The following is a 69,890-nucleotide window of genomic DNA, read 5'->3' as shown; positions in this document are numbered from 1 at the left end:
GTCCTGCGGCCCCGTCTCCAGCTGCCACCAATTTGGCCTCTTCCAAGGGCCTGTAGAAAATGGCTTCCCGTTTCCAATTTGGGAAAATATTGTTCCTGAGCAACTGTTATTGCAAAGGGAGGTAGCATTGCATTTGGAACAACGACAACCCTGCCTTGCATGGTGGTGGCCTTGGGGACTCAGTGTTTCCTGGGTCCACCACCCAGGCCCCGAGGAAATCAATGAGCACTCAGGGAAGAGCAATGCCTCTCTGGGTGTCACTGAGCAAAGGAACAGCAATGGCCCCAACCCAAAGCCCCATCCGCTGCTCCAAAACCTACTGCCTGCCTAGGGGGACGCGACGGTGCCCTGGGGACAGCGTCAGGGCACCGGCACCGTCACCCATGATGGGCATGCCATCACTGCATATGGCCGATACCATCCACGGACACGGCCCTGCGGGCCATTCCGGGAGAGGGTGGTGGCATTTGTCCCCCACTGGGCAGGGCACTGCCGCCACCGAACCTGGAGGCCCCAGATGGAGCCCCCATTTGTGATATGCGCCTTCTCTTGAAAAGTCAAAAACCGGGCAGCCTTGACCATGTGCCCAAGTGGCGGAAGGCGGGGGGGGGGGGGGGGCGCTGACATCAGCTGGTGAGGCGCTGGGACCCCACCGGGGGCCCTCGGTCCAGGCAACGCTGGATGGGCATCCGATTTTTCCACAAACAAGGAGAAATCAGCCGTGACAAGGTACACACTTTGAGACGTCAATTTCCCATCATACTTTCAAAGCGAGTAAATGAGCCGGGGTTAATGAAGTGCCAGCTGGGAGGGTGGCGGGTCCCTAAAGAGCGGGCCCTGGGCGTTTATCGCGGCAGGCCTGCGGCGGTCCCCGGAGCCCAAGCATCGGCTGTGCGCAAATAAACATTAATCAGCTTCTTCAGGGCTAGTTTATTTGCTGAACCAACACGAATTCTGTTGGCAATTTTTTCTAGATCACACTTGACCGAGGCTCTCACGGCCTCTCAAACAACGGCCTGTTAAGTCTATATTCTTTATCTCCATCTCTCATTTTTTTCTGCAATAACCTCATTAAAAGAATTCTGAAACAGATGCCAAGTTGTTGGGTTTTGAATCTCTCTCTCATATTTATAGTGACTAAATTTCTATGGTGGGAAACTAATTTTATGACCAAAAAAAGGAGAGGCTTAATATTTCGTAAGGATGCGATTTGGGGTCTATCACCCAAAAGCCCCTTTTTCCTTCCTGGATGCAGTCTGTAATCCATCACCAGTCAGACTTTCTCTTTTCTAACTTGTTACATAGACGACGCGCCCATTTTTCGCAAATGGAGAAGGTGGTGAATCCATTTATCGTTGGCTCCCAGGCCTGCGGGTGCTCTCCGGGGTACATCTGATCTTAAAGGGCCTACCCGGGGCTTCCCAAGTGTCCCGCGCTCACGGGGGCCTGGGCTCGTTTGCCTGGCCATCAGCATGGGCCCTCTGAACGGGCTGCACCTGATGAAAGGCCGCAGATAACTCACTCAGAAAACATGTGCTCAGTCGTGGGTGGGCATGAACTTCCCGGATCACCGTATTTAAAGATGCACCATTTAAAAAAAATCCTCACCTGAGCATTCGTTTACTGGTCTTAGAGAGGAAGGGAATGAGAGAGAGAGTAAGCAAGAGAAACACTCTGTACACGCCCCAACCCGGGATCGACCCTGCAACCCAGGATGTGCCCTGACCGGGAACCGAACCGTCTCTTGGCCGGGGCAAAGATATATGATTTTTAAAGCATGTCATGGAGCATTAAAAATACTACAATTCCAGTAACAAATGTGTGTCCAGAGGTATAGACGGGGGGCTGCTGTGTGGGCTCCTGGGGGCAGGTGAATATATCCCCAACTTTCCCCTTTTGAATGGGGGTTCCTCTGTCCTGTCTCTTCTTCCTTCCCCCACCCTCCCAGAAAAAAAGTGGGGGTAATAAAGATCACTAAGATATTGAGACCGAGAAGCCGTCATCCCCAGAAGGGTGAGCACCCAGCTGGCCCCCGGGGGCCGGGAGGCAGAATGGGGGAACGCGGACTGATTCCAGTTCCTGCTTTTCCAGCCGGCAGCCCTAATGCATCCACTCATTGTTTCTTGTTGACAATGAAAAATCGTGACCTTTCTGGTTCTGTTCTCATTGAGGGCAGAAGGATGGATCTGCCGAGACAGAAAATAAGACTTACCAAGAATAGGCTCTGCCCCTTGAGAAAGGATCTTTTCCCACAAACAAAGCCCTGAAGGCCTCTCCTGCCCCCGTTCATCACTCATTCATTCCTGTAGCGAACAGTCTGAGCACCACAATGCCCCTGAATCTAAACTACTTGTGTTCTCAGCCCCGGGAGCTTCCTACCCCAGGATCCCTGGAAAAAAAACAAAAAACAAACTTGGCTAGTCCAGGTGGTTTTCTGAGCCTCCACGTTGAAGGTGAAAACTGGATCTCCAAAAAGGTGTCCGATGGAACTTCCAGCCTTATTCTGGGAGGCAGGACAGGCACACCCCTGAATGTGAGGACACGAATTTTCTTCCCATCAGGAACCCCACGTGCCAGAAGAGAGCAAAGGACCCCCGTGGATGGAGAGAGGGGAGGATCAATGCACTATACACCCGTTCACTTCTAAATGAAGGGATGTGTAAGGTAGACTCTACGTGACACACTCAATGAAGAAAGACACGCGTGTGCACTGTGGTCAAAGACAGACAGAGAGAGCCGGGCAGGAGAAAGCGAGAGGCAGGGATGGGGACGGGGATGGGGACGGGAGGGCCAGGGACCCCAGAGGAAGAGAGAAGGGAAGCCGAGTGAGCTGCTTCAGGTCACTCCTAGAACTTGAGTGGGGGTGTCCCCCGGGGAAGCCAGAGCCTCCGTGGAACACAAGCCGAGGCCTGCCTCTCTCTGTAACCGCAGGACGGGGCCCAGCACCGAGGACACGGGAGGCCCTCAGTCACTGCCTGGACAACTGGACAAGGGACAGAAAGAATCTGACTTTCATGAAAAATCTGCTCTGATTTTGTGGCTTAAATCCTCTCAACTCAACCCAATTCTCCTCTCCCCTCTGGTTCTTTAATTTCTTACTTTCCTTTCCTACTTTCCTCTTTCCTCCTCAACTTGAAGTGAAAAGACTGAAAAAAAATTTCCGGTTCTTCTTGGCTTGTGGCAACCAGGGGGAGCCATTGCTCCAGGGAAATCTTGCAGCCACGCAGGAGGCCCCGAGAGCAGAGCAGAGACCAGAGCTTTGCTGCAATGCTTTGCCTGTATTTCCTCACTTCCAAGGAAATCAGATGGGGGGTTTGCCACTGGTCTGACCCCCTTCCTCTGGCTCTCAGCTGGCAGGTGACTTTGGATCAGACAACCATGAGGACGAAGTCCCTCTGAGTTTACACTGAATAACTTAAGAAAAAATAATGTGTGCTGGCTGCTTGGCAGGAGGACCGTCTTCCACGAGCCCCCATATCCTTGGAGAAGTGGGAGATTTGGAGTGAGCATTCAGACCAGCACTTTATGGGCCTGCAACTTGGCTGAGGTCGCATGGTTCGTGAGAGGGAGGGCACCGAGACTCAAAGTTAGGGTCTCTGCTTTCTCAGTAAGTCTCCTCTCTCTACTTGAGGGGTTCTTGCTTCTGAGGACCAGCCCCTGCATTTCACTGGATGGCTTTCCAGACCCCAAGTGTGAATTTCTCAAAGACCCTCAGAGACCTTGGAAGACCTTCGGGTCCAGAGCACATCCTGCCTCCAAATGCCGTCTCATTTCCTGACGTTCATGTGGATTCATGGAGCACTGCAGCAAGTGCCTCTTATTCTAACTACAGTGTAAAGGGTTACTATAATTCCCTTTCCATCAGGTACATGTGGCAGCGGAGGGTCTACAACCAGGGCACATGTGTTTATGACACAGAGGTGGTGTTCCCCCCAATTCTACTTCTGTTCTCCTTCACGGAATGCAATCAGATCTCCTCAAAGGGAGCTCTAGCAAAAAAGCACTTCTCATTTGCAAATTATTATGGAACTGGAACTTCTAAAAATAAACATGGTAGGATTTGGCAAATGGAGAATCTCCTCCTTGAAAGCGATTTTCAAGTGAGACCAAGTGAGAAAAGCTGACCTGGCCCAGCCAAGAAATGTTAGCGTTGGCTGCCGTTGCAGAACCGTCGCTCTTTCGTGAGAACTCTGGAGAGCGGTGACTTGGGAATCGTGCCTTTGTATTGATGGCTGGTAAAGAATTCGTTTTAGACTATTGTTTCCCATGGCGTGACAAGCTGTTTAGATATTTGATTTCCAAGTTGGAGCCGGCAGCCCGTTCTGCAGACCCAGCCCCTCTCCCTCGGACACTTCATAAGGAAGTTGAAGATCTTTAAGTCAACGCGTGAGAAAGCTGGGGAAACAGCAGCCCCACCCACAAAGAAACGGTTTCTCGGGGTTCAGCCCAGCCCCCTCAGGAGCAGAGAGGGCCTCTGAGGGACACTCCAAGGCAAGAGGTCTTCCCTGGCCAACGCCACTCAGTGGAAGGTGGCGAAGGAGACGCTGGCCTGGCAAACCTTGGGCCATCTGGCCGCCTGCACGTGGCGACGTTAAATTTCACAGTCATCCGTCCATCACACAACAAATATATACTGAGTGCCAACTACAAGCCGTGTGCTGGTCTGGGCACTGCGGACCCCCCAGGAAAGCTGCAGTAGGTAGGGCCTTACAGGAGCTGTGGGTAAGGGAAAGGGAAGTTCCCGGTTCTGTCTTCAAGGAGCTCCTCATTTAGGAGGAGAGCCAGACACAGCTAGAGGCTCAACATCATTAACCACGTATATGACTCCAGCTGTCAGCAGCTAAGACAGACACGTGAGGGACGAAGAGGTGAGGACCCCCCCACCCCCAGATAAGAGGTGGGATTCCAGCCGGACCATACTGCCTCACTGCGCACTGCAGGCTGAACGGCAGAAGAGGGCGACAACATGACCCTCCGACACATTCCATCATCTTTCCCTCCCCAGTATGACCACATTTTCCCGTCTCCAGCACCTCCAGCTGTGACTTCTCACCGGGGCCACAGCAAGTGGCGGCTCACTGACCTCCTTGGGTCAACATTGCTCCCCTGCCCTCAGCGCTCCACGCATAACCTCTAGCCTGATTCTGTTGCTCTCTGCCTGAAATCCACTGGCTCCTCCCAAACTCAGACTGACACCCCAACCATTCACCTTGTGTTTGCCTCTAGCACAAGTGCGTCCTGTCTGCTTCCCAGGCCTCAGTTCCTCATACTTACCCCAGGACCTTTGCATGTGCTGTTCTCGCTGCCTAGACCACTCTTACAGCTATTCTGCACTTGGCCTGTGCCCCCCTATTATTCAGAGAAACGCTCCCTGACCCCCCCTTGTGTAAAGGAGCCCCCTCTGATTACTCTCCATTTTATTTTGCTTCATTCTTGGCTCCATCTTCTTCAATTATCTGTTTCCTTATTAATTTACTTGCTTGTTGTTCTCTCCCCAAGACCAGGGGGTCTTGCCATGTTCATGCTGTATTCTCAGCAGCTAGCACAGTTCCCAAAAGACAGCAGGCCCTCAAGAAACATCACGGAGAGAAACGATGGTCTTCTTAACCTGCCTCAGCTGGCAGGGTTGAGTGACAAGTGGATAAAACAGAGGGGGGCTCCTGGGAGCCTTGTCTGCTACATGATGACCCCACCCTGGTAGGAACTACATGTACAGGGCGCCCCAAATAAAAGGTCCTACGCCCTGGGGTGCTCCCTGCAATTCCAGAGAGCCTGCGGTTTGCAGGTGGGGAAAACCAGGCTCAGAAAGGCAGCGTGACTGGCCCCGCGCCCCTTAGTCAGCAAGGAAATCCAAATCTGTGAGCTTATCCTGTCTTCCCTCTAGAGAAACGCTTGGATCAGACTCTGGAATATTGGGGGGGGGGGTGAAGAGTGAGGGGGAGTGTTACAGAGAAGGGGGGCATGCGTTAGATACATGCGTAGAAAGCAACACCGTAAGTCCAAACATCCAGGAGGGGATGTTGCAGACGAACCCCTCTTTCTGGGGGTCCCAAGTCAAGGCCCCTTGGACTTCTAAAAGGAAAGACTGGTGGAAGCTTCTAGAAACGACTCTCACAGTCTTGCGACTGAGCATCTCCGAGGAGAAAAGGAGCAGAGAACGTCGCGCAGAGACCCCACAGCCGCCCCCTGCGTGGGGGAGCGTGGATGCCACAAGACCCGCCGAGCGCCGGCGGCCGCGGCCGGGCGGGGGTCGCGGCCGGGCGGGTCGGCGGCAGTTCCCCCCGCGGCCGCGTGGCCGCGCTGTTGCGCAGCGAGTGAGCCGGTGCGCGGGGGCGGCGGCGCCGGGCGCAGCGAGGTCCGCAGACCTGGAGGCGCCGGGCGGGGGCGGCGAACAGCCTCTTCCCCTTCCCCTTCTTCCGGCCCCGCGACCCCCACTCGGTCCCGGGCAAGGTCCCGGTCGCTGACACGTCCCTGCGAGAATGCCAGGCCTCCCCCTTCCCCAAGAGCGCCCAGACGGGGTGGGGTCCGGGAGGCGACCCCTGGGAGAGGGGGCTGGAGAAGGGCCCCCCGCCGGGGTGACCGGGCCTTGATGGAACCTTGATCGAAGCGCCCCGAGCGCCCCGATTGCAGCCTCGTGTCCTCCTGCAGGGGAGGAGGGTCTCAGGCCCTCTCTTCGGGGGCGCGGGGCGCTGGCACGTGGACGTCTGCCTGGGACGCCCCGTATCCTGGCTGGCGTGGGGGCCCACCCGGGAGGACCGAACAGCCCTTCGGCACAGGGGCGGCCGGCTCCCGCCTGGCCCCGTGCTGCGCGTGGGAGAAGGACGCCGAGAGGCCTTGGGGGGCACTAGGAGAAAATGTCCCTCATTGTCATTGCCAAGGTCACCTTCTGGGCTGCGGGGGTGCTGGGTGGACCACAGAGATTTGGGGCCTGGACAGTGAGTGACAAAGCACACTTTTCAGCCCGGAGAGAGAAAAAGAGTGTGTGTGTGTGTGTGTGTGTGTGTGTGTGTGTGTGAGTGAGACACAGGGAGACAGGACGAGACAGAAGCACGGCCTAGCTACAGGCAGGAACAGGTGCAGTCCCTGAACTGCGACGCCAGCGGGGGACAGGGGGGAGCCAGCCCGACTCCGCGCTGCGGGCAGACGCGGGCAGCCCCTGTAAGGGTTAAAGAGGGAGGGAGGCATTTCCACCGTGGTGGTCTTGGTCGGAGGTCGGTGGGAGCAATAAACCACACTTTTCCACCAGAGGGTGAGGGAGCCAGAGAGAGATCGATTTTCTTCTTCCCAGCCAAGGCGCGCGCGCGCGCGGGGGCAAGAGCGCGCAGACAGGGGTCTCTGCTCACACCCGGGAAGCGTCCTGTGTTTTTCTAAGGTGATGTGTGTTCTTGGCCGCCCCAGAGCGGACGCTTCCAAGAGGGAATGTGGGGGAGAGAGAGAGAAGGAGAGACAGAGACGGAGGACATTTTCTGTGCCCTCCACGTGCACACACGTGATTTTCTGCAGACAGAAACAGGGTTTGTTTCTCAGGTGGTACACACTGGCCGAGACCCTGGGGGACAGATTCGCCCAGCAGGGAGCCCAGAAGAGAGCTTGGGGCCTCGGTGTGTGTGTGAGGGAGACAGAGACAGGACAGAGACAGGATGTTTTCCTAGTTGGAAAAATAGCTCATACATCTCTCTGCTCGGAGGGAGACGGATAACACAGAGACATGGTTTCTGCTTGCAACCACACACATATGAACACACACAGCTTTCTTCTTTTCCAATGTCTGTTGTTTTGTTTTTTTTTTGTCTTGTGGGAGCTTTCTGGGAGAGAGGAGCATTATTTTGCCCGGGGATGAAACGCTTTAGAGGGAGACTTTTCTGAGAGGGAAAAAGAACATTTCCTGCCTGGAGACACACATGTTTCTGGGAGCCGAGAATTGCAAAGTGCTGGTGAGGTGTCCTTAGTGAGGAAATGAGGCCCTTCTGCCTCAGTGTGTGTGCGTGTGTGTGGCTGACATACATGATCTGCTGCCTGAAAGAGGATGCTTTTTTTTTTTTTGCCTGCAGGAAGAAACAGGCTAATAAATTGAGCATTTTTCCCCACATATGCACATGCGCACATACGCACACACACACAATCTCCTGAATAGGGAAAAAGGGTCTGTGTTGTTATCTGGTGTGGTCTTCATGAGGGAGGGTACGTGTCTCCTAGGGATTTTTTAAAAAGTGACTTTTCTGAGTAGAAATAGGAGAAAAACTTTCCCGGAGACAAACGCACAGAATTTTCTGCAAGCATCACCCTACAGTGTTTGTTCACTTTTCAGGCAGCACAAACACAGCAAAGACGCCCTGTGTGCGTGCATGCATGTGCATGCGCACGCGTTTGTGTGTTCTTTCCGGAAAAAGAACATATAGAACATATGTGTTTTTCTGCTTGCAGGGACTCAGCTCAACACAGAGAGATGTTTTTTCTGCCGATAACCACGCACGCACATGCTCTCCTTGTTGACGACTCCGCATGGGTTCATTAGTGGGGGGGGATCGTTTCTGCCCCGTGGACAGAGCTTTAGAGACAGACTGTTTTGAGAGACAAAGAAAATACATTCTGCCTGGGAACAAAGACATTCTTCTATGATCAGACAGTTATAAAGTGTGATTTTTCAGATGGTGCGTGTATTAGTGAACAAAAGAGAGGCAGCCCTGCATGAGGGTGTGTGAGAGACACGGAGAGACAGGGAGAGACACGGAGAGAGCGGGGCGGAGGGGCTCTGCCTGGAAGAAGATGCACATTGTTTGGTTTGTGAGAAGACAGACCCCAACAGTCCTTTTGCACACACACACACACACACTTTTCCGTATGGGGGGGGGGGATTCTTCCCTCCCAGCACCCTTCCCGGGGAGGGGGCCTTTCTCTCCCTGTGGTAAGTGCTTTTCGGGGCAGGGGTTATTCAGTCTGGAGGCAGGTTTCCGTGAGCTAAGAATCAGAAGGAACGAGTTGGTTTTCCGGTCGTGCGTGCTTCATGGGCAGAGGCCGTGTTTCTGCGTGTGTGTGTGTGTGTGTGTGTGTGTGTGCCCGCACATGCATGTGAGTGTGTAGGAAGGGTGACGGGGGTCCGTGCGCTTCCTCGGCGCCCCTGAGTGAGTGTGTGTATGAGGCAGCATGTGTCTGCCCGGTGACAGAAAGCATTGGGCACTTCTCAGCCAGCAAGCGTGTGTGCTCCCTGGACACACCTGTGGCTTCTGCAGGACCAAGAGTGAGTTTGCTGGTGCAAATGTGTGGCATGTGTGCGCACAGCGAGGGCCGCTTCTGCCTGGAAAAAGGCACATATGTTTCTGTCTGCAGGACACAGACATGGGGCACGTTTCTTCTGTTCATGCTTGTGTGTGTGTGTGTGTGGGCGAACACAAGACACGGTCACACACAGAGAATGAGTCGGCTTCTTTGGTGTGGGAGGTGGTGGGGGCAGCGTTGGGATGGGCGTTTTGGAGCGAGAGACAGTGTTTTCTGCTCCTAAACAGACACAAAATTTTCCATGAGCTGAGAAATGATGTTTCAGGTGGTTAATGGTTAGTGAGGTGAGTGTGTGTGAGAGAGAGAGAGGGAGAGAGAGAGAGAGGTCTGCTTACAGGCAGAGGCTGAGATGACAAACAGGAAGACATTTCTACTTGTCCCCATGGCCCCCAGACACACGCAGACAGACCCCTCTTGCTGTGTGGCACGGGAGTGTGTGTGGTGTGGGGAGGGACATGTTTCTGACTGTGACAGTCTCTCAGAGGGACCCTTTCGGAGCAGCAGAGAAAGCCTGGTGCCCACGACGTTGGTGACTTTCTGTCAACCAAGGAAAGAAGCGGCCGTCTGGCAGGCTGCGCACACCAAGGTGGGCGGGGGGCACCTCTCTTGTCCCCAGTGCCATGCACGCCCATGTGTGTGGTAGAAGGAAGGGTTGTTGTCCTATCTGGGAGGCCACCCTGTCCTCCTGAGCCTGCAGGGGGACAGGTCAGCATGGGACCCCTGTGTGGGCCGCCCAAGTGGAGCTCCCAGGTGTGCCCTTTGTGAAGTGGGGTGGGGGGGTTCTGTCTGGTCGCCGGTCCCATCAGAGGGGCCTCATCTCAGGGAGAGGGAACGATTTCCACCCGGAGACCTGGGCGCGCGTGTGCCTCCCTCCCAGGGGCCGAGAGCCTCAGAGGGGGGCACTTCCGAGTGAGGCGGGACGAGTTCTCTCTGCAGACGCGCGCACCACAGCTCTCTGTGCGCCCAACATGCATGCGGGATTTTCGGGTGTGCATCCCACCTGAGTGTGTGTGAGTGTGTGTGTGTTCAGGACACTCCCCGATTCCTGCCCGGACACACACGCGCACTGTGCCCCACGCTGGGGAGTGAGCTTGGCCTCCCACGACAGGCATTTCACTCATGAGGGGTGTTCTTCTTTGTGATTAAAATCCGTTTCTTTTTATCTCACTGCAGGGAGACATGGAGCAACATGGGACCACACACATGCACGCACATACATGCACACACGCTTTCCTTCATGACCACAGAATGTGTGTGCATGTTTTTCTCTCGGGCATGTGCTTCCTCAAGGGAGACAGCGTTGCTGCTCAGAGAGAATGAGCTTTAAGGAGACCATGTGAGGCAGAATAAGTTTTCACACAGGCACACACATGCACACTTTTCCGGGTACTCCCAGAGAGAGACTGTTGGTTTTCTTTTTTCAAATGATACTTCCCCATGGTTTCTCTCTGGTTTTAAATCCAAGAGAGAGAACTTTCTGCCTGATTGTGTGTGTGTGTGTGTGTGTGTGTGTGTGACACACAGAGAGACAGACAGAACAGCAGAGGGAGGGCGCTGGTTACTTCCTGGAAAATACCCCGCAGACATTTTCAGCTTCAGGAAAAGGACCAGCAGGCAGAGGCGTCTCCTGGGCATGTGTCTCTCACGTGAGCTTCCTGCGGGAGGGGCTGTGCAATTGTCTAGACAGAGAACTCTTCGGATAAAAACTTTTGAGAGCCAGAGGGAGCATTTTCAATAGGACCTGCGTGATTTTCCTTGTCCTGGAAGCAGACCGAGATTGTTCTGCATTTCGGACGGTAGACACACAGCAAAGGAAACGGAGGCCGCTCAGTCCTGAGCTGGGCCCCGATGCAGTGGCATCTTCCTACCTACACATGAGAGCAGGAGTCACAGGGACGGGGGCTTTTTAATCCTCCAAACGACCCCTTTCTCTCTGCCTCTGCAGAGTGAGGTCTCAGAACTTGCCCAGGTGCACGCACCTGTGTTCCGTATGCACAGGTGAGACGGAGGGACAGAGAGAGACAGACAGACTGAAGAGCTCCAGGAAGCTCCGAGCAGGTGGGAGGCGGGCCCGCTGAGCAGGCCCGGCCAGCCCTCCGCCGAGACCCCTTCTGGCCCAGTGTGGGCACCCAGGGGTCTTTCCAAGCTTCCCTTTTGTGCATCAGAAACAGGTCCAAGTGCCAGTCTGCGGCCTCCCCCTACTCACTTTCCATCCTACGACCTGCCCCATCTCCTTTCAGTGGTCACTTCCCTGTGACCACGGGGTTCAGACACTCAGGAGGCCATTTTCACTGCTTCCCAGTCAAGGGGTCTCAAATGCATGAAGCCTGAAGGGGTCCCCGGGGAACATTGTCATCAGTCACTCTTAAGTGTTCTGGGAGGGCGGGGACAAAGGGCGAGACCCCGACGGCTGGAAAACGTTGCTTTGGCCCAGAACATTGCAACATCCTTGAAATATGCAGTTGGGGGGACAGAGTGTCGGCCCAGGACCCCTCCTCCAGCTGCTCCGGGGAATGGCGGGGCGGGGTCTATTCCCGGCTCCTCCCACCAGTCCTGACCTTGGGTTCGTGGGATTTGAGAAACGGAGCAGGGTGTGAGGTCGCTGGTGGGCTCTCCGGGTTCCATTCCAGCCTTGGCTGACAGATAGGACATGGTCTGCGGACTCAGGGCTCCCCTGGGGGGTGGCCCAACGGCACCAGGTGCTCTGAGCGCCCGGCTGTTTCCCTAAAGATGGGAAGGGCAGTGTGGCTCGGGGGTTGCAGTGAGGTAGACATGGTGCTGCTCAGGCGGATCTAACACAGACACGCAGAACCTTGAACTCAGGGACTGGCCCATAGTAAGGGCTCAGCAGACAAAGGCTATTTCCATCGGCATCGCTAGGATGCGCTGCCGAAATCCCAGCTCTCCACCCGGCAGTCAGTGGCATTCCCTTTGTTCTTGAGAAGAGAACCCTGATTTTGTCCTACGAAGTGCCCAGCGCCGCAGGAAGAGTCACGGCGACCCCCCCCCCCTTCGCCTCGATCCATATAGGGAGGGGCCCACGAGCTACACTCAGGCACTGAAATGCAGAAGAAAACCTACTGGGAAGAAACCATCCCCCAGCATGAGAGAGATCCAGAAAGGAAAGGCTCTTTGGCTTGTTCCCCCGTCTTTCCTGTTTGGGGTGTCATTGTGTGAGGACATGATGCCCGGAGCTCTGGCAACCGTGTTGTGGCCGCGAGGAGGGGAAAGCAGAAAGATAAACGAGCGTGGGTTTCTGTTATGTTGCTGCGTCACCCCTTATCCCCAGAAGTCTAGTTGGATAGGGTCAGTCCTCCAACCACAAGGCCTTTGAGGAACACTTTCAATAGTGCATTAATGTCACGGTCCTGGAATACCGTAGAGGGATGAATGTTTTGAAACAAGAAAGAAGTTGGCGGTGGAGAGCCCATCCCTATAAAATTCTTAGGCACTTCCTGGGGGAGCAAGCTGTCACTTTATTCTGACTCTCTGTCTTCAGAAGATAAGGGCTTGTAAAGGCTGTAAACCAACCCAATTCTCCTGAAATGAACCCTGTGCCGGAGGAAGTCAGTGCCGAGGGCCCTCGTGTCTTTGCAGCTCCTGCGTGGTCTCTGGGCCTGTAAAAATAGTTGGCACCATGGAGCCCTGACTGCAGCTCCGTGAGGTCTCCCCGTGGAGCCCCCCGCACAGGTGGCGGACGTGACGGTCCCCACAGGCCCCAGCTAGTAGCACTCAAAGACTAAATCTTCAAGTTCATGTTCAAGCCGGTCTCGTTCCAACATCCGACTCTCAACGTGGGCTCTGGTGAGAGCCTTTTAAAAATGGCAAGGTTTTCTTCCACTGCCACTGGGGTGGGGACTGAGGCGTGGTCAGGGCCCGTGTGTGGACACAGGGGTCTCTGCAGTAGATGCGGGAGGGAGGGGTGCGGTCACGAAGAGAGAGCGTAAGAGGAGGAGAGGAAGGTGGGAGCTTGGGGAGCAGGAGGGGAGTCCAGGGGCCACAGGGACCCGCCTCTGCACACTCACCTTGGCTGCCACTTCTCAGCCCTGGCAGTGGTGCCGTCCCTTGGTTACCTGTCACACATCCGTCAGCTCAGAGCACTCTACCCCATTGGATCCTCTGAACAACCCCGGAGGGACGAGAGAGTGCAAGGTAGCAGCCCTTGGGCCCCCGCTGGCCCACGGGTGTGTTCTCCCTGACCTGCAGACCTTCCTCTCACAGGGCCCCGCAGGCCACGAGACCTGGTCCCTGGTCGTGTGTCCCATGCTTCTGCCCCACACACTCCGTACCCACAGGGCCCTGCGGTAGGAAATGTGGGTCACATGCCCTGAGATATTGACAGACGAGAAAGATGAGTCTCAGAGAGTCACGGGACCCACCCAAGGCCACCGCGTTCACAGGAGCAGCATCTCAACCTGAACACACCTGTTTGTCTGTAAGCTTGGGCTGAGGGTTGCCAGATTCAGGAAGGAAGGAAGGCAGGAAGGAATGAATTAGTTCTCCAGGGAACCCTGACTTAGGGACTCTGCATTTGCCCCTTGAAGGCACCACGGGAGACAGAGCAGCTGCCTGCTGACAGGGTTTCAAGGAGCGTCGGCAACACAGAGACACATTAATGGACTTGACCGCTTTGTCAAGAACCTAAAATCACAGTCATTTACACGATTTCATTTTAATTGCTGCAATAAATAATTTTTTGTTAATTAGGGTGCATAAACCTATATCACTTATTCACAAAAATAACTTGCGGTAAAAATTGATGTGTTTTGCCCCTGGGAACATTCTGTTGTCTGTGAAAACTCTGACGAATAAACAATCACACAGACACCAGAAGGGGACATCCGCAGACATGACTGGGTGGCATTTTTAGACTTGCTGTGCGTCTGGCCCTGTGCCCGTGTGGCAGAGCCACAAACAAAGGGGGGGCAGACAGTTAATGATAGCAACACTATTTCGGGGTCATTATAAAGAACCTTACAGCTGGGTTGGAGTCTTCTTTTAATTTATCGACTGCGTGCCTTTCAGTAAGGTCCTTGACTTCTCTGTGCCTTGCTTTGTCATCTGCAAAATGTGCCGTAAGACAATCCACCTCCTGAACGTACTGTCGGGATTTGCATGAAAGGGCCACAGAGGACACACGCTCCTTCGGGAGACTCAGCAAGCACCCCCCTTTCTTCTAGTACCCGTATCCTGAGGTTCCTGAGGACTAAGGCCCCCCTCCTGAACCATATGGTTGGAGCGGGGCTGACACCCAGATCTTTGGGAAGGATGGCATGCAGCTCAGCCCTGACTCAGTCAACATAATCCTGCCCGCAGTGATCGATTGAGGGGTGGATGGGCAGGTGACCCGGACTCTCCGATCACGGCTACTTCTGAGACATCTGCTGTAGACCAGGAAGAAGACTTCTTTCCCCCTGTGAGCCGGGGACATCGGGAGCCACAAGGGGCGGAGTCTGGGCACCAGAGCCGTGTGTGAGTCCTGGGAAGACACTGGAGCGTCTGGATCCAGCCGTGCCTGAAGCCAACCCCCGCTCGGCCCCCTCGCCTGCCTGACCTGATGAGTCCTTCAGGAGTGAGATGTGCCTTGTGCTACTCCTGACACCCTCAAGCCCTGAAGTCACAGCCACACCCCAGGGATGCCGGCTTTGATGACTTGTGTCCTGTGGCTGCACCTGTCGAGTTGGGCACCCTTTCTGGGCCAGCCAGGGGCAGGGCAGGGGGCATCTTGCTGAGGGCTGCCAGTCCCAGTGGCCCTGAGCAGATCCTGACGGTGTCTGTACTGCCATGGGGGTGACCTCCCTCCCACATCTGCTTTGTGCGGAAGGGCCCAGGGCACAGCTTTTCAGAAAACCAGAAACCAAAATGGAACATACGTCCCTCCTTGCCGAGGTCCCTTTCATCCTGCCAGTCAGAGCTTAGAAGTGACGGTCCTCCCTGGGCCCCCAGTTCTTGACCCGACTTGCAAAACCCGGGTGACGGATGGCCCCCCTGCAGTTTTCCCCCAGGGAGAACGGCGCTCATTGTTTCTGACGCTGGCATGTGTGTGTGGCCTTCCTGTGACCGCCACAGGGGCACACCTGACCTGAACGTGTCCTTCTTTTCTCGTGTCCGCCCAGTTGATGCTTTCTTCACGGTCCTTATCCCTCTGACGAAGCTCCTGAGGGCTTAGCTGCACCTGCCACTGCCACACTCAGCGCTTCTACACGGGAGAGACAGGAGCAGGGTCCGATGACTTCATTTCGGGGAGATGTCTCTTCTCTCGTTGGCCTCCCCACCCCACCTGCCTGTCCATCTGCAACCAAGACCTGTCAGGGCCCCAGAACTGCAGGAGGAACCCTGGGCGGCATCAGTCCCGGGGGTGTGGGGTGCTGCGGATGGATATTCTCTCCAAGGAAAGAAGGAAGCACCTGTCCTGGTTTGCACGGGCGGGTCTGTCGTGCCTACTTTGAGGCCCCTCGTGCACCCATAGGGCGCTGCTGCCTCGTGAGTCAACGTTTCCCCAGGGCGTGTCCCTTGTCACCTCCCAAGACAGTAAGCCCTCTTTGGAGTAGCACAAGGGCCTCCCTGGTATGTCCCGGGAGGTGGTGTAAGGAGGTGGTGGCTGCTGGTGGCTGCTGGTGGCAGATGTTGGGGCATCCTTCAAGCCTGGCTCCCCACCGGCCGTGGATCCCGCACCTCAGGGCCCTCAGCCTCCTCCATAGCCCCCTGCTGTGACGCACTGGCCCATCTTTCATCCCCTGCTGGCACGTGAACACTCTGCAAAATGGGGGGACAAGCGGGAGAGGGAGACAGACAAATACAACTGTCCTCGCCGCTCAGAAGCCAGCGGAGATGCGTGAGCAGGTCAGGGGCGTGGACATTCCTGACGGCAACCCTCCCTCCGCCCCCCGAGCCGGCTGCAGCGGAAACCTTCCCTCTGGTTTCCGAGGAGGAACCGGCAGAGTTCGCATGTCCCTTCCCCACTAACAGCGAGTACCGGGGACGGACCCGTCCCAGCTTTCTCCGCGGACGTGGGGGCGGGCAAAGGGAGAGACGGAGGGCCGGCACCAGGCCGAGGGGGGCCCTGCTCTCTGCTCCGACCCCCGGCCCCACCGAGCCCGGGCCGAGGGAGTGGGAGACCCTGAGGCCAAGGTGGACCCCCCTTTACCCGGGGCCTCTCCCAGCGCCCCTCGGTGCCTCGATTTCCCCTGTGGGGCTGGAAGGGCTGTGCTCTGTTCGGATTTGCTCAGGTGTGGTGTCGCAGGGATATGTCACACGAGGAAAGGTTTTACTTTCCACCCCAGTCTTTGCCCCTCTCTGATTACAGCCCAGTCTAATACAGCAGCCACCCCCAAACGCTCGCCACCGCCCTTCTGGACGGGCAGCCCTCGGCTCAGCCTCTTCCCTGGGTGAGGCTCCCGGTCAGACTTAATAACGTTTCGTTCCACTGCCCCAGGCCTCACGGTCGCCGTCCCCTTCACGTGGCGGGGAACAAGGATTCCTACTTCCGACCTTTGTAAAGAAATGGACGATGTTCTTTCCAAAAAGGTGAATGGATCAGGAAACAAACATCCCAAAATCACAGCAGGAGGCAGACATGGCGAGCCTGTCCCCAGACAGGGGGGCTCGCTCACCTCTCTCCCTCCCAAGTTGGGGTCCTGGGGCTCTGAAAGAGGGCTCAGTGTTCAGGAAGTTGGCAGCCGGAGGGAGACCCGAGGTTACCTGGCGGCCGGCCCTGCCCTTGCGGGGGACACCGGGGCTGGAGAAGCAGCCACACGGCGGGGACAGGTCCAGCCTGGTCCCCTGTTCGTCCCCTGCCAACTTCCACAGCTGGCTTTCTGGCCCGTTGGCCAGGGCCCCCGAGCGTGGGCTCCGCTTCCCGAAGGGACCACGTCCAAGAAGACCCTTGGTCAGCAACCCTGACCTCCTTGAGCCGGACTCTTCAAGGCTGACGGCCAGCGACTCCACCAAACATCCAGAAATTAATTCAGTTCCCCGAGCGCCGGTCACTAAATCACGGGGCAGATGGTTCCCCAGAACAGGCTGTTTCTCGCCCGTGAGGGAGCAGAGCGCGCCTCCAGGTTTTCGAGCGACCGCAGGAGACGAAGCGCTTTGCCGCCAGCCCAGACCTCTGCCGGAGCGCCAGGTTAGCCACCCTGGCGTGGATTTTTCTCTTCTCCTCCCAAGGACAAGCTGTTTACCACGGAAAAGGCTGCCAACCTGATGCGATAAGCAGGGGTGCGCCAGCCCTCGCGGGCACCTGCCAAGGCGAGACGGGGAGAGCGGTGGTGTCTCTCGTCACTTGACCTGATAATTGGCTCTTTATTGAACTTGGCTACCAGCAGGCTGGCCTTGCCAGGAAGGCACCGGCCTACTGTCAGAATGCGGGGTGAAGGAGGGAGGAGGGGCTGTGACCTCGGCCCCCTGAGCTGCCCTTGGCTCCGATGTGCCTCACCAGGGACAGAGGGGGGACCAGGAGGAGAGGCGGGAGCGAGGCCCCTGGGAGGGTTGCTATCAGGTCTCTGTCCCGCTCACAGCCCTGCCTCCGGGCTCCTGGGCCTTGATCATCACCTTATAGCAGGCTTTTCCTCACAGCCCTGCTGGTCACCTGCCCCAGAGAGATCTTTCTGGAATAGGACAGAGGCCCAATCCAGAGGGCCGGCGACAAACATGGCCGTATCCGGTCCCCACATATTCAGCCACGTAAAGGAGGGGCGCACGAGCTGCGGGCCAGGAGTGGCGTTAGCAGGTGGTGAGGAAGGGGCCGTCGCCCAAGGCCACGTGGAGGCCGCCCTCTGCTCAGGGCACTGAGGGGACCCCTCCACTCTGTCTAACCCCGAAGCTGCCCTGGGGGCAGACATGACTCCCCGTTCTACCGCAGGGGGACCTTGGGCTCAGGAATGGGGCTGGCCTGACCAGCAAGCCCCCACAGAGGGGGCGATTGAACCTGGAATATAACCCCAGGCCTGACGTCATTCCACCTGCCTGCAGTCCCTTCCTGCTTCCTGGGTCCTGCCCGTGTATCCCACGATGACGCATGTGTCCTGATGGGCCCCCTTGTCCCGGCGATGCCGGGGGTGTCCGGGGAGCAGGGGAGGGTGAAGGAGGGCCAGAGGGGCTGAGGCACAGAGGAGGGGCTGGCAAGGCCCCCCCCCTCCATGGAGCACCGGGACCCTGCGCCGTGCGGGCCCGCCAGGCTGGGGCAGGGGGCTCCAGGAGCCGCGTGCGCAGGGCGGGCGTGTGTGATGGGAAGAGCGGCGTTGGTGACCTCCGGCCTGAAACCGGGGGACGCGTGTTGCTGGGACGCCTGGGAGACAGCTGCCCCTCAGTCCTGCCGCCACCACTGGCCACCGCTCCGCGGGCACCTGCACGTCTCCTGGCGGCCACCTCTCCTTGGGTGCTCAGCCACGCGGGACGCGGTTTAAGCTCTTTGCCACAATCGTGGTCAAGCTTCCTGAGGGCAGGGACCCATCTGCCCGTTTCAGCTCTCACTCCTGCGCCTCCAGAGCAGTGCGTGGGTGGGGGGCTCACACGCATCCGCCGGACCTGAGAGGCCCCTTCGTGGGGGTTGTGTAGGCTTCCAGGGGCTGCCGAAAGGTGCTCCCTTGCATGGAGATGAAGCTCAGATTGGAGGACTGGTGTGTCCCCCCAATAATACCAATACTCTGGAATTCTGCCAGACGTGAGGCCAGCTGTCCCCATTAGTAATGGGTGTTATTAAAGGGACCCCGGGTCATTCTGAAAAGGTCAGACGGTGCGGAGCGCGTGGTGAACTGAGGGAGGACCCCGTGCAGAGCGTCCACAGTGCCGTCCATGTGGAGGGGCTCCAAGGAAAGGCATTTGGGGGTTTGGGGGCTCACTTATGTGGAACACCTTGCACCCCAAAAGCGCCGGGAACAGGGTATTTGCCGCAGCGTCTCTGGGTGGTTCTCCTGAGTTTGACATTCGTCCCCCTGCTCCCTTGAACTATTGATTAAAATCAGCGATCTCCCTTGCAGTTCCTTTTTTCAATAATGCTAATGTTAGTAATTCGTTAAGTTAGGCCTGACAGGGTGTCTGCCTCTAACATGCGTGAGGAGCCGCGTCATGAAATTAGCCGATGCCTCCACTGCCCGGGGAAACAGGCCACCGGAGAGCGTGACAAGCAGCGTGCCCCCGGTGAGGGGCCGGTTAGTCTTGCGCGGAGACCAGCAGGACCCTCCCACCCCCGAGCCAGAAGGAAACTTTTCCCATTAGGACGAGTGAGTCATCTTGTTTTTGAAGTTCTTTGTATTAGAAAGACATTTGCCCCAGACCGTCATCATTCATGGCAGAATTTAATATCCTGAGGCTTCAGGAAGTTTTCCAGAGTATCTAAATTAAATTCTTTCTTCTGAGGCTCAGATCCATTTCCTTCTGAATAGATAGCAAACTGCCAGCCACAACTGTCTGGGCGATAACGAGACTCATAGATTTTTTTTAGGATTATCTGATTCAAACTCCTCTTTCTGAAGGAAACAGCATTCGGCGGTGGTTACATAAGGCCACGTGGAGAGCCGTGGACAGCCCTGGCCTTGCCGGCCAGGCGCCCCGCGGCCCCCGCCCCATGCCCGCTCCCCCGGGCCCACCCCCGGAGGCCGGAGGCGTGAGCTGAGGTGCTGCCCAGGGAGTGTCCCCTGAAGGACGCGAACGGCTGAGTCCCAGGGAGGACACGAGTGTTAGCTCTGGCCGTGTGTGAAGAGCTGCCCCGCCCGGCTCAGTGTCGCCGTGCAGACGCAACGTCGGTCACACTGGAATAAGCACACGTGGGGCAGCACCCTGTGACCTCTTGGCGTGGGGACCCGACACCCTTGACCACGGCATCTTCTTGGGCGCTATTGGCAGGACCCGTTCAGATGAAAAACAGACACGCCCTTTGATGTGGCAGCTGCCCGTGCAGGAAGTCGCCCGGCAGACCTTCTCACACGTCGAAGCTGCAGGAGGACGCCGGGAACAGCAGATGCCGGTCACGGCCGTGCCCCCGCAGAGCCACGCACCGCCCCAGGCTGGGCCGGGTCCACGCGTGCAGGGGCGGAGCCGTCTCCCAAATAACCCGCTCTCTGAGAAACGCGAGGTACAGGAACGCTCACATTAGAGGCAGCTGTCTGCATAAAAAGTAAAAAGAGGGTCATTGTGCAGAGATATGCCCGGCGCATCCCTGGAAGGACGTCCAAGACATTGTCCTCTGCTGTCACTTCTGCGGGGGCTGCTGGAGAGCCAGGGAGGGACAGAGACTCATTTTCCTGTCCTTTGGGGTCCTTGGCGCTGGGCCCCCCGGGTATGTTTCTGTGCCGTGTATTTACGCCCATATTGATGGGGTTCAACAGAGCAGAACGCTCCGGGCACGGCCTTTAACATCGGACGGACCTGACCGGAGGCCGTGGCTCGGTTTCCTCATCTGCAGAACGCGCAGAATGCTGACGTCCTCGGGCCGCAGGACAGGCGCGGCCCCTGGGGACGCCACCAGGGCTGATTTTCTGGGCCCGCACGCGGAGGCTGCGCTGCCCGACACACTCTTGTTCCAAAAGGCGGCAGCGAAACAGGCAGGTGTGGGCGTCCCTGCACCTCCCGGGACACGGGGGAGCAGGGTCCCCGCTGCTCCCCGAGGCCTCCCACTGGGGCAGAGCTGCCTCCAGGCTCTCCCGAGGACCTGCCGTCCACACTTGGAGCTTTTCACGATCCCCTCATTCTTCCCTCCCATGTCACAGCCAGCCGGGGGACACACGGCCAACACCGCGTCCTCCCTCACGCCTCCCTGAGACTCAGACCGAGTCCCAGTCCTCCGTCCCCTCCCTTCTAACCTCGCAGCTTCTCTCAGACCCCCTCAGTGGGTCAGGAGCTTCTGAATCCCCGCCTCAGCATCCCCGAGACACAGCGGAGCCCTGGGGGATGTTAGGGCGCGTGAGGAGGGAGCAGAGGCCAGGCCCCCCCAGTGAGCCACGGCCACGCCGCCCCGCACCCCAGCCCCGGTCCCACCTGAGCCACACGCAGCTTAACGTCTCTGACTTCTTAGAAACCATGGACCTCGGGGACAGCTGGGCCCCTCTGCTTTCCCACAGGGCAGGGGGCAAAGACCCTGGGGGGCTCAAATCCCGACCCTGCCGGGCGACCTCGGCTCCCCCGCCCAGTCTGGAGAGCTTAGCTTCCGAGCTGTGGCCGGGACCGCGACGTGAGGGAGGGAGCCGAGACCCCCACGGGAGAAGGCAATTGAGAAGCGGGCATCATCGTCACCCTCCTCCTCCTCATTGTCCTCATCATTCTGAATTGTATTACGATCGAGTTGGTCTGACCGTGTCCTGTGTGGGAAGCCAGGAGACAGGACCACAGGGAGGAAACCTGCTGCTGGAGGGTGAGCTCTGCAGCCCCGTCTGTCAAGGGCTGCTTGGCCGACACCAGCCCGCTCACCTCCCCCGGGGCTTCGGGACTTTCAAAGAGTAAGAGGTGACAGTGGAGCTGGAGGGGACGGGCCCAGCGGCTCTGGACTGCCCATCAGGATCGCCCTGGCACGCGCCATGGGGGCGCGTCGATCCTGGGGGAAGGCCTCCCTCGCAGTGGCCCTTCTCTGCACCTGCTAGCGCCCTTCTGGGCCACACGGTGGCCATCGGGGTTGGTGGCAGCCCACTTGCCGGGGATTCATCCAGCCTCCCTGGCTGAGACCTGGCTCTGGCCCCAGGGGGCAGGCTCTGGGCAGGTGGAGAGAAAAGAGTGGGACTGGGGGACAGAGGACCCGCCACCTTGCTGCGTCCTCACGTGATCTTTAACAGAAGGCTCCGGAAGACACCTGCCCACGGGGCTGTTGGAAGTGGCACCTGGCCCTGCCTGAGGGCCCTCCCGCTCTCAGGTAACTCCTGCGGCCTTTGCTGAGAAACCCCGCTCCAACCCCCCGTGCGTTCCAGCTCACAGAGACCCTCAGGGGGTGTTGCTTTGTGCCTCGCTTTCCACAGAGCAGCCCAGTGGAAGCGCGTGAGACCGCAGACTCACCTCGCTCCCACAACGAGACGCCCTCCGCACGCACGAAAGGAGGAAACTTTAAAAGCCCACGCGAACCGAGTGTCGGTGAGGACGTGGAGCAAAGGGGCCGCTCTGAAGCGTGGATGGTGGTGGCACGCGGCGCGACCACTCTGCAGCTTCCAGCAGCCCCGGAAAGGCGTCACACGACCCTGCCATTCCACTCCTGGAAATCTACCCGAAAGCGGAGAAAGTGTCCATGTAGGGGCGTTCAGAGCAGCTGTCCATACTCACCCCAAACTGGAAACGGCCCAAATGTCCGTCAGGGTGGAAAGGTAACCAGGGTGAGCTACGTCAATACAAGACAATACACCAGGAAAAAGCAGCGGATTGCTGACGCACACACAAGGGGGGACCCTCGGAAACATCACGCTGAGTGAAAGAGCCAGACACCCATAGGTGCCTTGGGATCCCACTTCCCTGAAGTTCCAGAACAGAGAAACGACTCCACGGCCCTAGCAGTCAGAATACTGGCTGCCTCAGGGTAGCCGGGGGCGGGGTTGGTAATTCCCGGGGGGGAGAGAAGGCAACTTTCTGGGAACAAGGAAACGTTCTAGTTCTTCATTGGAATGATGGTTCCGTGGGTACATGCCTAGTAGAGTTCACAGGGTCGGGCACTTAAAATCTGAGCACTTCATTGAATGTAAATACACCCTAAAGGAACCAAGAAAGGGAGGAAAAATTTCCATACGTTCCAGGGCCAGATGTGTCCCCGGTTCCTTTGTCCCGGTCTCTTAACTTTAAATGGCACGAACTCTGCGTGCAGAGACCCTGCTGACAGGGCCTCTTTGTATCCCTAACGCAGGCACCTGAAAAGCACACCCTGAAAACAGTCGGAGGCCCAAAGGAAGCCGAGACTGAGCGGCTCTGATGGCACGCTGGACACGTATGGAATTGTGCTGTGTACATGAACACTTCTGCGTGTTTTATTGCCCTAATAAGGAGAACGTCCTGCAGGCCGTTTCTCAGCCCGGGACCTCCGGTGCGGGCCGCGCCCGGAGGCCGAGCGAGGTCTGAGTTATCAGCGCTGGAATTCTGTTTATGGGAGAAGAGTACCCCGGGGCCCGCCCTCAGGGGATGGATGGAATGGCTTAACTGCTCACGAGGCCGGTCTTGACCTGGCCACACACCACCCCTTCTGAGTATGTACTCACCCTGCCTCCTTGCTGCACCCCTCTTTCCCGACACGGGGGTCATGGGCACCCTTCTATAGGGGAGAAGAAAGAGGCAGAAACCTGGAACGTACACGTGGTGCAGAGCGGCAGAGCCAGGGGACCCTCACCCCGTCACGTTCTCCCTCATGGCCCTCTGACTGCGCGAACACCCACCCATGCCCCCTCACCCCCCGCCCCTGACGTCTCTGCTCGTGTGTGCACGCAAAGCCCATCGCCTCCCGACGTTCCACACGGGCCTCACCTGGGCGATCTCTTGGACCGTTTGTTGTTGAAGGGGAGTCTCCTGACACCTGGGAGATGCTCAGCCCTTGGGACATTGGACCCTCCCTTTGAGTTCTCCACCGCTCGGATCTGAGGGCTGAACTGATTTGGGGGAGGGAGCTGGGGAGGAAGGATGCTCAATAATACGGATTGATGGATTGATTGGCACGCACCCCATTGGCAATCTGTTTTACGGTCTCCTGGGGCATATACTCTTCCTGATTAGATTCTTGCTCCATCAATTAAGGGTGCTGCGGGAGCCTGCCGCGTCAGCAAAAGATCAGGCTCTAAATAATGTCTGGTGTCTTCTCGGGAAGCACGCTAGCTGAGCCTCGATCCCGGGCTGGCAAGGTGCGCCTGGGAAATGTCAAACACCCCGACAAGGCAGGCACCCCGGGAGGCCCTGCATAAATCAATTAAAAGGACAGTCATTAGCATTTGGGGAAGGCAGCGTGCTGGAGGGGGGCAGATACAGAGCCTTCTGCTCAGCTCCAAGGTCACTTAGCCCTCATCCATCTCGCGACTGTTTTCATCCCCAGAATTAAACAATAAAACGTGTTTCCCCAGGAAAGATGCAGCAGGAAAATATCTTTACCATTCAAGTGTGGCCTCCCAGCTGTCAGCCAGGGACGTGCCGGAGGGCGGAGGCAGATGGCTCTGGAATTGTTTCTCTTGTCCTGACGCCTTCGAAGAAAGTCCCAGCAGGGACCTCCTGACGTTCTGAGTGGACAGCCTCCCCCAAGGAGGCTGCTTGCGACTGTTGGCTGGCAGTTGTGCTGAACATGGACAAGAGATGTGTCCCGGGAAGGGGAGCCCACCTGCACGGGCAGGAGTGGGCCCACGCTGGGCCCCAGCCTCCGAGGTAGCCTTGTGGACGTCTGTGCGCCGGCCCTGGGGCCGCTCATTTGCTGGGGGATCTACTGCTTTCCCTCGCCTTCTGCCCACTCTTCCCGCTGCCTCAGACCTGCGGGACATTGACTTAGTTTTGTTTTGTTTTTCTTAGGACTTTAAAGGATCCAAATGCTTGGGGACCCTCAGGGAGCCGAGGGGAGGTCCCTTTTGATTGGGAAATACACCTGCTCTGTGGAGTCCAAGCCCAGTTCTTCCTCAGACCCGGCTTCACCCTTAGCTCTAGCCCTGAGTTCAGTCTTAAACCAAAGCCCAGAGGCGCCCCCACGCCGCCCCGCCTTAGGGGTCCATCAGAGGGGACGCATCGTCATCACACCGGGATGGAGCAGCCAGGCCCACAGAGGGCCAACGAGTGATCTTCAAGAGAAGACGTCATTACGCGATCGAACGAGTAAATGGAATTCCTGATATCATAATGAAAAAGTGTGCTTTCCTTGGGAAATGCCGACCCGAAATGCAAACCTGCATTAACACGCATGGAAGGGCAACATGAGAAGAGGCTGAGGCTGCACGGAGGGGGGGCCCCGAGGACCCTGGGGGCATGGCACAGCAGGTCTCTCCACTGCCCCCCAGACGCGGGAGAAGTCTCCAGAAAGTCCTTAACAGGCAAATCTCTGACGCCCAAATGGAAGAGCTGATGGAAACAGTGGAACAGAAACTATGACTACAAGTAAGTGGAGCCTCCGGACCCCTGGGGGGAGCAGGACCCCTGGGGGGAGCAGGGCTCCACGGGGGCCTCTCTTGGGTTGAGCAGACAGCACCTGTCAGGTGCAGAGCACCTTGCCGGCATGTCACAAGTCTGGGGTCCCGGTCAGCAGTGCCCCTGGGGCGTGACACTGGCTGCTCCTCTTCCAAGTTCACCGAGGGCCACAGCTCAGAAATGAGCCTGCTGAGCTCCGTGGGAGTCCAGATGATTTCTTCGGGAACTGCAATCTGAATTCCTTCCCTCCTCCGTGGGTGTCTTAGCTCTATTCCAAAGGCACGTGTCAGGCTCCGCGGTCTCAGCCAGGCCTCCCATCCCTCGGGGTCCACGGTGCTGGATCCCGGAAGCTGCAGGTCTCCCGAAGAGCCTCCCTGCCTCTGCCGGGCCCGGCTGTCGGAGGCTGGGTTTGTGGGTGGCTGGGTCAGAGAAGCAGAGGCCAACCCAGCACCAGGCAGTCCTGTAGGGTGAGGGGGTGTCGGGGCAGATGGCAGGAGGAGTCCAGCTGTGGTCCTCGAGGACAACCCAGCTCTCGACAGATGTTTGTTGAATGAATGAATGAATGAATGAATGAACGTCCTCGCTGTCCATACAGCGAGCAGAACTCCTGGGCACGCTTTCTGCTCACCACGCTGAACCTTTTCTGAAAGCCGCGGGTTTCCAGGGCCCACGGCTCACATTTGCACTGAGAGCGTCTCCGGCTACCTTCCTTGACCTTGATGGACAGGAGGACCCACCCTGCAAATGCCCTGTGATGGCCCTGCTGAGGGGCATTGCCCAGGAAGACGGCCCTGGCCGGTTCTGCTGAGGACACATGGGAAGGCAACCACTTCTCAGCCACTGTCCCTCCAGGCTGCCACCAGGGCCGGGCCCTTAGCTTCCTAATGAGGAAATCATGAGCTTCCAAGAAGCCATCCAGGCAGGGTCCCTCAATTCTTGGTGATCTGTCCCTCCACTGCCATCTATTTCTAGTTTCTGAAAACATGACTGGAATAGCAGCAGAATATACCCACCACGGGGGCTAGGAGGGGCAGTGGCCTTGGCCGGGGAGACAGGCCCATGGACTACACACAGGTGGCTGGTTTTGGCCGAGCAAACTGGGGGGCTGGAAGTCTCAGGATGATGTGTGTCAAGTTTCGCCGCTCTGAGAACAAGTCCATCTCCAGCGAGCTGAGGAAATCCCGGCAGAGGTCACACTGCGGTCGCTCAGCTGTCTGCGCACATGGAGGGAAGAGCACCGTGCCCGGGACGGGAGCCGGAAGATGCTCCTGTCTCCACGGTTTGGATTTTCGGCACTGGGGTTGGAAACAAGCGTGGGGAAGGTCAGTGAGTGTGGAACAAAGACGGAGCCCTGTGGAGAGGGGTGGGTTCTTTCTTTGCCTCCACCCACCCCATTTTTAAGCCAATGAAAAGCATTTCGTTCATCAATGCGTAGATTTTTAACCAACCATTCAATTACCAGCCCTCTATTCTCATAACCAACATGGTGTTTACCCATCTGTTCAACTATTTAAAAATTCATCAATTTAATTATCTATCCGACCCTTCATCTACCCGTCTGCTTATCTGTTTGCCCTCATCCAGTCTTCTACCCACCTAACATCCAGCTACCCATTCAGGCATATAACCGTCCATCCGTCCGTCCATCCATCCATCCATTCACTATCCATCCATCTACCCATCCTCAGATCCATTCACTTACCCATCCACCTATCCACAAATCTATCCATCCCTCTACCCATCCTTCCTGCATGTATTTCCCACCCCCCAGGCCCTGTTCTAGAGGACATGGTGGTGAGCAACAGAGACCCAGCGCTCCTGGGGCTTCTTTCCAAGTGATAAAATCCAACAAGTACCTACTGGCTGTCTCTTTGGGGCCTAACCCTAGAAACACAAAGACGAAGCTAGAGGCTCAGCTCTGGAGGGAGAGACACATGCAAGACAAGCCATGGCAGGACCTGTCAGTGTTGGGGCGGAGGAGGCACAGGATGTATGGGGGCATCATGGAGACCCCCGACTCCCGCTGGCAAGTTCAGAAAAGGCTTCTTGGGAGAAATGACACATCATGGTCCGGCACGGGAGTGGGACAGAGCCAAGCAGAAAACAGTCCGGGCGTGGCATGCGCCCCGCTGCCCGCTGTCTAGAACAATGTGTGGCACACAGTAGGAACTCAGCTAGGACTTGTGGAATGAGTACTGGGTGGGAGTGAGAGAGAGAGAGTTGGTGCTTGGGGAGACTTCACAGTCCTGCTGGGCCCCGGGTCCCCAGTCACGTGCGACATGGAGGGAAGGGGAGTGAGGAGGCACAACAGCCCTCCCGTCTGTCCGTGTGCGTGATAACCGCGCCTGCCCCACAGGGCTGCGATGAGAACCATGCTCTTACACGCCAGTAGCCTGGCACGTGAGGGCCCCTCTGTGACTGTTGATCATTAAGGTTAATGACAATTGACCTTTGATAACATAATTAAATAACACGATGCAATAATGGCAGCGAAGGCTCGATGATGTAATATGATTAGCACACAGCAACCGTGACGGTCACGGCTTACCACCGGTCATTACAGGGGATGTTTCCCTGTGCCCAGCTTGGTAGCAGGAATGTGCTCAGCAAGCCCAGGGGCACATGACCCCTGACATCTCTGTCCCTACGGAGTAACTTCTGAGAGAAGCAGACTGGCCCCCCCGACTCATGAGGACTCCCAAGGCCTTTGGGGGGACCTGGCCTCGTGCTGTGGGAACGTGTGGGTGAGCAGGTCCCCATTGGCCGGAAGGCCGGCCAGGTCCGGGCCGTGAGGACAGCCTGCCGCCTCTCTCCTAACAGTGCCATTATGGCTGGTACCGGCGGACTGCGGATTTCGCTCAGACCTTTGGGAAATAGTTTATGTGTTCCACTGAATGACCTCCTGGGGTAACGAGTTTCCATAACAACTAATGGGCGGCCAGCATGCTTCCGCCCGGAGCTGGGCACCCTGTGCGCCCTGATTCACTTCAGCGGGAGAGCTGGACAAAGGGTGCCCTGGGTCCTGTCCTGTGGGCGGGGGTGGGGGTGGGGGTGGCGGAAGGGGCAGCACTCTGTGCTCACGGAGGCAGGGCCTCGGTGGTGGTGGGGGGCGCTCTGCCCCGGCCACCCTGTGACGTGAGCCTGCCCCCACTTAGGGGGAGGGGACAAGTGTGTGACTGGCGGGAAGATGACAGTGTTCCCAGACCCGAAGTGGGAGCACCTGGCCGGTGGTCTCTGCAGCTAAACAAAGGGAGGGTTTGCGGCACACACACACAGAAGCACAGGAATCGAAGTGGCAGCCTCTGTGGCCAGCATTTCTCTCTCTCCGGTGGGACGGGGGCTGCCAGCGGCAGATGGCAGGGGAGGGAAGGAGCCCAGCTCTGGCCCTGACACTGGGCAGTGGGTTGGGGGAAGGGTCAGGAGAGGGGTGGGACCCCCAGAACCCCCACAGCCCACCTCCAGTGGGTGCTGTGCATGAAGACAGAGTAGGCCTGGCTCTGCCTGGAGGGAAACACCACCAGTGCTCAGAGTCCTAAACTGGGGGCCCGGTGGGACCCCGGAACACCACCCTGGAGGAGGGGAGGTGGGGTTCAGTCTCCTGAGAGCAGCCTCCCCCCCCAACAAAGGGAAGACGTGATTCTAGAATGTTCTCAGTGTGCAGGGATGAGCTGATGGGCAGCTCCTGATGACGGATCACGGGGGCACGTGTAAGAGCCTGGGAGGCACCAGCCGACTTACACAATCTCCAATTAACTGCTCTGCCTCTGACCTCTTCTGCCTGGGGAACCAACAACTCTCACCGAGCTCCCAGAGGTCCCGTCTGCCCCCCAGGGCCCTTGGCTGGACTCAGAGGACATGCGGCACCAGCTACCTCTTTTCAAATCCAAAGCCGTCTGGGGGTGTCTCCGGAGCAGAGAGGGGGCAGCGCGCTCAGCCCCGCCGGGGCCCCTGCTTCCTCCTGTGTAAAATGAGGAGCCTGAGAGAGAGGAACCAGGCTCGTAAAATGTCGCAGCTGGAAAGGCCTTTCGTGAGCATCTGGTTCTACTCGGGTGCCTCCAAAATGCGTCTGATCACAGGACACGTCCATTCACACACTCAGCCAATGTACTTAAACACCTACTACATGCCAGCCAAGGGGCTGGGATTCAAGAGCAGGTCCCGCTGGGGCCGGGACATCAAAAGCGGAGAACCAACAAAAGACGGAAAATTCCAGGCCACGTCAAGGGCTGTGGAGACACACAAGTCAGGTGATGCTCTAGGAAGGGGACTGTTTCAGACGGCATGACCTGGGGCCGTGACAGCGGAGCTGAGGAGGGGGAACACTGTGGGGCTGGCCGTGGGCAGCTCCAAGCACACCAGGCAGAGACACGGCATGGGCAAAGGCCCTGGGGTGGGAACCACGTGGAGAGCAGCCGACCGGGAGAAGCCAGGTGCACAGGCAGCGGCAAGGAGGGAGAACCATGTGGCCTCAGTCTCAGCTCCAGTTTCGCTCAGAGCGAGGTGGGAGCCCCTGGGAATTTGGAGCTGCGGGTCACACTTTAAAGTCCACTTTGGTCAAGAGCAGACGTGGGGCCCAGAGAGGCGTCCACTGGAGATTCTGCGTCAGTCACCCCAAGGCAGAGCCAGGCTGGTGACGTTTCTGCGGAGTTTCTGCAGCCTTCAGCTCATCCGCGGTGATGAGGGGGAAACTGAGACCCCAAGAGGTTAGTGACCAGTGGGGGGCTGCTGACTTTTCAGCACATCCTCAGCGCACAGTGGACCAAGAGACGGGAAGCGGGACACTTTCCGAGCCTCCACGACTTGCGCCTCAGGCAGAAGGGAAGACGGAGAACCCAGGAGGGATGGAGGGGTCGATGGTAAGCATAAAACTGGGCTTACGAAAGAAAAACCCATTTGTGCGCCTTCTCAGAAAGAGGGCCGTGTGTGGCCTGAATTACTCCTCTGGGCTATTTGGCTTTGCCCTCAAATCAGAAAATTGTAGTTATTATGGCCCCAGGATGGATTGGCGTGGAGGCGGCCTCGGGGGGCGCCTCTGTCTTTGCCTGCTGAGGTCTGAAGCAGGCGTGGTTCTCACTTCCTCCCTGGTGGGGGCAGGGGGTGACCCCAGGGACGGGAGGAGGAGGAGCAAAGGCTGGCATCTGTCTCCGAGGGGCAGGTGACCTCGAACATGGCTTCCCTGATGCATCTCAGCCTCGCTTCTTGGGGTCTGACACGTGTGGATGTACCCCACATACTTCTGACATGGGAGGGCTACCTTGTCCCTCCCTATGCCGCCCCCAGACTGCTGGGCGCTAATCCACACCCTCCAGCTCGGCATTAATTACCCATCGATCATCTCTAGGCTTTAACCTTCATCCCCTTCAGCCTCAGCAAATAACCCCTAATTCACAACCACCTAAATGCCATTGATTTTATTTTTAATTTAACTTGCAGTCAGTTTTCACCCCCTCCACCACCCGGGGGGCGGGGGAGCCTGGAGATGGCTTCAAACTCCCCCTCGAAGCTGCTAACACAGGGCCCACCCACCTCTCCTTATCTCTCAAGCACAAAACAGGCACTTTTCCCTTTATTTATTATAGCTCAGTGACCTTTTAAATTCCGAGCGGCTCCCAGAACAAAGACAAGTCCCCGGAGTGCAGCGGCTTTGCAATTTGTTATGAATTCCAAACCCTGGGAGGAGAAGAGCCACCCCCTCTCTGGAGTGTGTGAGGCCCCCGGGGGGGTGGGCAGGTGGGTTTCCGGATGAGGCCACATGACCAGACCTCAGACAGGCATCACGCAGTCTCTGCGTAGCGAGTCCCCACCTGTCCGGTCACCTCAGTGCCCGCAGACACGGACCGCCCTCTGTAACGTACTTCTGTTTTCGAACTCTGCCCTTGCTTGGTGCATCCCCGCCAGAGATAACTCAGCAAGAAGACATTTTTACCACCCGCTGCGCGCCAGCTGTGACGTCGTTTCAAAGGACACACACACACGTGCACACATGCGCACGGGCAGTGCTGCCAAACCAGTGTTACCTGAATCAAGCCCGCAGTTGGAACCAGTTCAAACGTCCTACTTGGATCCTGCACTAAGGCCACATAACGGGCCGCGCTTTGGTGGGAGCTGGGTCAGGGGTACCTGGGACCTCTCTGGACTAACCTCCGCAATTATTGAGCCCACAGTTATTTCAGAATTAAGGAGCTGTTTCCTTAGGCTATACCCATGCTTAGTTCAGCCGGTGCTGGAGGGGATGCAGAGAGCGGCGTCCATGTGGAGCATTTAGCGCCCAGCCTGGCACCAGAGTGTCGTTAATACATGGGGTTTATTCTTTATCTGTCTGTCTGTTTATGTCGGCCACCAACGGCTCCTTTCCTCCTGGGAGCATCCGGGAAATCAGGATGGTGTTTGTGGGAAGGGTGTCTGTTGAACTTGGCAAAAGCGAAACTTCCTCTTTTTCGCAGGTTCATTTATTCTGAGGGTTAATTGTTGCTAATTGAGGCATCAGGTCGCCAACGGAAATGTCAGCACAAGCCCAGTCAAATGCACTGGGTGTTCCCCGGCCCCTGCGAGGTGGGCCGGCTGCCGACTGGGCCGCGTCTGGGGTCCAGGGAAAGAGACCAGTGAAGGCTAACCAAGGGAGGGGCCCGCGACACTTGGTTTTCCCGTGGACCCCTAAGGATCCAGGTCTCCTCTGTCCCTTTGCAAAGCCAAGTCCATCTCGGACATGAGTGAACTTCGGGCTTCGTTTCCGCTCTTCGGCCTCGGAGGTCTCCTTGTGCAGAGAACTCTGTGGCTGCCTGGGCGCAGCTGCTCCATCTTTCGAGGCCCTTTGGTAGACAGTCGTCCACGCTTGCAGGCAGCCAGGGGAGCCGCAGGCGGAGCTACCCCCAGATCCAGGTTCGGATCCCACCGCTGCTCTGTGACCTTATGCAGGTGTCTTAGCCTCGCGGACCCCAGCTTCCTCTTTGACAGACTGCCGATTAGAAACGCATATTTCCATGTGAACGCAAGGGGAGCCTGCGGGAGGGGTCTGCAGGCCACTGTTTTTGCAACTCTTGGGTGAGGCTGAAATGATCTAAAAATTAGAAGTAAAGAATTTAACTCACACCCTTCCTAGGCTGTCAGGACTGCTGATGGTGGATGTGAAGGGCCCGGCTTGCATGTGGAAGGAAACAGCCCGGCCATAGCTCCACCTTTCCCTCCTTCCCCTGTCTTTTCCCCTCTTTAGGGAGACAGACCGATCCAGCTCTGAGGAGTGGCAGAAACCACGGAGTTGGGAGGGTTTCTGCTTTTGAATGACAAGCCCAGCCTTTGAAACACGTTCCCGGGACTGCGGGCTGAGGCCGCCTCACCCTCCGGGCCGCACAAGGCAGGGGGGAGCTGGCGGGACGGGCCCCGGCCCATCCTTCACTGCGAGGCCGGAAGGAGGCTCAGCGTCCTCCTCTGCCTCATCGCCCCAAGGCTGCCTGGCAGGCTCAAGGCTCTGCGTCATTCTGGAACCCGAACGCAACCCGGGAAGGTGACAAACACCTGCCTCCATTTCCGCTATTAAAGCAGGAGGAGGCCCTGATTGCACTTACAGGGGAGGGCTGGCTGCGGAAAAGCAATTCAGTTGAACAAAAGGCAGAACACTGGGGAAGCTGGGAAGGAGGGCCGATGGCCGGAACACTTCATCCAAACACAATTCCGTCCCCGACCCGGAGGCTGCGGGGCGGCCGGGCCCAGCGCGAGATCCACAGCCCCGAGCGTCGCCCCCGCTTGGCAGGAAACTCTGTCCTCTAATCAATACTGGCGCGGGGCTGCCTGTCTGTCACATGGCCGCCCATTTAGCAAAGCCACTGTGTAATGGAAAACGCCATCAAGTTGCGTAATTGGATGGACTGGGCAGAGTGGTCCAGCTAAATACATGAGGTTCGGTGTATTAATTAAAAGCCCAACACTCATAGCACCACGCAAAGTGCCCCGTTAATTATTCTTTGAATCCAAAGGTCAGACGCGGTGGATGAGTTACAAGATGGGGCCTTTGCCACGCACGCATTGTTGGGGTTGGGGCCTGGCTTTACCTACAGCTCCAGGGTCTGTGGATGTTGGGTCTCCTGCCACCTGTATGTCGGCCGGCAGCAGCATGCACAGGGCTGACCGCGCTCAGTGCCCCCGCCGCTGCGAGCCCCCGGCCACAGCCGCACGGGCAGCAGCTCCCCTTTCATGGGCGCCAGGAGTAGCCAATCCTGTCATCATCCCCCGTCTTCGAACGCCACGGGCACCCACAGCTGAAGTGACTCACCCAAAGTCAGCAATCGGCAGGGGAGGGCTCGCACCGGGCTGTCTGGGTCTGAAGCCACAGCAGGGCTTCGTGTACAAAGAAACAAACAAGCTCTGTGCTCAAAGCCGGAAGCAGAAGTGGTGAGGCTCCCTCTGGGACAGCAACAAGCTGTGTGACCTTGGGCAAGTCACTGGGCCTCTCTGGGCCCCGTTGGCCTCTCTGTAATTGAACAGACCACCTCATCCCTCTTCCCCTTCAAAGGGAAGTGAACTGGGGGGGGGGGGCTGCCCCAGCACCCCTCAGCAAAGGTGGAGGAATGCCGGGGGTCATGACCACCAGGCCTCCAGCGCCCAGTCCACTCTCATCCCAAGATGGCAACTCACATCCCTTCTCTTTCCTGGGACGACAAGCCCTCAGAACTGCTCGCCCCGTGAGCACGGGGAGGTGTGTGCCGTTTGGATGACTTTTTACCTTGGACCCCGGGGCCTCTCCCGGAGGAAGCAGACACGTGCCCCTCAGCTCGCTGCAGCCCCCAGGGAGCCTGGGACTCAGGGCCAGCGGGGTGCCACACGCTGGCTTGTTCCAGGTGCTCTCGGCCTGCGGGGTTCAGGTCTGTCCTGAAAGCCACCACTGCCAGCGGCCCACTCAGCAGATGCGGCCCCCCGAGGCGCCGCTGTGGCCCCATCAGCTCCAGATGCTTCTGTCTTCCGCACGTGCTGCGCCCGCAGGGCCTCAGAGGGCTGGGCGGAAAGCATGTGCGAGACTTCGGGGAGAAAACCAAAACCGTGCCAAGAGTCAAGGACCCTCTCTCCCCTGGGAAGGGTCAGCAATTCAACCTCTGGCAGCGCTAATGACACGTCCCCTTTGACGCGGGATGGCACTTCTAGGAATTTGCCCTCCCCAGTGACCATGTGTCTCAGATGAAGGACGTTCAGTGGGAGGGCTGTCACCGCCACCCCCACATGGGCTCCACGGGACCCTAAAAGGAATGGACGGTGTCCCCCTGTTAGCGAGGAGCCTGATTGGGCTCCTTCACTTGCCACAGCTCTTCCCTGGGGGCAGACGGCCCTGCCCCTCACGGCGCGAACGCAAAGGTGCCCCACGGAGAAGCCAGGCAGCCCAGCCCGCAAGATGACCCACGGGGTTGTCACCAAACGAGATGTACATACACGTGTGTGACTACGCGTGGGACACTTCCAGGAGCAGTGGCGCCAGGGTGAAGGAGCCAGAAACACGTTTGTTTTCTCCACGGCATCTCCTTCTGCATAACTCGTTTGTTTTTGCAGGACATAAACAGACATTACTTTATAATGCTAAAGAAAGAGTTTGAACCTTAAAACTTCCCCGAGCAGCTCCGACGAGGGCGGGAGAGAGGACATCTCTCACCCCTTCTGGACCAGCCCCCCGCCCCCGGGCTCGGGGCGGACCCTCTCGGCCGGGCGGCGCTCCGGACCCAGCACGCCCTGGAATCTGCCCGATTGTTTATTTAACTGGAGGCTGCTGTCTTCGTTCCAGTGATACTCGCCCTGTGAGAAACGGCCGCCTGCTGAATCTGTCTCCGTGACAAAGTGCACCTGCGTGTACCTTTCGGCTGCCAAGCGGAGAGTCCAAGATTTTGTTCCTTTCGGCTGGAGGCAGGGTGGAGACACCCCTGTGCGGGACCCACCGTTGGAATGAAAGTCCTGCTGCCCCGACACTCTGGCTGAGGGACATAAAGATGCACGTGACTCGCGGACTCCAAGGGGACCCCCTGCGTGTGCCCAGATGTGCATGGCTCCAGTGGGAACATCCCATTCCACTCAGGAAACACCCAAACTTTGCCAGGACTTCCTTCCCCGCTCATCTCACCCCCACCCGCACCCCCATTTGCCCACTCTAGCCTCCCAGGTGCCCTTCCAGGCACTTCCTGTCCCCTCAACCAAAGCTCACCAGATGAACGCATTTCTTCTGTTTCCCAGAGGCCCACACCCTACAGGGAAGGGCAGAGTGGCCCTGACATGTGACCTCCCTCGTTCCTCCCTTTCTTCCTTCCTTCCTTCCTTCCTTCCTTCCTTCCTTCCTTCCCTCCTTCCTTCCTCCCATCCTTCCTTCCTCAGCCGTATGAGCTGCTGCTGAAGGCTGAGCTGGGGGTTGTCACGATGAACCCGTCACGCAGGCCGGCGCAGCCCTTCTTCCTCTGTGTACGCGCAGGGACCTGCCTGTGGACAGGAAAGGGGCAGGCGGGCCCACCTGCACAAGAGTGGACACAAAGCGGCACCGGCACACGCGAACAGGGGCCCGTAAAGGCCAGGGGAGACTGCCAACGAGCCCGCCCATGTTTACCAGCTTCCTGCGTCTGGAGCCCAGAGCCCGGAGCTCTGCCGTGTTCTCATCCCCGAGCCCAGGGCTCCCCTGCGAGCGCTGAGTGAGCACCCCTCGGGCTGAGGCCTTCTCTGTCCACAGACGCCCTGGGCCTCTGTCTGGTTCCTACAACAAGGATGGAGTAGCTACCGCTTTAGAGCATCGCTGTGGCCGGGGTGTCTCCGAACCCCTGTCTGGCCTTATCCTTGGAGGTCATGCCAGACCGTTACAGGTCCCAGGTTGTCCCCCAGGAACGGGCCAAGGCCACATGGCTGCCAAGATTCAAACTCGGTGAGGTTTGATGGCGACCATGTCCCATGTGACCACCCTGCCTCCTCTCGGGACAGGAGGGCACGGTGGTGGGGGGTGGACAAGGATGTGCGGGGCAGGCGTGTGTGAACGCAGGCTGGGCGCGGCCAGGCTCAGTTACCGCTTCCTTCTCTCCCTCGGAGGGCCGGCCATGTCCAGGATGTGGCCGTGGGGGAGCGCCCAGAAGGCTGTGTCATGTCGGTACCCCCACACCAGGCTCCCTGGTTTTCCCGGCAGGTCACCCCCCTCCTGGTTCACCCTGCTGGCCTTCCCGCCTTGGGTTTCTGGGAGGGTGGGCCCTGCTCCCTGTGAGCAGGTGAGGCAGCGGGAGGCAGAGGGGAGACAGAGGTGGAGAGAGGGAGAGCTGCATCCGTCCCGGAGACAATGGGCAGCCGGGCAGAGGAAGCGTGACCGGGACCCCACAGCCGCCCGCTGCCCACCCCAACTTCCACGGCAGCCACGTGGGGTGGGGGCGGCCGGCAGAGGTCAGAAAGCCCGAGGCCGCGTTTCCCCTCTGCCTTCCTGGATCCCAGGAGCCACTTGGCAAGTGTCCCTGAGGTTGGCTTGGAGCCGCCCCCGAGGCCCTGCTGCCGGGAGATAAACCTGTGACAATGGGGGTCCCAGAGGCCTTCTTCCTTCTTCCCCACGTGGCTGTGATTAATAATAACACTGGTGACATTAAAAATAGTTACTTCCTGAGCTCTTGCCATGCCCAGGGCATGCTCATTACCCCGAGAACGCTCACATCGGCCCCGGGCAGAGGCAGTGCGGTCCCACACATGTTCCAGACGGGGGCAGTGAGGCTCCAGCGGGCGCGCCGCCCGGGGCCGTCCGGCCAGGGGCCACAGAGCTGGGTGCCGGGGCTTGGAAGCCCGTGGCCTCGCACCTGCTGGGGTTCTCTCCCCTGCTTCATTCAAGTCCTCTGAGGCACAAGGATTGCTGGGGGTGTCTCAGCTCTCGGGGTGACCGGCCCCTGAGAGGGGCCGAACAGCCGCAGATAGGTGAGCACACAGGGGCTAGGCAGGGTGGTCCGGAGGCCCACCGCCCAGACTCCAGGGGCCCCGCCTCCCGCAGGAACCTCAGGCCCATGGTGGGCTGACTGGGAGGGAGTCGCAGAAGCCAAACACCAGACCATTTTCGGCCAACCTGGGCCTTGTCAGGAAATACAGTGCCTTTGTGTAATTATACCTAATTGAGGGGGAAATGGTTTTCATCACAAAAGGCCTAGATCTGATTTTGCATTTTAATTTTTTTAATTCCACTCATTTAAAAAGCAAAACAAAAGGCCCAAGGGGGGATGTCTAGGCCGAGACAGAAGTGGAACTGGACAGGGGACAGGCTGGGAAGGAGCTTGGCAGGCAGAGGGGAGCAGCTGTGAGTCGCACCTGGGACAGCACCCAGGTCCCCGCAGTCTCTGCCCTGGGCAGACAGAACGGAGTGGAGGCCCCATAGCAGTTGCCACCTGGGAGCAGGTGAGCTCAGGCCTGGTCCACCCAGTGTCCAAGTCCCAGCCGGCAGGACCTGGGGCCAGCCTCTGAGACCTGATGTCTTCATCAGTCCCAGGGGAGGGGATGTGGAGGCAAACTGCCACAAATGGCCGCCATCAGTAAGTCAGGCAGTGGCTGCCCATGGGCCACACAACGCAAAATTACCCTTCTGCTCTGAGGACCTGAGTAGCCAGTGAGAGTCTCAGGCCACAACTCAAAGGGGCAAGAAATAGCCCTGTCCCTTATTCTCCGCATCACCGAAGTTTGCGGCCATGCGCCTATTCCGCCAGCTGAAGGGCACCGGGGCCAGGGGCCTCCCTCGGGCCGTGCGGTGGTCTGCACAGGTCCCCAGGGCAGGAAAGGTCCCTCCGGCTCATCTCAGCCTGGTGTCCCTGGGCGGTTAGTGCTGACTGACCGTCTGTAAGCTCCAGGCCTTACAGAGGGGGGGGCCGGCGCTCCCCGGGCGGCAGGAGCTCGTGCGGGACACGCGAGGAGCAGAGGCCGAGCTCATCCAGGAGATGGCGGGTTACAGTCGGAGACAGGAACTCCTGCTGCAGTTCCTGCCGGTACAGGTGATTACGTAGCAAATATCCGCAGCGACGTGTACAGGTGAGAAGAGACACATCCTTCTTCCTCTGTCAGCTGACAGCAGAGCAAGGAGCACAGCTAGAACCTAGGCCTGGCTTCTAGTACGTTCTCCGCTGGAAGGCACCAGGGCTCCTTGGACAAGCAGCTTATCCGGACAGGAATAGGCGAGAACATGGCGCATCTCCTATGAGTGCCATAAAGGAAGGAAATGCTTCATCACCATCGTCACCATCACCATCAGCCACTATGATGGGGTTGTGCCAAAGCAGCAAAACCGGAGCCAGCTGAAGACGCCCGATGGCCAAAGCCAGGACAGTCTGAGAGCTGAGTAATAGGCATAGTATTGGGATGTAACCCAAACTAAAAGGAAACATCCCTGAGACTATGCTGATGGAGTAAATAAATAAATGCGGGAGAAGAGACGTCTCTCCCACGAAGAATTCCACATGGTTTGCCGTCCTCTGGCCTCTAGGGGACAGAGCACGGCCCCGCCCCGAAGGGCGGCTGCACTGGGTGCCCTTCCCAAGGGGACAGGCTGGGCAGGGAGGAGGAAAACAAAGGGGAACTTCACAGTGAAAAATCTGATACGCGCGACCTCAGCCAGGTGACTGAGGCGGCGAGTGCGGCAGCTCAGCCAGTGACAGGTGGGGGCTGGGGCTGGGGTGGAGCAAGGGTGGTGGCATTTGGTGGCATCTTCGCCTCTCCCTACAGTAGTGGCTTTGGATTGCCCCGGGTTGATTTTGTACCCCAAAGCACATCTGGCAAAGTCCAGAGATGTCCTTGGCTGTCCCCACGGGGGGCTGCCAAATGTCCCACGACGCCCTGGCCCACCGCACACAGTGACGCCGCTCAGAAAGCCATGGCGCCTGGCTGGGCTCCTTGGTCCAAAGCGACGGCGACAAGGCTCAGACTGTGAGCTCACAGGTCCGCAGTTCAAGTCCGGCCTCCGCCCCTTCCTGCTGAACGCCTCTCCTCCCCTCCGTCGACCTCTGCTGCGGGTTGGAGCTCAGGACAGTCCCCACAACAGTGCAGTGAGTGCTCGTGACACAGCCGCTAAGGTCCAACCCCGGCCCGACAGCGCTCGGTGCGAGATGACCTTCGTCGCCCAGAGCTGTGACTCCAGCAAACGCCCAGGCGTCTGGGGGGCACACACCTGGCCCAGGTACAGCTGCCACCCCCTATGACGCTCCCCAAACGGCTTCTTTCTCATTTTTTCTGCATGACCCACCCATGTGCCGGGGTGTGATCAGGCCCAGATGACAGGGTGCCACAGGACAGGGTTGCAAGCCACCTGCAGGGCTGCCCAGACACCTTATCAGATAACAGCCTGCTGTCATTACGGCTGTTCCATGACACTGTCCGTGCCAAAGGAACTCGGGGTGCTGCCCGGCAGCTCAGCCAAAGTCTTCAGAGCTTTCTGGGAGAGAAGCTGCATTCCATGTGCACCCGGGTTCGGCGGCCAAGCTCCCCCCGCGAAGGAGAGAACTGGAGGGAGGCGTCACCGGCCATAAATCTCTCCCGAGCAGAGGTTTGCCTGCGAGCACATGGGCGGCGCTGGGGGCCCCATGGGCAGCCGTCACTCCAGCCTCCGTCACCTCTGCCAGGCCGGGCTGCTGTTCTGGGGCCGCAGGGTCTCCTGGGCCCTGTCTGCCCCCCTCACATCCCCAGGGGGGACCCAGGTGCTCTTTCTAAAGGAAGACTCTCATTGTCACCTCCCCCACCACCACTACAATTGCTCCAAGGCCCGTAGAGGAAGCCCCAGTCCTGTCTTGTCCTCCATGGCTCCTGCCACTCTCTAAGGCTCCGGAGACAACTTCAAGTCCTTCAGTCATTCCGACAAACCGTTCACACGAGGCTCCCGTCCGCGCGCCCTTCAGCGGCATGGACGGGGACGACGGCCCCTCCGTGGTGTCGCCGGTCTGGGAATTGCTAAAATAAGTGTAATTGGTTTTTTTCCTCCCAATGAGGGAATAAAGGACGGGCCGTTGGAACTTGAGGAGCGGAATCCTGTTTCCCTAGGGTTCCCAGATGAAACACAGACGTGCAGTGACGTTTGGTTTCCAGATAAACGAGTAATTTTCCAGCGTGTGTGTCTGGACTGTCGCATGGGACGTACTTAGACCAAAGTCGTGTTTGCTGTTTACCCGAAATGCAAAGAGACCTGGGCTGCCTGCATGTGACCCGCGTGGCGGGCAGCCTTTCACTTATGTTGCGGGTACTTTCCTTTCACGGGTCAGCGCACACGCCGCCTCACGCCTGCCCCCCCGCGCCGTCCACGAGTGCTTACTGGGTGCGAGCCTGGACCCAGCGCCTTCTCTGCATCCGCTCGTTTCACCCTCAGAAAGGCCCCGCGGGCCGATGCTGTCCTTCGCGGCCTTCCGTTGCGCACCACAGTGAACACCTGTTGCCTTCCAGCTCCCGCGGGGTCAGGGCTTCAGGAGTCACGGGCTGGGTGCTGCTTGCCTGGGGTCTTCCGTGACCCCTCGGGAGGCTTGCTGGGGCCGGGGACCCGCCTCCCGGCGTCACTCACCCTCCCGGGCACACTGGGGCGGGGCGCCGGCAGAAGGCCGTGGGCACTATCATCGCCCCTGTGTTACAGGTGCCAAAATGGAGGCTCAGAGGAACGAAGGCGCCAGCCAGGGCAGCAGGCGGCAGGGCTGGGGGCTGGGCCGCCGCCCCCCAGAGGCGAGCCCTGCGTTCTCCCTTGCTTTGTCGTGGGCGAGGGTATCCTCCGCGCGCATCACAGAGGGAACCCGTGCGATTAGCGGCCCCGAGGGCTGCTGCGCGTGCCCTAACATAGGACGTCAGGCACACAGACACCCGGAGCGTGTCCCCTGCTCCCCTGCAGAGTTCTGGGGGGCCAGGAGAAGGCTCATGGGAACGACCGCGTTGCTTCAGGGCCTCCTAACAGATGCTCCGTGGGGTCGTGCAGTTGGCCCCTGTCGGGGGGCGAGGCGCGGCCCCTGCAATCGGCGCTACACTCTTAATTTGCTCTTTCGTAGCTAATTTGAAGAGAAGGTCCCATCCGTGCCCTGTCAGAACAATTACAAACCCTAGACAGATGGAGTCCGCATTACCGGGTATCGGCCCCACGACCCTGCAGGTGCAGAAAGTGTGACGTCAGAGGCTGATTCAGTTGCAGCGTGCCGGGAAGCGGGGCCAGCCAGCTGTCCGGGGCCTCTTCGGTAACTCACCCTGAGCCTCCGGAGGCTTCTGGGCTGACAGCCCATCTCCCTAATCCTTCCTGTAAAGGCTCCCTTTCCATTGTCTTCCACGGTCCCCAAGACCGAAGCGGGAGAGAGGTCTGGGCCCCCCTGCCGAGGCTGGGAACATGTGGTCGGGCCCCAGGTGGTCCCACCTGCTCCTGGCTCCAGCTCCAGGCCCGCAGCTGCTGCCCGCCGCGGAGACCGACACCCCAGCGTTCTCCGAGGATTTTCCCACCATCTGGGCTCAGGAATTCCCACGCCGAGAAGCTTCCTCTGGAGCCAGGGTCTCGTTTCCGATGTTCCCACTGCTTGCAGCCCCTGCCTTCCCTGAGAACACTAATCCTCTCCCACCCGTGCCCCCACCCTCGGGCGGCAGTTCCGTCCATCTGTCGGCCGGCATGGACTGTCCGTCAGAGCAGGGGCTTCCAGCCAGCCCTCACCCACACTTCTTTCAAGAAGAGCTTGGAACGCCTCCAATCAGGTCCCATCGCCCTTTGCTACCCGAGGTCCAAGCGAGAGCCGTATCTAACCCCCCGGGAGCCAGCAGGAAGTACCTCTGTCCTTAAATACTTCGGGAGAAGATTCGGTAGCAATTCTAATGTTTACTGGTGTTTCCTTATCGCTAACCGAGGCCTGTGATTGGAGCTCCTTGACCCCAAAGTAAATCAATGAATGACAGCGACACGTTTCCCCTGGTTTTTGACCCAAGCAACTAAGTCCATGGAGACTGAAGATGTCGAAGGTTCATCTTAGAGGCTTCAGAGCCCCTGAGCCCGAGGATGACGAGGATGGAGCGGGGGGTGATGGTTTCCGGGGGTCCCTGTAATGATGTGCCGCACCCACCCGCCGGCCTCAGACTCGGGGCTGCCCTGCCACGTGGGAGGCGGTCTCCACGAACACAGTTTTTAAAAGAAGGCACATTCCCCCCGCTTATCATGTCGGACTGCTTCGTGGGCCGCGGGGCATGGAGAGACGTGCAGACGCCGCACGGTCATGTCTGTGAGCAACGCGGGGGAGGCCCGTGCTTGACAGGACACCCCTGGGCGAGCCTATCAGGCTGGAAATGGAGGAGGACCATGGTTTTTCTTGGAAGAAGCACGCAAGTCACTTCATTCAAGACAGGTGTGATGCCTTGGTCAAGGCTCTTGGTTGCAAGGCACCTGCCATGGCCCCTGTGGGGTTAGCGGCCCATCATCCATTTTCCCTTCTTCTGGGAAGAGCCCTGAAACGTCCTTGAGTCCAAGAGCTAAGTGAGCCTCAGAGCCCAGGCCCAGCCTTGCAGTGTATCCTCCTGGCCCTGTGATTGGTTCAGGGGAGGACAGGGGACCCAGGCCGGCCCAGTCACCGTGGAGCCAGGACTCGTCTGGGATCAGCTGAGGACAAAGCTCTCTCTTTCTCCTTGGACTTGAAGCAGTAAAACCTTGTAATCGCTGGATTCTCTTTGGTAAGTGAAAAGAGGGCATTCACACGGGAACTTTTTACCCCATTACGTGAGCTTCAGGAACTGGGGGGATTTTGCATTAGTGGAGAGAAAAATGCATTATTGCGTGAAATCCCCATATAAAGCCAGCCAGCCCTCGCAGTTAAACCAGAGACAAAACGTCCCCAAGAACCGGGCTGCCCACGGTCTTGTCACTTCCTGGTTCCTCTGCGCAAGACCACGTGCCTCAGTGCTCCGCGTCCAAGGCGGAAAGGGTGCCCCCCACCGGGCCCAGAGCTGTGGCACCGCCAGCTTCCCCGACTCACTACGCAGCCGGCCCACTCCCACCGTCCACTTCTCGCTCCCGGCGACAGCTAGCTCAGCTCCCAGCCCTGGTCCAGTCAGATCGGGCCAGAGTAGCAGGGTCCTCTGGCATGAACGTTGCTGCGGAGATCCACCTGGGGTGATGGGGGTGGGGGGTGGGGGCTACGTTTTCAAAGAATGGGCTTTACAGACACCCCCCAAAGGCCTGCATGCTCACATCAGGACCTCGTCTCTGGCATTCTCCGTGAGGAACAGATTCTCATCTTGGTCAAAAGATGTAAAGGCGATTTTTATAAGAGGGGCCACTGCCCTTGACAAGCAAACCCTGGCGGGGGGTGGGGTGCCTCTCTAGACAGTGAGCAAGAAGAACCAGCCTGCTGGTCTTCACGGCTCCTTCCCAGTGTTGTCAGCATGCCAGCGAGGAGTCAGCCACCTCCAGGAACACGGGGGGCTTTCAGTGGCCCCCCACACATGCCAGCTCTCACTCACTCCCATCTGCTCGAACGCCCCGCTCACAGAACGTCCTTACCTCACTTTGCCCCCCAACATTCCCCACTCCCTCACTCGTCTCTGTCTCCTAAATAAGTGGGGGCCCTTCCTACCTCCTCATCAGTTGTATCGCGTTGGGGAAATCACTTCCTCTTTGGAGCCTCCACTAGGTGACTTATCTAGAGACGGGGATAACCAGACGACATTCCTCAAACGTGACAATATCTGCCCAGAACACAAGAGTATTTACCCTTCAACACGGCAGCCTCTCCGGGACGTTATCGCACAGACAGACCCCCACACATAGGAAGTGACAGCCATGATGTCATCCATGGTGTTATTGGTTGTACAAGATTTTGGGAGCAATCCAACTGGCCGTCAGTGGGCACCAGCTGAGTAAACCATGTTATAATCATCTCCTGAATCTATTAAGCAAAAAAGCAAAACACAAAAAAGTGCCAGGTTTCTGGTAGAATGAAAAATAAATATTGGGCATTTGTCCCCAGTTCCTGGCGCAGAGCACCGAAAACCCCCGGATGTATCGTCTTCTGTGTGCTAACAGGGTGACCCAGGCTGGGGCCCTGGCATATCTTCAGGAGGGGGGCTGATGTCAGAAAGACCAAGCCATGAATAAAGGGCTGGAACTTTCAGAAACCCTGGCCACGACCTCCAAGGAGCGGAGAGGGGCTGGGGATTGCGTTCAATCACCAGTAGCCAGTGGTTTAATCAATTATCTTTATATAATGAAATCTTGATTTAAAAAGTAAAATCCTACCGGGGTTTGGGAATTTCTAGGTGGGTGAGCGCACGGATGTGCTGGGACGGCGGTGGGCTTGGAGAGGACGCCCCTCCTCCTCTGCACCCGTCCATCCGGCTGCTCCTGAGTTGTAAGCATCGTAACGGGGCTGTCGCCCGAGGTTGAGAACATCCCTGGGGGCTGTAAAGCACTCTAGCGCGCCGGGTTGAGGGAGCCTTGCGGTCTGCGGTCAGGCGGGCAGGTGTCCCCGGTGGGGACAGCCTGGTGGGATCCGGTGCTCCCTCCAGACAGAGAGTCAGAACTGAACTGAGTTGTTGGACATCCAGCTGGTGTCATGGAATTGGAGAACTGGTGCAGGAAAATGACACGTTTTTGTGGTCAGAAAAATAAAATTAAAAAACTACACGTTTGGTTAAAGAGCGGTATCAGAAAAAAATCACTCCGTGTTTGCTGGACCCGACCTTTCGCGTACGGAGCGGAGAGGAGCAGCCCCATGTGTCTATACTCGCCCGTATTTTCCCGCCGAAGCAGGGAGAAGGTAGACGAGAAAGTCACAGAAATGATGCCCTGGACTCGGAGCAGGGTGGGCAGGGCCGGGGGTGGGGGGCAGACCTCCCTCTGTGTAATGCCCCTGTAGTTTTAGTTTTTAATCGTGGAGGAGTACCACCTGCATCCTTTTGGGGGGGCTGGTATACATCCACACCAGGATTAACAAAGGGGCCCCTCTCGTGAGAGTCCCAGGGGAGGACGGAGTGGAGACGGGACCGCGGTGAGCGCCCCGCGGGAGACCAGCCAAACAGAAGCCCTAGAGAAGGGTCTGATACCCTCCAGGGGGTGCCACCCAGCCCTGCCCCCGGTGACTGTCACGTAAATCAATAGGAATTGACATAAAGTAGCTTCGCGGCAGAGACGTGGGAGGAAAACAGGGAAGGGGAGGAAAGGAAAGGGGAAGGAGGAAGGAAGGGGGTGGGGGCGTCAAGTTCATGTTCATCAGACACCTTCCCGTCCCCCGAGAGTCTTTCTCTCTGATGTGAACCTTAACGCCTCTGCCTCTCCCGTTACCCCCCACCGCGTGTCACCGCTCAGTGCGCATTGTTCTGGGAGGGGGAACGAGGCGTGCCTGCCAGGGGGCGGTGGCCTTAGGTCGTTCTGACCCTGACCGTCGCTCCTTCTCCTAGTTTCCCTGCCCCGAGAACCATGCGGATCGCAACGGTTCTGAGCACTCTGCCAGCAGAGAAAGAGAAATTGCATATTCAGTGACTGAAGGACCCCTGTGGACTTATAATGGTCTGAATAACAGATAACTTGATTTCGCTTAAGCATCAAGATACTTAAGATTCGTATAAAAGAACTTTGGGATTTAGAGAATACACGCCTTCCTCCGGGAGGGTGGAAAAGTAATTATCCTGACAATTTCTATAAATCAAATTCTATTACTTTGAGGAACATTCTAGGTTCAAAGATGTGCTTCCCTGAGAAAGTTTTCGTAAAAATAGGAGCTGCTGACTAGTTCAAGGCAAACTTTGAAGACTTGAAGATTGGATCTTATGCCTTGAGTGAGCTCAGGATTTAAAAATGTGGCTGCAAACCCCGTTTCCTCCCACGGGACCTCCCAGCGCAGCTACGGGGTGGCCAGGGCTGGTCTTATCGCAGCCGTTTTGTAAATGAGGAAACTGAGGCTCACGTTAAGGCTGGTCCCCCTTGGGGATTTGGTGGCAAGGCCCGGGAGCCAGACTCAACAGCCCCTTCTGCTGGGGCTCGCAGGCGTGCGTGCTGGGCAGGTGCGTGGTCCGTGCTCCGCGGGCCTGGGCTCGGTTTAACGTTGTGTGTTCGCCATCTTGAGACTCACAATACTTCTGACCCAGGAGCCCTGTGTTTGCTTTGCGCTCGGAGCCCTGCAACTCCGGCCACCAACCCTGCGCAGAACTCCACGGACACCCCGGCTGGACGGCACCCAGATCCCAGCCACGCCGCCACGGCTGGGGCTCGCTCCGGGGGCTGCTTGGTTGCCCCCCCCCCCCCCCCCCCCCGCCGTGAGCGTGGCAGCTGCTCCCGGGATGCATCACACCTCGCCGAATAAATTGGCACCCGGCTCTCTGGGCTCATCAACGGCAGAACCCTCTAAAACGAGTGCAACGACAAGACCCTCTTGGGTTTTCTCGGATTCGACGTGATGAAACCCACTGGGAGCACTGGATTCCTCTCTGCTCCGTAGCCGGGTCTCTCCGTCCGATTTTCTGCTTCTGATGGTCTCCAGTTCTTGACTCAAAAGGAAGGAGAGAGAAGGAGGAAGGAGGGACGGGAGGGAGGGATGGAGGAGGGGACAGATGGATAGAAATGGAGGAAACCTACCTCCTTCCTGTCACTCCCAGCTCCCAGGGACGCTTTATGAGTCTCAAAGGCTCACGGCATGGCAGCTGGTAGAGGGGATCCAATGCGGTCACTCCTGGCCACTACTTCTCAGGCAGTGTGAGCAACGGGGTGAGACAGAATGCCCACCTGAAGGCAGACGAGGTCAAGCCCTGCTGCCGGCCGCGGCTGTCCCACCCCTGGGACCCTGCTCTTGAACAGCCATGGCCTGTGTGGCCGGAACAGGAAGCTCTGTGTCCCATGGAGGCGAACAGGGTGGCACTGGGGGCAGCAGCCGACTCTCTCCCCACACTCACTTACCTCCTCTTCCCGACTGCCATGACGGCGTTATCTCCCTTGTATGGTCCCCAAATCCCTCTCCTTCCTTAATACTCAAGCAGCCCCCCACCCCCCGCCTCTCTAGCTCCAAAACTGACTTTAGTTGGGGTCTGGTCCCCGAACCGCAACACCCTCTGTCCTCCGCAGAGGTCCAGGCAAAGTGGACGCGCGGCCAGGCATCAAACGCCAGCGAGGAAAACGCACAAATCACAGCAAACGTTGAGATTTTTTATTATGCACGTGACAGTATTTTCTGAGTGTTAGCACAAGGCGTGGATTTCTTGCCAAGAGAGCGTCTTGCCACCAAGCCAGCCAGTGAGCATGCATTTTAAAAACGTCGTTCAAACTCCTAAGAAATATGAGCTTGGATTCGGGGCACGACTTAGCATCTCCCTACATGGAGCAGCTTTACCTGCTGGCAGAGCCACGTAAAGCCGTCGGAGGAGAGAACAGTTTCACAATAAATAATTGCTTCTCTGAATACTCCAGGAGCCTGCCAGCACCTCGGTCCCTTCTGCTTCCTTGGGGCAGACACTCACTTTGACACCGGTAATAACTTACAAGGAACTCACAGAGAATGTAACACTTGGTCAAGGCCGGTGCTCTGCCAGTCACTACCTGAAATGTCCCCCTGCACACACCCCGATGCCAGCTCTCGTGTCTACCGTCGGGGGCGGCCGGTGGCCTGTGCCCCACGGTGACCTCACACCCACCCCCTGCGCCCCAACGCGGCCGCCTCAGCCGAGCTGGACGCGCACAGCTGAACGAGATGGGACCCCGGGAACCCGCAGGCGCCACACTTCCCAGTTGTTCCCAATTACACAGATAAATAGGAATTTACATCATTTACAAAGAGTTTGTGTTTATGGCTTATATTGAAGCCGTTCGCCCAAAGAGGCACATTTATTCACGAAAGCAGATGCGGGGCTCGTCCTAAGGGCCTGGAGCGGGAGCTTCCTGCCAACGAGCCCGTGGCGGGCGATGCCGGTCGGCCCGGAGTTCAAACCCCGCATCTACTCCTTCTCTCCCTTGTCCCAGACATAAAGCTTCCGTTTTTCTTTTCCCCTCCTTCTTCTTGGCTTTTATTTCTCTCTGAGATACATTCTTCGGGTGGGTCCCAAGCACGGCGGAACACTTCTGTCTAAACCCTGTAAGCCTCCAATCCGTGAAGTCCCGCACGGCCAGGACGTCGGGGCAGCCGGCCTCCTGATGCCCGCACGGCGTACCGCCCGACTCCAGGCCGGGGCCCGAGCGTGCCGCCGCAGCTGCGGGACGGAAGCGTGTTTGTCTCGGTCCGCAGAGCGCGCGTGGGGTCCACGGACTCTCCAAAAGAAGTCAAAAGCCAACCTCCTGCCTGAAAGCCAACCCAAGGGGGTCCGGCCCCAGGGCACACCTGGCACCACTGTCCGCATCAGGGACACTGGGGCCGTTGGAATGGGGCATGTTTAGGTCCGGGGTGGATGGTTAGGTGAGGACCCTGGGGGCGGGTCTTCTCCTCCAGGCAGAGCTCATCTTTTGTCCTCAAAGAGGTGGCAAGGCGAACGGAGCAGGGGCAGGAGGGGGCCTTCCTAGGACAGGGCGGCAGGCCTCTCCTCCCCAAAGCTCCCGAGACAGGGGGCGACGTGGGCGGGCAGAGGTGGGGTCCCCTTCCGGGCAAGCCTTCGGTGGTGGGAGTCTAGGGGCGACTCACGCCGTCTGTCCTTGGCTTCAGCCTGCCTTGGAGAAAGGGCAACAGAAGAATAAAGCTGTGTGACAGGAGGAGATCTCGCTGCGGGCTGACAGAGGCAACCCCTCGCCTCCCCGCGTCCAGCCCGCGCCCCATTCTGAGTCCAGCCTCCTCCTCACTTCTCAGCCATTTCCGTGCCTGCCACGCACCTGGGAACGTGCGACTGTCACACCAGCAGGCACGGCCGCTCCCACTCGGACGGTAGGAATCTGGGGATTACTAACTAACTCAGAGTCTTGCAAGAAAGCAGGGGCCGTGGCTTATAAGGGAAGACTTTCTGCCCAAGGAAAGCTTCTCACAGGAGCCTCCCAGGCCCCAGGGGAGCCCTGTATCCCCTTCTTATGGTCTGCAATGCGGCCGAACGACAGTCAGCAAAGCAGCCAAGGCAAGGCCCTCCGTGCTGGGGTCCTCTTGTGCCCCTGAGCACACCTGCCGTCCCTGCCTCAGGACCTTTGCCCTGGTTGTTCCCCTGCCCGAAACCCCCCGCCCCCCCTCATCCCCCTGGCTCGCCACGTCCCTTCCTTCAGGTCTTCGTGCGCACGGCCCTGTCCTCCCAGCCTCACGCCAACCCGCCCGACGCCCTCCACCCCCGCCTGCTTCCCTCAGTAGTTTCTGTCCGTGTTTGCTGTCTGCTTTCCCCCCAGTCTAAGCTCCATGAAGGCAGACTCTGTGCCTTGTCCCCTGCTGTGTCCCCACCATCAAGGACAGTGCCCGGCCAATGCAGGAGGCAATGAATAAATGATGCACTGGGGTGGGTGGGATTTTAATCACATCCTTCCCGAGCCCAGGGGCGTTGGTGTGGGGTGAGGAAGGGAGAGGGAGGAGAAGGGATGGAGAGGCCAAGCGGGGACCAGCCGGGGCCTGACTCACGCTCCCCAGGGCCTGGCTCTGCCGCCTCGGCCCGCCTCCTCCCGCTCCGTTTTCATTATGGATGCTGACAGATCCCTCTCTGGCGGCCCGGAGTGATCCGCCACCGGCTTGGAAAGCCTCCTGTATACCGAGTGTGATTTAATCTCCCCTTGATCAGTCCCTGTAGGAACCAAGCCACCTCCGGGCTACTCTTATGAACATAAATTACCATCCTGCTGCCGCTGTGGAGGCGGGTCATTAATAAGGAGTTCTGATTGACAGAATGACAGATACACCCAGCATGGCGGTGGGAAACCCTGAGGACTTCATACAAGAAAGACAAGCGAGTAAAAAATAAATAAAAAAATGCATGGGGGGGGGGCATATTTCACCTCTGTCAGAGTCAGCGGCTGAAAAGGAACAAACGTCTTGTTTTGTTTTGTTTTGTTTTCAGTAAGGGTCACATGTCACTCACTGCGGGCCCTGCCTGCGGGGGTCCGAGCAGCAGTGGCCGGCTCTTCTTGTCCAGGCCTTGCGCGCTCCAGGGCTGGATGTCAGTGCGCTGACGCCACAGGGGCCAGCTTCTAAGGCACAGGGCAGCCTGCTCTGTCCCCAGGGAGGACTCACCAAAGGCACCGCTGCCTGCTATGCGGCAGCCCAGTGGGGCTCCCACTGGCTGCCACTCAGGCCCGAGGCCACCCCCACACATGCGCCCGAAGGTGAGACTCCCCGGAAAGCAGCAGCATCACCTCCTCGCATGCAGGCCTCCGTCCGCCCCACTGGCCAGCGCTGCCCCTTCCTGGTCCCGTTGTTCCGCGGCCCCCAAGTTCCTGCAGGGAGAGAGCCAGTTTAATGAATCACCCTGGACTTCCTTGTGGCTGGCCTTCCAGCGTCCAGTTCTGACTTCCGCTTCCCTAGCAGCACGCACATGGGCGCGTTCCCCCAGGACCGCCTCTCGGGCACCGTTTCGGGGGGCGGAGCACACCGTGGGCGGGTTTCTACGCACGTGTACTCTGGGACGTGAAGGAGGCAAGACAGTGGGTCCCTGGCCCCGTGGTACCCACAGGACGGGAGCTCACCCTGCGTGTGTGTCCCCGTGTGTGTCCGGGCAGCACCTACCCGGCCCATCCCACCCCTCGGGAGGGGTGTTCCAGCATGGCTCTGCCTGCTGGGTTGATGAGCCTTGACCCAAAGTAGGGACAGGAATGCCCGTCAGGTGAAAACCGACTTCATCCCCCTCCCCCTCTGCCCTCGCCCACTGGTCACACCTGGACCACTCGGTCATTCGATCCCACAGTGACCCACAAACTCCTGCCCAGCAGCCTCTGGGGCCACAAGGTAAGACGAGGGTAACGAGTGAATGGATACCACATGCCCGCCCACCCACGGGAGTGGCCCGCACTCTGCTCCAGCCCATACTGGCCAGGAGGGGATGTGAGGTCAGTGAGACCAGATGGTCCCATTTGCTGTTTTGGAAGAAGCTAAAAATATGCCTTGAAGAAAGGGGAGTGTGGCAACTTCAATTTCTGGCAACTTATCGAGACTTTGGCAAGCTGCCGTGCCATCCAGAAGAGAGATGTCTGGAGACCTGACGTGGCCACGGCCCTGCTGTGAGCACTGTTCTGCAAGGCAGCCAGGGGATGGAGTCCCCCTCCCTGAGCCGAGGGCCCACGTCCCCGCGGCTCTAGGTCCCCCGCCTCCCCGGACACCGGCGCACCGGGGTCAGGGCACGGCCACCCGCCACACTGCGCCATCAGACGCCCCCAGCCTCGCCTGCTCCGGGGCAACTGATACCCAGACGGACAAAACCCGATAGGGTCGTACCTGCCGACAGCCAGCGTCCGGGTGCAGAAGCGCACGCAGGCCGGGTCGTGGCTATCAGCACAAGCGCAGCGCCGCGTCCACTTCGGGGGCTGTGGGTTCTGCGGCGACAGCCTTGCGGACCTCCGGCCACGGACCCTTTCTCTGTAGCCGGACAGTCCATAGGGCACCGTCCGTCTGCAAAGCACAGACCAGCATCAGGGCCACGGTGGGATGAGCCCGTGGGAATGAGCCGTGAGGTGGGTGATGTCCTGGCCCCCGGAGCGTGTGCGGGGGCCAAGGGGATGCAAAGACGGAAGGGACCTGGGGAGCTGGAGGCGGGGCTGTCTGTACCCTCCCACAGCCCGGCTCCTGGGGGGGCCTGCCGATGCCTCGTGTGGGCGTGTGGGCCCTTCAGCCTTCCCAGCACCGAGCCACCGTCCTTGCTGGGTAGGTCGGGTTGTCTCCCTGTCCCCAAACCCCTGACATAGACGTTCCCACGAACCCATATGCCCAACCCAGGCTTTGTCCTTGAGCCAGTGCCCAGGGCTGGTCACCCCCACCGCAGCGGTGCCCCCTAAACCCGGCGGCCGCAAGTGGACCGGCCCAGCACCCGCCCCGCCTGTCCCGGAATGTTTCCAGTGCTCACGCTGGCCTCGCAGGCAGCACTGACCGACCCCAATAACGCAAAGGCGACCGTAGGGACAGACAAATCCTGGCCTCAAAGACACGAACTTCGGAGGACCCTCTGTGCCCCGGGAGGGCGGTCGGTGAGAACGGGCCTTGGGAAAAGGCGTATGAGAAAAGACATCTGAAACTAGCGATTTCATTGACGGTGGGAGCTGGGAGGAGGGGATGGGGTCCCTCGGAACAATGAACGTTTCAGTCACTTTTAATGCCCAGGGGTGCCCACGCCATGTTCTCGCGAGCAGGGAGGCCTGCCAGGCAGCACTGTGGGGCACAGTTAACAGCTTATGCTTAATTCATTGGTGCCATGGACCTCAACTGGGGGAGTGAATTACTAAGACTTAGAGGAAACTTACGTTGCCAGAACTCACTTCCCCATTAAGTCCCGGTTTTCCTGCCAGTCCCCAAATTAACCTCCTTGGTTCCTGCCAGCCCCACAGAGTGTCACCAGTCAGCCACCTCACAGGGGCTTCTGACATTCTCTCTCCACTGTCAACATCAGATGCAACGGCATTGATTTTAATTTGAAACACAGGCCAGGCAGCCTTTTGGGGGTGGGGAGGGCAAAGCGGGGGGCGTCCCATCACGGCCTGATCCCTGGACCGAGCTTCCTCCCTGCTGGGCTGGGGCTGAGAAGTGTCCCCGTGTGCTGTATCAATACATCACCACAGTGGTGGCATCTCCATGGAGGGAGGGAGGGAGGGAGGCCCAGGGCGGGGCTGTCTGCGCTCGCCGGCTGGGGAACGCAGGCCGCGTCCAGGCCCGTTCCGCACACCCCCTTTGCTGAGCACCCCACTTTCCCTCCAGCGTGGGAAATGGGGGTGGGGGTAGCCAAACCATGCAGACCCCGGTGTGAGGCAGGATTTGGCCACAGGTCTGCTTTCCCAGGCGTCGGGTCGCATCCAACCTCTAAGCGTTGCCACGAAGCCCGGCGCCCCGTTTCTCCGTGAACACAGCCCACGAGGGGCAGCAAGGCCCCGCGCCCGCCGCTGACGGCCAAACCTGCCCTCGACGTCGCTGTCAGCTGATCGCGCACTCCCGCACGTGGGGCCCCTCAGCCTCAGCGAAGACCGAGAATCCGAAGGGCATGGAGTGAGGAGCAAAGCCACGCAGTGTCTGTTAAGGGGGAAATGCTAAGCGTTGTTCCAGCAGTCACGTGCAAAGATCCAGTATGCAAATGAGACTCTGCGATTTTCAAGGCCTTCCAGAGGGCTAGGGCCCCTTCCCTTCTCCCAGGGCGGAGGCAGGGAAGCCTGCTCGCAGGCAGGCGCGCTGCTGGCTGCCCCGGCCCGTCCCTAACGGGACGTCCGCTCCCATGGAGCCTACCTCCCGCAGGCAGAAAATTGACAGGTGGTAAAGCAACCTGCTAGGCTCTTCAGTGAGAGAGTTCTATCCTTGTACCCGAACAAGTACAGGTTCAAAACACCTTGGAAGCTCAGTCTCGAATCTAGGATGCTGAGGGTCCTTGGAGTCCCATGTTGAAACATGGCAGCCCCAAGAGATCTGGCACCTTCTTTTCCATCCCGTTCCATCCCACACCAAGGCTGGGGCAAGGGGGGCTCATCCACTCCCTTTTGGATGCACCCCCAAGCTCCAGCTACCCCTCATCTTGCACACAGCTGCCCCTTGCCTGCCTTGTAGGCCTCTGGGTATGTACCTGGACCCCTGTTCTGTCCCTGGGTGTCAGTCTCTAGAAGGGGACCTGGGAATAGTTGGGTAGGAGATTTTGGGGATCCTGAGTGTGGAACATGGTCTGGAAGGGACATACATGGCTTTCAGTCCCATAGTCTCCTTGCAGGCATGGCCAGAGGGGGAGCAGAGGCAGCCCTCTAGCCCACAGCGCCTAGGGTGGGGGTTTTTCTTGACCAGCTCTAGGAGTGGACCACCACGTCCTCAAAAGGCGGGTCTTCTTCTTTCGTAGCTACCATAAACGCAGCACGAGGTTGGGCCAATGGAGACCCCTGACTGAGCAGCTGGTACGTAATTGTGAGACAATCCAGTCCAACAGCTATGGGTTCTTTTCAACCTGAAAATTTCAATGACCACCCAATTCCATTACGAAGAACTCCAGGCACTCACTCTATATATATGCCGCTGGGGTGTGGGAGCAGGTGAGGGAACCATCACAAGCCAGTACGCACAGCCGCGTGCAAGGTACACGGAGCACAGAGGAGGGTTATCTGGGGATCCCATCGTTACGTTGTAAAGCGCTTACATAACAGCCGCTCCACCCTCTCAACGGTTTCCTGGTCTATGCAAGGGCTGTGGGACGGACTGGATGGGGCATGGCACCGCCTGGAAAACACTCACCAAGTCAGCAGCAAGGGAACATTCACCACGCATGCTGCTCATGTGGTCTGGGAATTCAAGCCCGTTGTGTCAGGCAGAAAAGTCCCTTCTGCGAGGCCCACCTTTGCGATGCTTGACTAAGCAGCAAAGGAGGGGGAGGGTAATAAAGAACCTGAGTGTCTGTCGGCACAACAAGGCCACTCTGCCACGCTCCGTTTCGACTGGCCCCTCAGTCACCACGGCCTGTCTAATAAGCGCGTGCATTTCAGTCATCCAGGGGCCCCTTCTGAACGGTGGATTGGAAACACCTAACGGCAGAACCATGAAGATTCAGTGAAATCGACCGAGAACCTTTGACCAGCAGACTCCCTGCCCGATGTTTTAGCCAAGAGGGTTTGGAAAACGCAGCCTCTAATCACGGAAGGCAACTCTTCAGTCTGTTCATGTTTCAGTTCTAACTCAGAGCTCTACGTAAAAGACAAGCAGATAAGATCAATCCAGATATGCTCAGACAAAACACAACACCCCGCCAGCATGCCTACAGATACGCTGTCTAGTGTTGTGTCTTTGTCTGATAAATTGCCCCTCAATGTACATAGTCAGGACATTCATTCTTGGCTCAGTGACGGTGATGTCAGCGCCTTATTTATCACTGGGTTCTTTATTTGCCACTTTTCCCCAAATGTCACACACAAACGTTATTAAACATTAACCTTCCAAATCTCCCATATTCATTCTTCATCTGCAGCACCCCACTGCGAGCATTTTATTTCTCTCTAGGAGAAGTTTCTAAATAAGGAAAGCTGACTTTTTTTTTTAAGATTCTGGTTTTAAATTCAGTGTTGCCTCTTTATAAATGAATTAACGATGTCCATCTTTCTGATCAGGAAACTTGCTTCTGCACCTGCATTTTTTAAAGAAGAGACACAGATGTTCACACAGGTAGCAAAAGGAGCTTCCCTGGTCAAATTCTAAACACTCAGTTTTCACATACACACACACACGTATACACACACATTGAATAGCATTCAACAAATACCTGCTGCATGTGTGTTGATGAGTAAACACTGAACTAGACTCTGGGTGAACGCAGCCTTGAATGAGACAGACAAGTGGCCTTGTACACAGTTTTAACTCACCCTGGAGGTCAGCCAGTTGGCATTTTATGGACTTCCCTCAGTCAGCAGAGGGCATTTTTAACCTGAAAATATCACATAAACATTCCAACTTCAGCTTCCCTCGAATAACCTGAAGTTATGCTACCATCAACCCTGGGCTCCATCACTTGGCAATCGTGTGGCACACACGGTCATTGCTCATTGCCACTCTATTTTGCCCCAGTCGCCACCACTCCCAGTAGCCTCACACCTGTCCTTCTTTGCTCACTTTTACCACCTGTCTGGCCCTTCATGGACATCTGAGTTTACAATCCCTGGTCTAGTGGCTTGTCCCATTTGGTGAAGCCGGACAAGTCATATGATACAGTGACAAAATTAGCTCTTGGTACTCTTTTCAGAAACAGAGTTGCTTTCAATGTTACAAAGCTCCGGTTCTGAATGAGTGTCTCCTCAACCAACAGGACATTTTCACATCAGAGTGTCAAGCTGACCATCTCCCTCCTTCAGTCACTTTTCCTCCTGAAATGGGGAAGCTGAGGCAGTACTGCCTTTGGGCCCAGGGACATGTGAAACGGCTGGCCCAGGGGCCTGTGGGGCGGACAGACAGGAGGCAGCTCCCGCCCCAGCTGCCTCACACCACAGCCATTAGATATCACCTCCTGTCAGTCCCCAGGGTAACAACTTCCAGACTCCCGCGCGCCTTCTAACGAGGGCATGATTTCAGACTTTATTAAATTCCTTCCTTAGCAGACACTGCTCACCGACTCTTCGAGCTCAGCAATACCTTCCTGGGCAAGGACGTGGAGATCGCCTCGGAGGACTAGCTTTGTAACCTTAACCAGAAAGAACAGCTAGCTGAGAATTTTGTTTCAAGTAAGACAAGGCGGAGCCACTCTCAGAAGCGCGGCCTCCAGCAGCCCACAAAAGCGTCCATTCACTGCCCCCAGCGTCTTGGGGCCCCGCTGGGCACAAAGGCACAGAAACAAGGGCAACAGGAGTTCCCTCTCAAAAGCCTGGAATTCTCTAGGGTGTGAGGCCAGCTTTGGCTGTTTTGTCTCCGGAAATCCAACCTCTTCTCTTTGCCGTAGGGAATCGCCCCTCCATCCTCGTGTGAGGTCTTGGTGAGACTGTCAATCAATGTGCCTAGCGTCACCCTGGCCGAGGACCCATCCGGTACCCCAGGCGGGGCGGCCAGACCCGCTCTCTCCCAAGACGACTGATGGTCAGAGACAACTCGGAGCGACTCTTTGCCAGGGGGCCGCACCCCGCCCATCTGCTCGGTTGTGCCCCGGGCCCCAGTCCTGTCCTGGTACCTCTCCTTTCTGAGCCTGGGGCTGCTTCTCCGCCAGTCCATGGGTCACCCTGGGTCTTCCCAAGAGCTCCTTTGACACTGTGTTAGCTGGACTAGGTTTCTGTTGCTTGTGACCAGTGAGCTCTGGCCAGCCGGGACCTCCCTTTCTTGAGATGGATGCAGCCAGAATCTCTAGGGTTTAACAGAAAAACCCATAGTCTCCCCAGGGGCCAGAAACAAGGAGAGATTTCCTTCATTGCAACAACACACACACAAAAGAGCATGTTCAAAATCAGAACAAAACTCAGCTGTTTCTTCCCAGGCTGCCCGCTGTGAAATATTTGGTTTGGATCATACTGCCCTTCACGCAGGTGGGGACGAGCGCACTCATCCAAGATGCAAGAGCCCGGCCCCCGACTCCGGGCTGACCACTCAGAAGCCTTATCCTCCGGCGAGCTGATCCTCCGTCCACTCTTCAAAGGCCGGGAAAGTCTGCTGGGGGCCAGGCCTCGCGCCAGATGACCACGGGGTGCCTTTCCAACCCCCAGGAAAGAAAACAGGCCAGGAACTACAGCTCCTCAGTGACCTCGCTACACAAGCAGAAAACACGCACACATCTTTTCTGGTGCTAAGGGATATCACCCACCCTTTCTGCTCACACATGACGTAGCATGATCGGGCAGTTGGCAGCTTTACTTCCACTGCAGAAAGCTCCAGCATCTTTAGGTGGGAAGACCCCAGGGCAGATGGCTCACCCCGCCCCCTCCCATGTGGAAAGTCTTGCTCCCACAGCCCCGGAAATCAAAAGCGTGAGCCCTGTGTTGTGGGTTAGTGGTTAACTTTTTAAGGATCCTCTTCCCAGAATCCCTGAGTTTGGGGTTTATCCTGAACTTAACTCTTTGGGAATTTTACCAGAATCATATCCATGTTCAAAGAGACTTGAGCACTGACCCCACCAACCAGATCCAAGAACAGGAATCAGGTCTTCACCTGTCCTGCGGGGGTGGATTCCCTCTCATCCATCCCCGGGGTCAACCCAGCTGGGCTTTGTCCACCCAGAGTCACTGACCATTTGCTCACCTCTGCACCCAGGGCAGCTGAGGCAGAGCCTGGCTCGGAGTGGGTGCTCTGTAATAGTCCAATATCTCAATAATCAATCTCTGTGGAAGGAGGGAAGGAAACAAGGGAGGGAGGGAGGGAGGAGGGAGGAAGTCCGTCTGAAGTAGCCTGACCCCTAGGCCACACCTGTCTTCCCAAGTGCATAGGATTCTTGACTGACTTCCTGCAGCCTACGGTTGCTGTCCTTGACTGTCCCATCCTAGAGCGTTTCCTTAGGGGGATATGGCCTCTGGATTACGCACAGCAGAAGAACGAGGTCCGGCTGAGGCCTCCTGCGGGCCACACCCGACCAGGACAGAGAAGCCCAGCAGTGCCGAGGAGGGGGCGGCCAAGGCAAAGACCAAGGCTGGCAGAGCCGGACTCCGGGTCCAGGGGAGACGGGCTCCCCACGGGTCCAGGGTGCGCGTCTTCTCTCCGGGCTTCAGGAATGAGAGGACCAGACCCCTGAAGAGGTCCGTCCAGCTCCAGAGCCTCAAACGCCCGCAGCGTCACAGACGCACCTCCAGAGCAGCGCAGCCGCCGGAGAGGGCCTCGCCCTCCCTCCTTTCTAGCAATCGGGCCACAACCGAAATGTGGGGTTTCTGTGCCCCTCAAGGTAAGAGGTTCCTAGGATCCCCCCACTGTATTTAGAACCCTTCCACATCCTGTCACCATCTAACTGAGCTGAACAACAACCCCAAAGCCACAGAGCAACTCATCCCGTTGGCTCACTGGGACGCACGGCACCCCCCGAACGCGGTGAACGCAACCTGAGTGGTGTTCAGCGGAAGCAGAGAGGTCAAAGGAGACCAGGACGACAGAAGGACGCTTCTGTGTTTGCCGTGACAGCTCATAAAAAATCAGAGCAACCAACGGCTCGTATACGTGAGGAATGACGCTGTCTACGGAACCCCCACATTAGCTGGTCTCCCCTCCCGCTGGCACAAACCAAGAGTGTCCCCCTGAGTCAGGCTAGAGTTTCTCTCCCCAGCCCCCCGTGACCCTGACGGATTCCAGGCCGGACGTCTGTCTGGCGCGGCCTCATTATAACTTGATGCAAAGCCGCAGACAGATGGGGCCAGAATAGCTCCCAGGCGTGGAAACCGAAGGGGTCAAAGAAGGAGCAGGTACTATTTTAAAGACAGGGGGGTGGCATCTGTAGAGGAATTTTTTTTTCACGTGCAGAAACCATCACACATCCCTTTACAGAATCTGCAGGAAGCCAGAGAAGACACCTTTGCTAACTTCCAGATTTCACCCGAAGGGTAGGAAGTCCTGCTGAACGCCCAGTTCCATCGCAACGGTGACACAGACTGTCTTTCCTCCTAGAGGAGTTGTCTGTGGCCTCGTGCCGTGGGACTGTGGTAGCTGTGATCCACTGACCACTTACTCCAACCAAGAAGACTTCCCCCCCAAACCGGGGCGGCATTAGGGTAGAGCCGGCTGAGGAGGTCTGGCCAGCGCAGGTCTGATCTGGCCTTGATTAAAACCGCTGCTATTTTGTCAATGATGAAATCGTTGCACGAATTTTGATTTTATTTTTTAAACAATGCCATAACTTTTATTGATCTTTGTCACTGAATTTCTGGCATCTCCTTAATGCTGGCTCCTGAGCGAGGGTATCTCTCACCTCACCCTGTCCTCGCCCCCGCCGGAAACCCGTGGGAATCAGTCCCAGAAATCCAGAACAGACCCATAACCTCTGCCTTCTCACTGGCTCGCTTCTTCTGAGCAAAGCTGTTTATGCTCCCGCGTCGTGGGCAAAGCTGGCGCCCGTGGGCCACGCGGGCCATCGCTGAGAGAGAAGGGCAGCACCCAGGCCCCGTCGGCCCCCACCCTTTCTCACGGAATGAGTCTGTTTCTGCTTTTCAAATCACTGGGCCGGCCGCCCAGGTCTAGAGTTCCTGCTCAGTAAGACCCGCTACAGCGGCCCCGAGGCCGTAACACCCACGAGGGTCTGTGCCTCCCAGCATCGGAGACACGGACACGTTCTCCAAGGGCTCTTGGCTCCTAAGACCCCAGCAGAGGCCGATGAGAAAGTCAGCTGGACGCCCTTTCTTGCTTGTCCATTCCTGGGGGGCTTCGCAGATGAGCAGGAGTAGAAGCACCCCAAACTGGGTCTGTACTAGCTGTTCATCCATATTGTGCCCACCGTTGGGATTTATTTTCTAAGTGAAATTGGTTCCTCCCCGAAAGAGTGGGAGAGCGTGTGTGCACGTGTGTGTGTGTCCCACGTTCTGAAACTCCCTGTTTCCATCCGAAGCATGACACAGAAGAGCAGGTCATGTCCTCACGGGGAGGGTGGCAGCCTCCCTGTGCTGGAAGTCTGAGTGGTGGTGCCCCGGGGATACCTGGCGGAGGGAAGGGGGCCATCTCCAGGCGCCATCGGGTGCACCGAGAGGCCGCGTCTCCAGCCCAGGACGGAGAAAACGCCACGCGGAGCTCCAGCACGCGTGGGCCTCCTGGGGAAAACACTGTTTGCCTTTCTGCGTGCTTCATTTGAAATCCCTGCAGGAATAAACCTCACCGGAGAGGTCAGAGCCTTTTATCCATCTGCAGATTTAGGGCCAAGTTCTGAGCTGCGACGTCCCTTTCATCTACCAGAAATCCACATTCCCGCTCCGGGGCCACACAGAGCCCCGGCCTCGCGGCACCAAGTTCTCCGGCCGCCAAGTAAAGGGCCTCCGACCTCGTCACCCTTTTTCTCACTGAGTCGGATCAGCTGCTTTTCAGCTCAGCCCGGCTTTGCTCCTGGACGCTCTCTCACCTACTGAGATCCCTCCTGGCAGAAAAAGGGGCTTTGGGGCTGCGTGACCCCCACAGAAAAGTCACCTTGTGGGGGTGGACCTCTGCAAGACACTCTCTGAAATTCAGCCCCAAGGCCCTCAGTTTTAAAGACCTGTCTTGCCATGACATGTTCTAAGAGATACGCTACTCAGACTCAAAACAGGGATGTGAACACGTACCAGGTCTCCAAGGAGGAGCTAGAAGTGGAGGAATGGGAAGAACACGCTCATAAAATAAATCCACCATCAGCCGGGCCATGAGTTCAAGGTCGCTGTCAGTCTGGCCTGCCACCATCTTCTCTCACGTGCCCTTATTTATGGATTACTTCTCATAAGTAGATGTCCATAGTATTTCTGGGACCGCTTCCTGGTGACCCACACTTCAGATCCTAGACAGTGGAGGGTGACATGGGAAATGAAGGGGCCCAGGGGCCCCTGAGGTCCTCAGTCCGCAAACCACTCTGCTGGGCCAGCCGGCTATGGCCACAAGAATGCAGACGGAACCCTTCACAAGATTCCATCACGAGGCTCTTAACAAAGAGGTCCTAAACTGATCATTCAGATTACCCCAAAATGCCAGACCCCAGGCCCTGCCCGCCGACCGCCATTAGCCTGGAACCCAGGCCCCCTTCCCCAAACATTCCACTATGTCCCCAGGTGAGCAGGAAGCGGTTAGAAAACAAGGAGGGAGGGACCCACAGGGTGGGACCAAATCTGGGCAAGCCCGGGACAACCTTTGGCCACCAGCATCCTTATCAGGCTCCTTATCAGCCGCAGCCGCCTGGCACACCTTTCCCAGGGTCTGTGAACCTTATGCAAATCCAGGGCTAGCAGGCCTCCCGCCAAGCCCTCCAGGAGGCCGGGTGAGACCCAAGCTGGACGGTCCAGGCAGGCTGACCTCAGCAGTCCCGGAGAAAGGACTCGCTGCTCCCCGGCGTCCCCCAGCCCCAGAGCGCGGTGCGGCAGGCGGGAGCGCCGCCCCGGAGCAGAGTTGCCTTTAGGGTCACATGCTGCAGGGCTGAGTGTTCCCGAGACCCCAGCCGCCGTCTGAGCCCGTCCCAGGTGCTCACACACCCGCCCTCGCAGGCATTACAGCCTGCGTCAGTGCTGCCACCATCACCACCGGCACCGCCACGGGTCTCCCGACGGCCAGAAGCACGATCTCTCGGCCTGAGTACCTGCATCTCCACCAACGACAGCCCCTGTCCTGGCTCACGGGTCAGGTCCCTGTTCCCGGGGCCCCTGAAATCACACAGCGGGTGGGCAGCGGGCCCCACGTCGGCGGGAGGCTGGGGGTCTGGCTCCGTGCATCCCGTCGAGATGCCCCACCGTCTGGGAAGTCCCTTCTCCGAAACGCACTGACAACGCTCTCCTTACACAGCACAGAGGGTAGCAGTGAGTCTGGTGAGCTGCTGCCCTCTGAGGTAGAGCACATTAAAATGCGAGCTCGGATGTTTGGTTAGTTCTTACGGTTATCATTCTTACTCTGCTTCCTCGGGAAGGAAAAGACCCCAGAAAAGCGTCAGTCCTGCTCATCCCAGTCAGCACGGCGTACCCCGGAGCGGCTAAGCCTGTCACCTTGGCCACCGCCCTAGGGTCGGACTGTCTGCACCTCACGTGGGGTGCAGGGAGAGGATGTCACCTGCCCCAGGCCACACGACAGAACCAGAGCCCCTCAGTCACGAGTGGGGCTTGTGGACCCGGACCGCCCAGCCCAGGCGCGACAGCAAACCCCCGCACAGCTCTCTGCACGAGGACCATCTCCTCGTCGGCGCACGCGGCACGGGGCTTGGAAACCCAGAGTCACTGGCACAGCATCGCAACGCCTCCCTCATCCGCCCGTGAGGGGCTGACAGAGGGCAGGGTCCCTCGAGTCTCGGGAGCGAAGCAGGGAGGCACACAGTGGGACCCCCTCCGCCGCCAGGGGTACAGTGGCAGGCACCAAGGGGCAGCCCGCTGTGGGGTGTGGTTAGAGCCAACAGCCCTGCATGGTTAATTCTGTGTGCCCACTCGGCTGGGCCATGGTCCCCAGACACGTGGCCAAAACAACAGTCCAGATGTGTCCGGGAAGGTGTGTTTTAGGTGTAATAGATACCTGAATCCGCAGACTTTGAGAAAAGCAGATTGCCCCCCACGGGGCGCGGGCCGCGTCTAATCAGGTGAGGGCCTTCGCATAAGGACCGTGCTTACAGAAAGCCTGAGACCTTGCAGATGTCCTTCCAGAGCAAAGCAGACGGTTGACACCACCTCCGGGCGACGGAATGGGCCATAGGAAGAACCAGCACCTGGACAGCACCCCAAGTTCAAGATCCTTGATGTAGGCATGAGGATCAAGACCCGCTGCATTCCCAGAGCAGCCCGCGGCAGGGACAGGGAGGAAAACCACACCCTGGAGAAGTTTCAGGAGACCAGGAGGCCCTGACTACAGAGAGAGGGTGACGGCTACCAGAGAGCAGGAGACACTCAAGAGGGGGAGCTGTGGCAGCGGCGGCAGCAGACGGGCCCAGAGGGGACCTCGTTGTGGCCCCTGCCGCTCCTCTAGCGCGACTGAGTCATTTCGCAGACGCTCAGTTCTCCAAAGGCCCACGTTCTTATTCCCACCACCCATTTTCTCAGCTCGCACTCTTTCTGGGATGTTTCAAAGAAAACAGACGGACTGGTCTGTATCAACAGAGGATTTCAGGAAGGAAGCAAGAAGGCAAGGAGAGGGGAGGGTGGGGAGGAGGGAAGGAAGGAAGGGAGGAAGGAAGGAAGGGAGGGAGGGAGGGAGGAAGGAAGGAAGGAAGAAAGAAAGAAAGGACAAAAGAAAAAAAGAAAGGAAGGAAGGAAGAAAGGAAGAAAAGGAGAAAGCCCATCCGGAAGAATCTTCCTTGTACAAATTGTTTTGCTTGTCTAACTTCCAAACGCTCAAGTCTGGCTCTTGTCACTCCCATGTCCTGACCAGCTCACGGGCTCCCCAACACCACATATTTAATCCCTCCTTCCTGGTGTTTAAGGGGAGCCAGGGTCCGGGAAGGGAGGAAGAAGTAAATCACACCGTGAGGGAAAGTCAGCGAGTGGCTGACCTGGAAACAGTCAAAGCCGCGCAGCCAGGCAGGACAGCGCGCAATGCGGGGACCAGATTCCAGACAGACTACGGGGTCTCTGCCCAGCCTCTCGGACGTGCTGCCCCAGTCAGGCCCCTTGGCCAGTGCGGGGGCTCAGGAACGGGCAGAGAACCGAGGTGGTCTCCTCCCCGCCCCTAACTCGGCTGGCTTCCTTCTTTCTCCTAGATCGATCCACGGCTTGGGATTCTTGCCAAGGCAAGACCCAGTCCTGCAGCTGACCACGCTGAGTGCTGGGTTCTGGAAGCTCACGTGGTCAGATCACAAGGCCAGGAGGGTAAGAATTATGACAGGTGGCAGGGTGACCCTGACCGCCGTCCAAGGAGAGGTGCCTATCGATGGCAGCCTTGCCGAGGAGCCCGTCCCCACCATGTAGCCTTGTATCTTCCCCACGAAGGGGCAATGACAGGCCCGGCGGCCACCCTGCCTCCTGAGGGCTGACTGCGTGTTGCAGCCTGGCCGCGCACAGCCTGGCAGGCCGGTTCCACATCAAGACTGGCTCCGACACCCGTGGGGCCCAGGACAACAGGCGAAGGTGCGCCCTCTGGTTCAGATGGTGTTAAGACCCTCAGGACAGTGGCCACAGAACCGAGCAGAGTTCCTCTGCGCCGGGACCCTGGGCCCGGGCCCGGTTGCTGGGTGAAGCCGCCCTGCCTGCCATTCCACAACGGGTGACGTGTCAGACCTAGTCCAGATGCCGTGGAGGTCTTGTCACCTGGTTTGGAAGACACCGACCCCTCGGTGTACCCTGCTTTGCACTCTCTCCCCGGGGGTCCTTGGAACAAGGTGGGAAGTGAGCCGCTCTGCCGTCCGGCGTGCTTGGGGATGGAGGAACCCTGAGAAACGTGGCTCAAGGCAGCTCCCAAAACCACGGCAAAGGTGCCTTTCCAGGCCCAGGGCACCCACTCACACCAGCTCCTCGATAAGCCCCAGCAGGGTGCTAGGTGTCCCAAGAGATCCCAGAACACCGAGGGCACAAAAAGACCCCAGATTTAGGAGATGGGAGGGCAAAGCTGGGGACCTGAGCAAGGCCCAGCCCTCTCTGCTGCAGGACGATGGTTCTGCAGAAGGGGGTCCCGACGGCAGCAGTGAACGGGAGACTGGCAGCCCCTCCCACGGCGCAGCACCGTCTGCAGCCTCAGCAGAGGGTAACTTTCCTGCGAGGCAGACCCAGGACACATCAGGGGACACTGTCTCAGGCCTGAGAGAGCTCTCAGGGACTGGCGGAGAGAAGGGCAGGCTGTCTGTGACCGTGGGTGACGACCTGTCGGTCCTGACCCCTGGCCCCATGGAATCTCAGCCTGATGAGCAGGTCCCACCAGGCCCCGCCAAGCCCACCCCGTTCCTGCTCCCTGTTCTCTGGCGAGCAGGCTGCTGTCAAGGAATTTGAAACTCCCTGGAGCCTGGCAGGGTCAGGAGAGAGATGGCGCCCTCAGCACCTGGGGCAGGAGAGAACTTTCAGGGTTTCCTCCTTCTCGGAGGGACTTCTCAGGTATCTGATCCCTCTGGCTGGCTCATTGCACTGGGAGGGCGGGCTCCCCCTTCCACCAGAGCAAAAACTCTGGGATTGGGTTTCTCCTGGGCCCGGCCCTCCAAGGGGATGGGGGCCACACCCTGACCTGCAAACGGGACCTGGGCTCGCAGGAGCTGAACTCGGAGCCAGCGCAGACTCGGGGCTGATGGGGCTGGGCTGAGAGTGGGTCCTCGGGGTGAGGAGATGGGGCCTGGCCAGGAAGCACCCCCCCCCTCAGCTTACCCCCCCCCTCCAGGATCACTCACTCAGGGGTGTTGATCCAGATGATGTCCAGGTGGCAATAGTAGACGCACTCCTTGTCCTTGTAGGTGAAACACGTGCAGCGTCTGGCTCGGTGACGCGCGGGGCCCCCCTTGGCCTCCTGCTCCCCCAACCAGCCTAGTCCCTGCGCCTGCCCAGGGCTCCCGTGCCTTAGAGCCTGCGCTGCAGTCATTGCCACGGTGTCCTCGATGTGCCCCTCCAACCTGGATGCAGGGGGGACCTGGGGTCCGCCGCTCCTGCCAGCGTCCCCAGGCTGGGGGCGAGGCACCAGTCCTGCAGGAGGCAGATGGAGGGGCTCCTGAGCTCCTGCGAGTGCATGCCCCCACACCCACCAGCCCCCAGATCCTGGCAGAGGGAGACCACCAAGCTTCCTGCAAAGTTTGCAAGCTAGTTACACTTTCCATAAAGGCCCCAAGCTATGCCAAATGTTCTGAACAGTTTGCAAAGCTATGTGCCCAGTTTCTAAGGAGTTCACAAGCTGTGTGCATAACGGGTGGAAAGCTTGCAAGCTCTTTACACTTTCTGCAAAGTCTGCAAGCTATCTGCACCCGTTGGAAGCTTGCAAGCATTTTGCACACTTTTCTCAAAACTTTGCAATCATTTTGCACAGTTTCTGAAGAGTTTGCAAACTTTTTGAAAAGTTCCCAACTTCATGAAAAACTGACTGAGTCTGCCCAGGTCACAGGTCTCCTGTCTGTGCATTGGGCTGCGTGCAACCTCGGGAGCCCCCTTGGGTAGTCCCCGCGCCCAGCTTCTGCTCCCAGCCCTCTCCCAGGCGCCCCCAGGGATGGAGAGCCCAGGCAACAGGCTGCCCCCACCCCCACCGCGGGGTCCTTTTGTGTGCGCTCGCGCCAGAAGAGGCGCAGCGCCCGGCCCGCTTACCTGCGGCGGAGGTCACTGTGAGCCCGAAAAGGAGCCACAGCCCCAGCTCCATGAACCCCGATCAGGCGCGGGAGCACCGGGCCTGGAGGACGGACTCCTGGGGCCCCGAAACGGGGCTCGGGCCGGGCACAGCAGGCCTTGCCCTCCAGCCGTGGGGGTTCGAAGCCGGCTGCTCGCTCGCTTGGTCGCGGCTCCCGCCAAGAGTTGGCTGTGGCGGCCACAAACTTCAGAGCGCGCTGCCCATCCCTGCTTAGGGCTGGCCGGCTGTGGGCTCAGGCTTTTCTGGCTCCCGCACCACCCCCTCGCCTCCCCGCCCCCCGGAGGGGCTGGAGCTGCCGCGCGGGGCCTTTGAACCCCGGGCGCACCGAGGGTCGCCTCCCAGGCGCGGGGGAGCCTCCGGGAGCGCAGCAGCCCGCAGCGCACCCAGCACAGCGAGGGGCGGGGGCGGCGCTCCAGGCCGGGTGCGGTGGGGTGGGGGCCGGGACAGCTGCCGGGAGGCCACGCGAACACACACACTCACACATATACACACATGTACACAGGCACTGGCGCGCACCCGCACTCACACCCCGCCCGCCGCTCTGCGGCCCCAGGACCTGCAGCCCCCACCCGTGGAGCGACAGGAAAGATAAAAGGCGGCGAAGGAAAGCTGCTATCTTTCATCTCCGGGGCCACGGCAGAGGGACACTTCTCGCCGTTCACCTAATGACACCCTACCCTTCCTTGCACACGGCCTGCCTGCCGAGGCCCCGGGCGCACTTTACTCTCGTGACTCAGGGCACTGGCTCGGCCCCTGCCTCTCCCAGGAGCTCAGAGCAAGTGGGTGTGGGCACTTCCCCCGAGCAAAGTCAACCGGGAAGCAGAGTTAGCGGTTCCCTGGCACCCAGGACCTTCTTAGCCCCCTGCACAGAGGGTGGCCTCAGGGAGAGGCAGGTTCCTGTCCCAGCAAGCCCTTTATTTGCATGTGCTGGCTGCTTTCTCCCCTCACCTGGGACTTGTCCTCTGCCCGGCAGAGGAGGGCTGGTCTATTCTGTTCTTCACAAAGGCCATCTGTGCTGGCAACTGTCCCCGGGCACATAAGAAGTCGTCAGGAGGATCTGCGGGTGAATGGATGGATGAGTGAATGTCTCCCGTGGGCCGGGCCCTGGACCGCGGGCCCCCGCAGACACCAAGGAGCCCTGCCTGACCAGAGTTCCCTGACCAGAGCGAAGGATGACTGATAAAGAGGGGCACTGCTCCGGATGTCACTGGGCAGCCCCCTCCCGGCCACCGCCTACCCCATCAGCAGCCTTCCCTGGGAACCCAGGGCATCTTGGGGAGTCCCAGGCCACGTGGAGGAACAGAAACAGGGCCTGGGGTTGCTCCTCAGGCCTCAGGGCACTTGTGGTTGACTTAAAGCCCATCCGCAGACCCTCTGGCACCTCTCCCGTAGAAGGTGCAGTTGACTACCACCCCGTCCTCTTTAGCCTGACTGACCCACTTCCACAAAACAGCGCAGCAGACGTGACAAGAAGGACTTCGGAGCAGAAGTCATAAAAGGCGCTATAATTTCCACCTGCTCTTCCTCTTGGGATCCTTGTTCTCTGGACACAGCGACCATGCTGGGAGGGAGCTCAGACACGTCCTCCCAGGGAGCAGCCACGCAGAGAAACCTCCGTGGAGAGAGACTGAGGCCTCCCAGCCGATAGCCGGTGCCGACCATTGATGCGGGAACGAAGGAGCCTGGGATTCAAACCCTCCAGCTGAGGACGCGCCCGCCCCGAGCCCTGTCCCAGTTCTGACCCACGAGACCTGTGAGCGTAACAAGCAGACGCTTTACACCACTCAGTGTTGGGCGACTTGCTGCAGAGTCGTGGTAACTAAAACAGCACTCAAGGGTCATCTCAATTCACCCCCGGGCCCTCTTCCTTCTGCCTCGTCCTTGGGTCCAAGTCACGGAGCGGAGAGTGAGAGACACCATCTTTGGGGGTCACTTGCCACCAATGACGACAGTGCTCTGTACGGGGCTTCTGCTGCTACTTTTCTGTGCTGCATATTTTGAAAATGAGAAAAACCCAAGACTAAGATTATCTTCTGTTCCCACTGGGCTAGGATTTGGATCACTTCATTATTTTCTATTTCCTTAGAATTAAAATATCCATCACCTACGATATAAAAAATTATTCGATTGGAGGCTGGCTGGGAAAAGAGAAAATATACCATCCAGCTAAAAGCAGAAGAGCGTCGGAGGCGGTTTCCCGGCGTGTTGAGACTGCGAGATGCCAGAGCTGCCGGACCCTCCCTGGGCGCCAGGATGGCGCTGGCCTTGCCCTCGGGTCCTCTAATCTAGTCACGGGTAGGAAGTCCAAGGGTCAAGAGCACGGTCATCGGGATAGTCCGAGGAGGCACCGTGACCATCAGCAACACCCACTCACCAGTGACAAAGGTCTTCGCTCTTCTGCTCTTCTTCTGTCCTTCTGACTAGGCCCAGAGGACACCTCAATCGGGTGTGTCTCCAGCCACTTTGCTGGTGTCCCTTCTTGTGCTGAGAGAACAGGCCACAGGCTCAGAGCCTCGGGCAGGCCCCAGAACCTAGCGCAGCTTCTTTCCCCCATTTTTTGGTATTGCGGCAACATACAGAGAACCCAAAATTGACCACCGTAGCCGTTGGAAGTGTTCGGTGGCTTTAAATGCATTCATAATACTCTGCCCCATCGCCATCACCCGGTTCCATGTGTTTTCATTCTGTAAAACCGAAACTCCACACCTCGGCGAACAGCCGTGAAAGAGCGAGTCCCCGCTCTCCCCTCCCCCCGCGCCAGCACCCGCCATCCTCCTGCGCGTCTGTCTCTGTGATTCTTCGGCTCCTCTGAGGACCTCCCGTAAATGGAGTCATCTGGTATTTGACCGGCGTTTTTCACTTAGCCCCATGTCCCCATTGACCCAGGTCGCAGCAGGTGCCAGAATGCCCCGCCCTCTCAAGGCTGAATGAGAGTCCCTTGCGTGGAGAGGCCACATCGGCACACCCGTCCGCCCTTTGTCGGGCCCTTGAGCGGCTTCCGCGTTTCACCTACTGTGAGTGGTGCTGTGAACACGGGTGTACAGGTGTCTCTTCAGCGCCGCGCTTCCTGCTCCTTTGGGTACATCTCAGGCGTGGGACTGCTGGGTCACGTGCTAACTCCACTTTTAATTTTCTGAGGGACCGCCACACCTGTTCACGGCAGCATCACCACTTACGTTCACGACAACGGCGCTCGCGGGTTTCGCCTGCTCCACGCCCTCGCCAACACCTGTTATCTTGAAGAAC

General features: G+C 58.2%; 1 protein-coding gene across 1 annotated transcript; it reads right to left on the bottom strand.

The window, feature by feature from the left end:
• Positions 1-51,035: 51,035 nt before the first annotated feature.
• On the bottom strand, positions 51,036-67,300 carry EDN3 (endothelin 3). Its single transcript, XM_090285054.1, has 4 exons — positions 66,605-67,300; positions 65,707-65,995; positions 51,559-51,752; positions 51,036-51,172 (listed from the first exon to the last, which is right to left on the bottom strand). The coding sequence occupies exons 1-4, from the start codon at positions 66,654-66,656 to the stop codon at positions 51,036-51,038; spliced, it is 672 nt and encodes a 223-aa protein (XP_090141180.1). The 5' UTR covers positions 66,657-67,300.
• Positions 67,301-69,890: the final 2,590 nt, after the last annotated feature.

Source organism: Furipterus horrens, unplaced genomic scaffold (assembly GCF_987537825.1).
Source record: "Furipterus horrens unplaced genomic scaffold, mFurHor1.1.pri manual_scaffold_8, whole genome shotgun sequence".
NCBI classification, from domain to species: Eukaryota; Metazoa; Chordata; class Mammalia; order Chiroptera; family Furipteridae; genus Furipterus; species Furipterus horrens.
This window is presented reverse-complemented; position numbering and strand designations above follow the sequence as displayed.

Coding starts and splice junctions, on each gene's coding strand:
- EDN3 (XM_090285054.1), bottom strand. CDS start 66,656: ATGGAGCTGGGGCTGTGGCTCCTTTTCGGGCTCACAGTGACCTCCGCC. Junction 65,996..66,604: donor CACAGTGACCTCCGCCGCAG/GTAAGCGGGCCG, acceptor TGCCTCCTGCAG/GACTGGTGCCTCGCCCCCAG. Junction 51,173..51,558: donor GTACGACCCTATCGGGTTTT/GTCCGTCTGGGT, acceptor CCTCCTGGCCAG/TATGGGCTGGAGCAGAGTGC.